General features: G+C 42.1%; 1 protein-coding gene across 1 annotated transcript; it reads left to right on the top strand.

Annotated features, from left to right (window-relative positions):
- The first annotated feature begins 30,951 nt into the window (after positions 1-30,951).
- On the top strand, positions 30,952-57,883 carry LOC117513421 (E3 ubiquitin-protein ligase CBL-like). Its single transcript, XM_034173606.1, has 8 exons — positions 30,952-32,020; positions 51,991-52,137; positions 52,225-52,381; positions 52,805-52,926; positions 56,172-56,309; positions 56,398-56,485; positions 56,631-56,762; positions 57,788-57,883. The coding sequence occupies exons 1-8, from the start codon at positions 31,665-31,667 to the stop codon at positions 57,881-57,883; spliced, it is 1,236 nt and encodes a 411-aa protein (XP_034029497.1). The 5' UTR covers positions 30,952-31,664.
- The last annotated feature ends 375 nt before the right edge of the window (positions 57,884-58,258 follow it).

Genomic DNA, 58,258 nt, shown 5'->3' with positions numbered 1-58,258 from the left:
GACGTGTTGCGGGATTTCCTGAACCGTTTTGTTTTGTCTACCTGGACGACATTCTGATCTTTTTGCCGAGTATTTCTGAGCATGTCAAGCATGTCTGTCTCGTTCTCCAATGGCTGTTGGAGAACCAATTATTTGTCAAGGCCGAGAAGTGCGGTTTTTATCAGGATACAGTATCTTTCCTAGGATACATTATATCCCACAGTCAGGTCAAACCCGATCCTGCCAAGGTCAATGCGTCGTTGACTGGTCAGTTCATACTTGTGTGAAACAGTTACAGCAATTCGTCGGTTTTGCTAACTTCTATCGGCGATTCATTCGCGGATTTAGTCAGATCGCCGCTCCACTCACTGCGCTCACTTTGACCAAAACTGTGTTTCAGTCGACCCCTCAGGCTGACGCCGCCTTCACCAGACTTAAGGAACGCTTCTCCACCGCGCCTGTTCTCACCCAACCTGATCCTGATCGTCAGTTAATCTTTGAGGTTGACGCGTCTGATTCAGGGCTAGGGGCAGTGTTATCCCAGTGGTCCAACAAGGACCAGCGAGTTCATCCGTGTACCTATTTTTCACGCTGTCTGACTCCCGCTGAAAAACATTATGACATTGGGCAACCGGGAACTCCTAGCTATGAAGGAAGCGCTAGCCGAGTGGAGACATTGGCTGGAGGGGACCGCAGTTCCATTTACAGTCTGGACTGACCACCGTAACCTTGAATACATCCAATCAGCTACACGACTAAACCCTCGGCAAGCCAGGTGGTCGCTGTTTTTCGGACGTTTCAATTTCACCATTTCCTACCGTCCAGGCAGCAAAAACATCAAACCTGATGCCCTGTCCCGCCGGTTTTCTCCAGTTAAGGACCCACCTGAAACACCAGACACTATTCTTTCTCATTCCATGATAGTGGGGGCGCTGACCTGGGATGTGGAGCGGGCGGTCCAGGAAGCACTCACACACCATCCTGACCCCAGAGGTGGTTCTCCCAGCCGACTGTTTGTTCCTCCTGAAGTCCGATCTCAAGTCCTTCAGTTCTGCCACTCCTCTCAGTTGGCCTGCCACCCCGGGGTCACCTGGACTCTGGACCTTCTTCGCCGCCGCTTCTGGTGGCCCTCGGCTCAGGCTGATGTAAGACAGTTTGTGCAGGCTTGTTCGGTCTGTGCCCGTGGGAAAACATCCCATCAACCACCAGCTGGGCTGCTGCAACCTCTTCTGGTTCCTGGATGCCCCTGGTCCCACATCGGGATGGACTTTGTCACCGGCCTCCCTCCATCCTAGGGTCACACGGTCATCCTCACTATTGTGGATCGCTTCTCCAAGGCAGCTCACTTCGTGCCCCTGCCGAAGTTACCATCTGCCAAGGAGACCACTGACCTTCTGGTCCTCCACGTCGTCCGGCTGCATGGCATCCCTCTGGACATCATATCTGACCAGGGACCCCAGTTCACCTCCCAAGTCTGGCAAAGTTTCTGTGCTGCTCTTGGGGCCTCGGTCAGCCTGTCATCCGGGTTTCATCCGCAAACCAACGGACAGGCAGAGCGGGCCAACTAGGATCTCAAGACCACCTTACGGTGTGTATCAGCCACCCATCCAACAGACTGGAGCCTACACCTGCCCGGGGTGGAGTATGCCCAAAACTCTCAGGTTGCTTCCGCCACGGGACTCTCTCCTTTCAAGGCTTCTCTCGGCTACCAACCTCCGCTATTCCCATCGCAAGAAGAGGACATCTCGGTACCGTCTGTGCAGCTCCACCTCAGGAAGTGCCATCGGGTGTGGAAGGCTGCCCGCTCTGCCCTGCTACGGAATAGAGCCTGGACGCAGGGCCATGCAGACCGGCATCGGACTTCAGCTCCTGACTATCATCCCGGGCAGGAGGTGTGGCTCTCATCCAAGGACATTCCACTTCAGACTGACTCGTCCAAGCTGGCACCTCGGTACATCGGACCTTTTGTTGTAGACCAGGTGGTTAATCTGGCGGCCGTCCGGCTCCGTCTGCCAAGCTCTCTGCGGATCCACCCGGTGTTTCACGTCTCTCGTCTGAAAACTGTGCATTCAAGTCCTCTGTGCCCACCGGCACCTTTGCCACCCCCTGCCCAGATGGTGGATGGCCATCCGGCCTGGACTGTCCGTAAGATCTTGGACATACGCCGTCGGGGGCGGGGGTTCCAGTACCTGGTGGACTGGGAGGGCTATGGCCCTGAAGAATGCCCCTGGGTCAAGTGGGGGCTGATCCTTGACCCATCGGTCATCAGGGATTTCTACCGGGACCATCCTGATCGGCCTGGTAGGTCACCCGGAGGCTCCCGTTGAGGGGGGGCACTGTTGTGGGCTGCATGTTCTGTTCCTGCTGCTGCTCCTCTCTCCTCCCTCCTCTCTCCCTCTCCTGCACAGGTGGCGCGCCGCAGGCTGATCGACAGACCTGACACTCATCTCATCAGCACCAGTATATGAACTCCGGCTCCTCATTCCGGCTCCGCCAGAAACTCTGCAAACCTTCCATGGTAAGACTGGTCATCTTTGTACTTGCTGATATTTTTCGTCTCTCTGTGTTTCCACACACCAGCCTGAAAGAGCCACAGCTTATCTCTGACGCAACCTGTTGCTACCAAGACTCATCTGCTGCTTGTTACTGAGCTCCGATGCACCACTTCAACCAAGCTAAATGTTTGTTCACCTTTGCTCACACGAGCCGCATCACACTGAACTCTGCTTGGAATATCATACAAACTGAACTATAAACCTTTCCTGATAACAAACAGTAAGAAGCAACTGAACTGATTTGTGGCCATCTGCTTATTTGGACCAGCTGCAATCAGTTATCACTGATTCAATCTGAACTGTATCACTTCATGTAATTATCTGCATCTCTGGACCAGCTGTGAGAGTTATCACTGATTGTCTGTGTGAACCACTTCTGGAATTGACCGGCTCAGCACTCACCCATCTGTGTCTCATTCCCAGCCTCGTCGACCACTCCAGTACCTGAGTGCCGGAACTGTGGATCCCCTGGTTCCACCACCTGCGGGCCCGTCTCCACCCGGCTAGACTACGCCCCTGCACATCTTTATTCCTCTGTATATAATTCCTCTGTAAATAAATCCTCTGTTTAACATCACTTTCTGTTCCCTGCTTTTGGGTTCGTCCTCCACGCTCGTCCGAACCGTAACAGTCGGACTCTCTAACCAGAAGGTTAAAACCCAGGACTCTGGCCTTGTGGCCAGAGAATCCTTTTCAGCTGCTGGAAGTGAGGTTTACTAACTACATCTGCACAGAGACACCTGCTGGCCTCCATTACATATATTAAAAGTCAAGTGGCCTCTGTGTATGTGTATGCGTGGGTGCGTGCGTGCATGTACCTTCAAACATGGAGAAACTGGAGAGAGCTGACATTTGCCGTTTGGTATACTTATGTATTTTGGGTCAAGGATGAACGCTGCCAAAACGGAATTTTGATACGACTAATATTTTTGGAAAAATGATGGATACTAGGTCTGTTAGAAAAGTATCAGACCTTTTTATTTTTTGCAAAAACCTTATGGAATTGATTCATGTGTGATTGCATCAGCCAAGCTTGAACCTTCGTGCGCATGCATGAGTTTTTTCATGCCTGTCGGTTGCGTCATTCGCCTGTGAGCACGCTTTGAGTGAGCCCTGGGCCTCCCCCCTTGTCAGATTTTCATTGTGAGGAAAATGTCTGAACAGCTGGAGCAGCGCTACATCAAATTTTTCCATAAACTTTGAGAGACAGCCAGGTGGACACCATTCGGAAAATTCAGATGGCTTTCAGGGACGATTTTATGGGCATCACACAGATTAAGGAGTGGTACAGCCAGTTTAAAGATGGCGCACAATGGCGGAGGGCGCGCCGCGCTCCGAGCGGCGATCGACAGGCTGAAACGACCAGATCATTTCCAAACTGAATGCTGTGTTGATCCGGGACGTCGTCTGACTACCAGAGAAATGGCAGAAAAGGTGGACATAGCACTTTTCTGGCACATTCCACTGTTAAAGGAGATTTTGTCATGAAAACAGGAGCGGAGGAATTCGCCACGGAGCCGCTAATGGCGCGGAATGAAAGCTCCTCCGTGTTGGTCTCACAGGACATGTTGTGACATGCTCAGCTCTTCGACAATTTCACAGATACTCACTCGACTGAAAAGCCACCCAAAGCCATCTGAATCTTATGAATGGTGGAAGAGCTGGGCATGTCCCGTGAGACTTCCAACACGGAGGTGCTTTTTGTTCTGCGCCATTAGCAGCTCCGTCCTGACGCGCGAATACCGCCGCACGTCTTTCATTACAAAATCTCCTGTAACAGTGTAATGTGCCGAAAAAGTGCTATGTCCACCTCTCTTGCCATTTCTCTGGTAGTCAGACGATGTCCCGGATCAACACAGCCTTCACTTTGGAAATGATCTGGTCATTTCAGCCTGTCGATGACCGCTCGAAGCGAGGCACACCCTCAGCCGCTGTGGGCCGTCTTTAATCTGGTTGTAATGCTCCTTAATCTGTGTGATGCCCATAAGATCTTCACCGAAAGCCATCTGAATTTTCTGAATGGTTTCCACCTGGCTGTCTCTCACAGTTTCTGAAAAATTTTGATGCAGCAAAGCGGCAGTCGCTCGACCATTTTCCTGACAATGAAAATCCGCCGAGGGGGCTGGACCACTCCTCCCACAAAGTGTGCTCACAGGCGAATGACGCAACCGACAGACGTGAAAAAACTCACGCATGCGCACGAAGGTTCAAGCTTGGCTGATGCAATCACATGTGATTCAAATCCATATGGTTTTTGAAAAAAATAAAAAGGTCCGTTACTTTTCTAACAGACCTCGTATTTTGTAACAACAGTGAACAATGGACATTGATAATTACATTCTGGACTTGCACACCATTCCAAACCATTATAGAAACTATGCATAATTTATTACCACCCTTGAGAAATGTCAGCTACCTATTTTAGAAACACAACCCAGTCTACAGCCTGTGGATCCTCACTGGCAGCACACTAGTTACACACATGTATGTATAGCATTTTCACTGATGTCAGAATTATGCGCATGACCAGCCATTTCAGTGGTATTTGGCGAGTAAACAATAGACAGCGGAAGCACACATTTTTCCAATGGCGAATGTTTGGGAAAACTTTGCAAAACTTCATGAGACAGCCATGAGATATAGAGATGGACTCAGCAGATCCCTATGAAATGCCATCATCTACAGTGAGGAAAATAAGTATTTGAACACCCTGCGATTTTGCAAGTTCTCCCACTTAGAAATCATGGAGGGGTCTGAAATTTTCATCTTAGGTGCATGTCCACTGTGAGAGACATAATCTAAAAAAATATCCGGAAATCACAATGTATGATATTTTTAATAATTTATTTGTATGTTACTGCTGCAAATAAGTATTTGAACACCTGTGAAAATCAATGTTAATATTTGGTACAGTAGCCTTTGTTTGCAATTACAGAGGTCAAATGTTTCCTGTAGTTTTTCACCAGGTTTGTACACACTGCAGCAGGGATTTTAGTCCACTCCTCCATACAGATCTTCTCCAAATCTTTCAGGTTTGGAGTTTCAGCTCCCTCCAAAGATTTTCTATTGGGTTCAGGTCTGGGGACTGGCCAGGCCACTCCAGGACCTTGAAATGCTTCTTACGGAGCCCCTCCTTAGTTGCCCTGGCTGTGTGTTTGGGGTCATTGTCATGCTGGAAGACCCAGCCATGACCCATCTTCAATGCTCTTACTGAAGGAAGGAGGTTGTTTGCCAAAATCTCACAATACATGACCCCATCCATCCTCCCTTCAATACGGTGCAGTCGTCCTGTCCCCTTTGCAGAAGAGCACCCCCAGAGTATGATGTTTCCACCCCCATGCTTCACGGTTGGGATGGTTTTCTTGGGGTTGTTCTCATCCTCTAAACATGGTAAGTGGAGTTGATTCCAAAAAGATCTATTCTGGTCTCATCTGACCACATGATCTTCTCCCATGCCTCCTCTGGATCATCCAGATGGTCACTGGTGAACTTCAAATGGGCCTGGACATGTGCTGGCTTGATCAGGGGGACCTTGCTGCCCTGTAGGATTTTAATCCATGACAGCATCATGTGTTACTAATGTAATCTTTGTGACTGTGGTCCCAGCTCTTTTCATTGACCAGGTCCTCCTGTGTAGTTCTGAGCTTTCTCAGAATCATCCTTACCCCACAAAGTGAGATCTTGCATGGAATCCCAGACTGAGGGAGATTGACAGTCATCTTGTGTTTCTTCCACTTTCTAATAAATAATCATAACAGTTGTTGTCTTCTAACAAGCTGCTTGCCTGTTGTCCTGTAGTCCATCCCAGCCTTGTGCAGGTCTACAGTTTTGTCCCTGGTGTCCTTAGACAGCTCTTTGGTCTTGGCTATGGTGGACAGGTTGGAGTGTGATTGATTGTGATTGATTGAGTGTGTGAACAGGTGTCTTTTATACAGGTAACAAGTTCAAACAGGTGCAGTTAATACAGGTAAAGAGTGCAGAATAAGAGGGCTTCTTAAAGAAAAAATAACAGGTCTGTGTGAGCCAGAATTCTTACTGGTTGGTAGGGGGTCAAATACTTATTTGCAGCAGTAACATACAAATAAATTATTTAAAAATCAAACGTGATTTCCGGATTTTTTTTTTTTTAGATTATGTCTCTCACAGTGGACATGCACCTAAGATGAAAATTTCAGACCCCTCCATGGTTTCTAGTGGGAGAACTTGCAAAATCGCAGGGTGTTCAAATACTTATTTTCCTCACTGTATGTGGTTGGAGAGTGTGAGTTCACTGCCTAGTGTTACTTACATGGACATCTCGAGTTATTTATTTATTTTTTTCACCAAGCCTGGTCAGAGGACATTAAAAAAAATACAAATGCTTGGATGGTGATAATCAGTTTGTTTGTTTACTAATTAATGTACCCAGTTATTGGTTATGAAAAGTAACTGAACATTTCTTGTAATATTCTATACCAAATCATACAAAACTCATGCTCACCATTTTTATAGGTCCTGCAAAAACACAATATGCTGGGATGGCTGCGTGCCTACAGTGACGGAATGATGCAGTGTGCAACCTCAGCACTAGTTGACACTCAATCCTACACAATGTAGCTGTACGTTGTTTCAGGAAAAAGTACAACAGTACTCAAGCACAAATGATTACTATCTCTGATTACAAACAAAGGAAACCAGTCATAATTCTAATTTTGTGCCTGAAGAATTTTTTTATTTTTTTTTTTACATCATAAGGTGGGTTTAAAGAATGACAAAATGTGCAAAAAATATTTACTGCTAAGGTTTAACCAATGGACTACATACATGCATTAGTTCCGCCTTCTACACCTGATGGCACCGGAACTTCCGGTGGGAGGAAGACTATAGCAGAGTGCACTGTACTGTGAAGATGGCTGAGTCCTCAGTATTTAAACGCTGTTTACTGGAGCTTCCCAAAGTCTCAGTAAATGATGTGAGATGGATTGTTCGTTTAGCGACCTCAACTCCACAAGGCCCTGAGACTTCGGTCTCATCAAGCACCAGATCCACTGCTGCTGGCTCTGCAGAAGAGCAGTAGTCGTGGTCAGGCAAAGTTACCTCCATCGTTGGTTCCTCCAGGTGCTCAGCGAGAGGGTTTGGTTGCTCTCTTCGCTTCCAACCACCAGGACAATGGGAAGGAATGGAGTAGTTGTTCCACTCTAAAAGAAAGAGGATGGCTCCTTTTTTTTAACAAACGGCGCCCCTCTGTGGTTGATGGCTGGATGACATCAGCAGGCAGAAAATGCAGAGAACAGACTCTGGTGTTACTCGTTACTACAAAATTATCCCTCCGAATATTTATGACCGATTTCCTTTGCTGCTCAGCATTTTTTTGGGAAAGAGAAAAAAACTCAAAACGGAGTTACACCGCGCATAAGCTGTACCAGATACACAGCAGTGATAGCTCGAGGTGCTATCCTCTCAACTCTGGAACGAAAACTTGGTCTTCTTTGATGTCATGATGGATACACACATCCACAAAAATATGAACATTGACAAAAAAAAAAAACTAGAAACGTTGTAAATTCATTAAAGTTTTCAGATATCGAACAAAATCAAACACCTGAAATAACACAGAAATCAGAGATTTTAAAGGAAATATGTCACACCACTCTGTGCATATCATCCATTCAGTGCTGACTGGTGGACATTTGTTGGAAAAAAATTTAATCTGTGTGTCCATTACTTTTCAAGGCATCTTACAACTGGACATTCAAACGACCTTTTTGTCCTTCATCAGTCAGCTGAGTGCAGCACAGTGGTTTAGTGGTTAGTACCCTTGCCTCATAGCAAGAAGGTCGTAGGAACACTTCCTACCTGTGGCCTTTCTGTGTGGAGTTTGCATGTTCCCCCCGTGTTTGTGTGGGTTCCTTCCAGGTGCTCCGGCTTCCTCCCACATTCAAAGACATGCAGGTTAGGTGAACCAGAAACTTTAAATTGTCCTTAGGTGTGTGTGAATGTGTGTGTCTGTCCATATGTGTCCAAGCGATGGACTGGCATCCTGACTAGGGTGTGCCCCACCTCACGCTCTGTGACTGCTGGGACAGGCTTCAGCCCCTGGTGACCCTTAAATGGAGTAAGTGGGCCAGAAAATGGATGGATGGATGGATCTGTCACAAATAACTACTGTGTGAGGGCGTTGCTTTGCAGATACTGATGCTCCTTGTCTTACTTGCATAACACTTCAGTTTTATGGCATCAGGTTTGTTATCATTCATCTTATCTGCATGCACATTCATGCCCTCCACATAATGATTTACTCGAAACCTGTGCTGCTTTATCTGCATGCACATTCATGACCTTTACTTATTGATTTACCCTACAACTGTGCTGCTGGTAAAAAGACATAACAAAGCCAGTCTTTGATTCCAATAGGGACCTTCCTAGATAAGGAAGTCCCTTCAGCTTCTCCTATGTTTCACTTGGGGTCACCACAGCAGATTTGCATGTTGATTTAGCACATTTTACTCCAAATACTCTTCCTAACAGGACTCCAGGTTATATTGAGAATGAGAAGGGGTAGTCTTGAACTGGGAACCTTTGGTATGGGAAGCAAGCACACTTTACCATTTGGCCACCAGCAGGGGTGCAGCCAAGGATTTTGGGCCCCATGAAAAGAAATCTTACTGGACCACCTCCATATTATTTTATCAGTATTATAATTGTATTAGGGGCCTCTCTGGGTCCCTGTCAATCATGGGCCGCTAGAATCCTTCTCCTTATTCTCCCCTTTTCGGCACCCCTGTTCACCAACCCTGCTCTGCTCTGTTATCTTTCTGTGTAGTGTTTGCAAATTCTCTTATGTACTCCAGTTTTCCCCCACAGTCCAAAAACTACAGATATGTCTCCTAACCCTTATGTGTGTGTGTGTGCACTCAACAAAAATATAAACGCAACACTTTTCGTTTTGCTCCCATTTTGTATGAGATGAACTCAAAGATCTAAAACTTTTTCCACATACACAATATCACCATTTCCCTCAAATATTGTTCACAAACCAGTCTAAATCTGTGATAGTGAGCACTTCTCCTTTGCTGAGATAATCCATCCCACCTCACAGGTGTGCCATACCAAGATGCTGATTAGACACCATGATTAGTGCACAGGTGTGCCTTAGACTGTCCACAATAAAAGGCCACTCTGAAAGGTGCAGTTTTATCACACAGCACAATGCCACAGATGTCGCAAGATTTGAGGGAGCGTGCAATTGGCATGCTGACAGCAGGAATGTCAACCAGAGCTGTTGCTCGTGTATTGAATGTTCATTTCTCTACCATAAGCTGTCTCCAAAGTCGTTTCAGAGAATTTGGCAGTACATCCAACCAGCCTCACAACCACAGACCACGTGTAACCACACCAGCCCAGGATCTCCACATCCAGCATGTTCACCTCCAAGATCGTCTGAGACCAGCCACTCGGACAGCTGCTGAAACAATCGGTTTGCATAACCAAAGAATTTCTGCACAAACTGTCAGAAACCGTCTCAGGGAAGCTCATCTGCATGCTCGTCATCCTCATCGGGGTCTTGACCTGACTCCAGTTCCTCGTCGTAACCGACTTGAGTGGGCAAATGCTCACATTCGCTGGCGTTTGGCACGTTGGAGAGGTGTTCTCTTCACGGATGATGCGAAGGAGATGTGTTGCACTGCATGAGGCAAATGGTGGTCACACCAGATACTGACTGGTATCCCCCCCCAATAAAACAAAACTGCACCTTTCAGAGTGGCCTTTTATTGTGGGCAGTCTAAGGCACACCTGTGCACTAATCATGGTGTCTAATCAGCATCTTGATATGGCACACCTGTGAGGTGGGATGGATTATCTCAGCAAAGGAGAAGTGCTCACTATCACAGATTTAGACTGGTTTGTGAACAATATTTGAGGGAAATGGTGATATTGTGTATGTGGAAAAAGTTTTAGATCTTTGAGTTCATCTCATACAAAATGGGAGCAAAACCAAAAGTGTTGCATTTATATTTTTGTTGAGTATACAAATAATGAATGTTTTTGAGTTCAATTGACAGGACCCTGAAAGTTGTCAGTGATTACATCAGAGTTGCCAGTGTCCACAGAATGCCCATCTCTCAGCTTCCTGTTCATAGATGAAACACCTGGGGACACTGCTGAGACCATCTATTTCTATTTACTCACTAGATGGAGGACCGGCTGATCCGCTCATTCACTGGCTTTTGCCAGAGTGCCACCATCTTGGTTAGCGTCTGACAACCAGACATAAATAGAAATCAATGGGCATGATCAATATTTTTAAGAGTGTTTCAGGACAAATCTGCATTTCCCGTGTTGTTACTGTGCTGCTACATTTATACAAACTCAGTCCCACATTTGTACAGCTTCTATTTGTCAAAACAAATACAGAAGAGGATCAGACTATTTATATAACAGACTTGAATGAATTTGTTAGTCCCAGAACAGATAGAAAATAACACAATCAGTTTGTCAAACACACTATGTCTGCCACGACACAAGATACTAGTCTGATCCTTAATTAATTTCATTGTGAAGTTAAGTTCAGTTATTCATTCATTCATCTTCTACCGCTTAGTCCAATTAAGGGTCACGGGGGGCTGGAGCCTATCTCAGCAGTCATAGGGCGCGAGGCGGGGTACACCCAGGACAGGACGCCAGTCTGTCGCAGTGAAGTTAAGGTAAAGATGGGAAATAATCAGGAGTGAAAGTAAGAGCTTTGCACGCTCGCATCGTATTAAAGATATTAATATTAAAGACTGCTCTTAACCCACCTGCAGCACCGCTTTTACAGAGCATTTCTCTGCCAGCCAGGGTGAAAGTAAGAGTATTCAATAATTTCTGGACCAAACTGAAAGAAATCTGAAAACACTACACTGGAATATTGAGTATATCATAGAGAAATATAGAATATAGAATAGTAGAATATAATGTCAGAGTGACTGTCATGTGACCCACCAATTTGAGAGAAAAAGCATTTCCATTCTATGAATTTGCTCTGACAGAATATCTCAGGATGGAAAACCTGACGTGAAGAAAAAACCCCAAGGCTAATTAAAAAGGGATAAATTGTGACTTATGAAAGTGAGACTTAATTGAATCACTAAACGATACAGGTGTAATGATACACAAAAATCATGGTTCGGTATGTACCTTGGTTCTGAGGTCACCGTTTGGTTCATTTTCGGTACAGTATGGGAACAAAATGCAAAAACTAAATTTGCATGTTGTTTAAACCAACAATTTATTGTAACATTATACAAACAGGAAAATAACATAATTGCAAAGTGCTGTATGGTAATAAGTTGAATAAAATGTCCTCAAATAGACAACAAATGTCTGAAATATTATAAAAAAAATACATTCCTAGTAAACAGCTTTTAACAAAACCTTTCCACAAGTAAAGAGCAGCATAGCGGTTCCAGCATAAAGTCCTATTCAATTTTATTCAACCTTCATATTTTTTTGCCAGAAAAATTAACTTGTCCAAAACTGTCACACTCTATAAGGAATTTTAAAAGAGAATTAATGTTAAAGAATACCTTTACTTTTGTGCAATTTATTTTATTTTCTTAATGTTTGTTAATATATATTTTTAAATAAAGTTTTGAAAACAAAAACATTGTGGGAGAGGCAAAAAAGTGAGTAAAACCACCTTAAAAATATTTAGAACCACAAATAAACTTGATTACTGGTTTGTTTATTTATTTTGCCATTAAAATTGGCCATCACTTATTAAAAGAAAATAACTTCTCAAGGCCAGGGCTTCTCAAAGTCTGGGGACTATTTAATCACAGCGCAGCAAACAAGGTCAGTAAGCTGAGCGAGTCCGAGTGAGGAGGATCGTAGATATCCCTCCGCTCAGCGCTTTCAGGCTGCTGCAGGCTGTGGAGGAGGGGGAGACCCGCTGTCACTCGGTGACAACAGAGACTGTCACTTTCAGTGGGCAAACATGAGAAAAGTCTGCAGTAACGGCAGGAAAAGTAGTTAGATTTGTCGCTAGCCGCTTTGAGAAAATAAGTTGTCAAGACGGTTTGGAAAGTCGCCAGATTTAGCGAGAAAGTCGCTAAGTTGGCAACACTGAATGGCAACCCGTGAACAGCCCTGTACCGAACCGAACGTCCCGTACCGAAATGGTTGAATACAAATACATGTACCATTACACCCTTACTAAATGACTGGTGAGATATTTATCATAACAAAGCATTCAGGCAGTAAAACTGAAGTCACTTTACAGAATACAGATCAACACAAAAAAAGAATAATTTTCTAACCTTTTTTTCAGAAATTTTAGTCATTTCCTCACATCATTAATATTACATATAATACACACATATGAAAGCTGACTCCACAATTTATTATTATTTATTTTTGATTTTCTCTCCTGTGGAACCAGCTCCCAATTCAGATCAGGGAGACAGATACCCTCTCTACTTTTAAGATTAGGCTTAAAACTTTCCTTTTCGCTAAGGCTTATAGTTAGGGCTGGATCGGGTGACCCTGGACCATCCCTTGGTTATGCTGCTTTAGACGTAGATTGTGGGGGGGTTCCCATGATGCACTGTTTCTTTCTCTTTTTGCTCCGTATGCATCACTCTGCATTTAATCATTAGTGATCGATCTCTGCCCCCCTTCACGGCATGTCTTTTTCCTGTTTTTTTTCCCTCAGCCCCAACCAGTCTCAGCAGAAGACTGCCCCTCCCTGAGCCTGGTTCTGCTGGAGGTTTCTTCCTGTTAAAAGGGAGTTTTTCCTTCCCACTGTTGCCAAGTGCTTGCTCATAGGGGGTCGTTTTGACCGTTGGGGTTTTTTATAATTGTTGTATGGCCTTGCCTTACTATATGGAGCGCCTTGGGGCAACTGTTTGTTGTGATTTGGCGCTATATAAGAAAAAAGTTGATTGATTGATTGATTGATTTATTTAACCGTTATTTAACCAGGTGACAATCCTATGTCAGCTTGTTGCTGTATCCAAACGCTGCACAAAACAGAATTTTCAGATCACTTAAACACAAGTTTAAGTCAGCGCATCATAGATTTCTCTTTAATCTAATGTCTGACAACACTGAATAACATTAAGCAAGATGGCGACTACTGGCAGCAGCTTACAGGCTGTATCCGCCATCTAGTGGATTAAATAGAAATCAATGGCTGAGATGGTAAAGGAGTAAGATGTGGATTCCGGAAGCTCCCACTTTTCTTGTCTTAGATTGTTATTTACAGTGTGTTTCCTACATTTTTTACTCCCCTTTTTTTCTTTTAATATTTTCTCTGTATATGGGGCCTTTGAGACACCAGGCGACAGTGACTGGGAAGAACAATAAAAGCTGTGCCACGAATCAGTCACAAACATGGGCTCCTCAACAAGCTCCAGCTGCCGCCTCTTCTGATGCATCTGCACCTGCTGCTGGTACTTCTCCCTGGCCAGAATCCATACTCGACATGGAAGGTCTGAAACACAAGGTAGTAGCTGCTATGAGGAAAGAGATGGAGGTTACTCGTCTCTTCACTCGGCACTGGAAGATACTTTGGTACTGCCTGATATTTTACACTTTATACTGTCTTGTAGACAGTATAAACTGATTTTGCCACCTATATTAAAACCACGCCCCCCAAAACACAATCACCTTGGTTCAGTGATTACTTGCAGGACCTCAAGCATAAGGCTAGAGGTTTAGAACGAAAACGGCGTAGTTCAGAATTAGAAGTATTCCACCTCACATGGCGTGATGCTATCTTAGACTATAAGCATGCACTACTGGCTACAAAGCGGACCTATTACTCTGATTTGATCAATGAAAACAAGCATAACTCAACGTTCTTGTTCGACACGATGGCAACACTTATTCATTCCTTTTACAGCACAAGATTTCTTGGATTACTTTGAGAAGACGACATTAGGTTAAACATATCCCAGCATGGTCTAACCCAGCCACTACACCCTACTATTGAGGTCGGTGCCATCACTGAGGTATTACCTAGATTTACAGAATTTGATAGTATCTCACTAGGCATGCTGATGAAACTCATAATGTCTACAAAAAGCACAACCTGCTTATTTGATCCTATACCAACAAAACTGTTTAAGGACCTGTGGCCCAGTCTTGGGCCGAGTATGCTGGAATTATTAATCTCTCATTAACCTCTAGATCTGTTCCTAAATCTGCAGTGATTAAACCATTACTTTAGAAATCTAATCTTGACCCTAATATGTTGAAAAACTATAAGCCGATATAAAATCTATCATTTTGCTCTAAAGTTATGGAAAAGGTGGTTTCACAGCAGCTCGTGGACCACATTACTGAGAATGTTATTTTTGAGCCACTGCAGTCTGCTTTTAGAAAATATCATTCCACAGAGACAGCTCTCAATAAAGTGGTGAATGATCTTCTGCTTGCAATGGATTCAGACACCGCTACGGTTCTGGTGCTGTTAGATCTTAGTGCTGCGTTTGATACCATGCATCATCATATCCTACTTGATAGACAAGAGAATCATTTTAAGATTACTCAGAATGCCCTTGCATGGTTGACATCATACCTGACCAGTCGTTCTCACTGTGTATTGTACAATAACATTACCTCTAACTTTAATTTGGGGTTCCACAGGGATCCGACTTAGGTCCCCTGCATTTCTCCCTTTATATAGCCCCCCTTGGGTACATATTGCTTCATTTTGGGATTACCTTTCATTGCTATGCTGATGATACTCAGTTTTACATGCCGATAACCACACTGTGCGCAGCTCTGACTGTACCAAGTCATCGCTGCAATATGGGCTTGTGGGAAGGCTGCCGGACTACTTGCGAGGTTTCCCGGATGTAAACAAGAAGACATCCAACATGGTGTGAAGCCACACGCATGCATCAGTGAGAGGGTAAGTACACACTGCTCCACTCTGAATGTGCCAGTTGTGGATGGATGAGTGATAATGGAATGTAAACATGAGGCCAAGTAAAATTTAATTTTGCTTCTTCATGAGTGCTGAAATGATTCATTTTCTGCCTCAGAAAATATTTTCTGGACTTATTCCTTGCTATATTTGATATATTTATGTATTGTTAAATCAAAATACACTTTTTGTTGTGGGACTACTTTAGGTGTAGTGATCGCTTCTTGGTGATGAGGCAAGAGCACGGATGCGCACAGAATATTAAAAATCTTAATAGTGGTTCAGCTAAACTGAGAGAGACCACTGTTTGAGCAGTGGCGAGCAGTAGAGGATGGCCGATAACTGCTGGTAATCTCATCCACATCAAATCCTTAGAAGATTGCCTTGCATCAGTGAAAAACTGGATGTCTAGTAATTTCCTACTTTTAAACTCTGACTAGACTGAAATGATGATTCTTGGTCCAGTGAATCATCGGCATCAATTTGACCAGCTAACGCTTAGCCTAGGCTCATGTGTCATACATCACACTGACAAAGTGAGGAACCTTTGGGCAATTTTTGATCCTACGTTGTCCTTTGACCTCCACATTAGAGAAATTATGAGGACTGTTTTCTTCCGCCTGCGAAATATAGAAAAGATTCATCCCATCCTGTCTATGGCTGATGCTGAGACCCTGATTCACGCATTTGTTTCTTCTAGATTGGGCTACTGCAATGTTCTATTTTCTGGTTTACTGCAGTCCAATAGGAGGTGTCTCCAGTTGCTTCAAAATGCTGCTGCCAGACTTTTGACAGGAAGCAGAAAGTTTGACCACATTACACCCATTTTGGCGTTTATTTACTGGCTTCCTGTCCCTGTGAGATCAGATTTTAAGGTTCTGTTACTAACCTCTAAAATTATTCCTAAAGTTGCACCTCCCTACTTAGCTGACTTACTTAAGCCCTATGTACCAGCTCGTGCTCTGTCTGCATTCTCAGGGTGCAGGACTACTTTGTGTCCCGAGGGTGAATAAAAAGTCTGCGGGTCACAGAGTTTTCTCTTACTGTATACCTGCTTTGTGGAATGATCTCCCTGCGTCAATAAAACAGTCAGATTCTGTAGAGACTTTCAAGTCTAGACTTAAGACGCATTTATTTTCCCTTTCGTATGGCTGGCATACTAGCATAGTATGTTACTATACTTTCTACCCTTTTAAATTAATTTTATTAGTAAACAGAGTGGTCTGCAGCAATGAGGCTTAGAGCTAGTGGCCAGTGATCACCTTAGTATTAGGTTTTTCCTGTTGCTTAATGCTAACTTTATTTGTTTTCTTTCTGCCGTGTGATTCTGTTTTTTTCTCTCTGATTGAGGTGTGGCTCTATTCAGAGATGGGAGTGGGTGTCTTGTTCTGCAGGCCTCTCGTCCTGTGCACCAGCATGGACTCCTACACCTTCCCAAAATTTCCTGTATATTTGTATTGTCTGTTTTGTCGATAGCATGGCCCAAGCAGAGGGTCACCCCTTTGAGTCCGGTCTGCTTGAGGTTTCTTCATCAAATCATCAGAGGGAGTTTTTCCTTACCACTGTTGCCTGTGTGCATTCTCTAGGAGTTGGTAAGGTTAGACCTTACTTCTGTGAAGCACCTTGAGGCAATTTTGTTGTGATTTGGTGTTATATAAATTAAATAAATTGAAAAAATTGAACTGAATTTCAGGCATGATTTATAGCTTTGAAGACACAAGTAGTCATCAACAAAGCTGCTGCTGAAACTAATATGTTAGCATTGAAAGGTACTGTGGAGGAAATGGAACATTCACTCACTCGCTGCTCCGATGATATTGTAGCATGATAACCCTCACAGATAATTTAGCCAAACTGGCGGACAAATGTGAAGATTTGAAGGCCAGATCCAGATGAAACAATATTAGGATTGTGGGAGTGTCAGAAGGCCCCAACAGAAGTACTACTGTTCCTGTGGCCGCTCTGCTAAAAGAAGCATTAGGCCTGGAAAAGGAACCAGTTCTGGACCAGTCCCACTGAACTCTTCGACCTAAACCCAAGTCTGGTGCAAGGCCGTGAGCCACTGTTGCCAGATTTCTCCAGATTTCTGTGTTGATATTTTACGTTGTGCCAGAGAGCTCCATCAGATCAACATCAGAGATTTGACAATCTCCATTTTCCCTGACCACACCGTGAAGGTAACCGGATTCCTGTTTGCAGCATTCAACAATGTCAGATGACTTCTATGGTCGAGAGGCTGTCCGATATGATCTGTTTTATCCAACACGGCTCCATATTACTCATAATGGGGTTGAGAGAGATGTTAGGGTTCTTTATGTGGTGAGTGATGTCAAAAAGAACTGGACAGGAAATGGACTTCAAAGTTTAGATGTTGTAGTGAAAGGTGCCTACACTGATAACAGAGTCATCTAAAGCAGTGCTGGGGTCTTCAAACAAATGTCACATGCATCGTTTGAAAAAAGAGCCCAGATTTCTCCCTGCACTAACTTTTATTCCTGAGTCAAGGCCAGCCCCCATGTGGGTGGTCACAGCCTGTCATGAATCAGTGGCTATGTGATTGGCTGCAAAGTGAAGTAGGCGGGTATAAGCGGGTGTCATGCTCACGTTGCGTTCAAAGCAGTATGTAAAAATTTTATGGTGTATTTGTATGTCAGCGTGCCAAGCAACAAATCAGAGTGTTCCATCATGCCGTTCCCATTCTGTTCCAAATGGATGCAAATACTGTTGTTTAATCAATTACAACCCCAATTCCAGTGAAGTTGGGACGTTGTGTGAAATGTAAATAAAAACAGAATACAATGATTTGAAAATCCTCTTCAACCTATATTCAATTGAATACACCACAAAGACAAGATATTTAATGTTCAAGCTGATAAACTTTATTGTTTTTGTGCAAATATTTGCTCATTTTGAAATGGATGCCTGCAACACATTTTAAAAAAGCTGGGACAGTGGTATGTTTGCCACTGTGTTACATCGCCTTTCCTTCTAACAACACTCAATAAGTGTTTGGGAACTGAGGACACTAATTGTGAGTGTCATGATTGGGTATAAAAGGAGCATCCCCAAACTCTCAGCCATTCACAAGCAAAGATGGGGTGAGGATCATCACTTTGTGAAAACTGCATAAAAAAATAGTCCAAGAGTTTAAGAACAATGTTTCTCAACGTTCAATTGCAAGGAATTTAGGGATTCAATCATCTACAGTCCATAATATAATCAGAAGATTCAGAGAATGTGGAGAACTTTCTATATGTATGCAGCAAGGCTGAAAACCAACACTGAATGCCCGCGACCTTCGATCCCTCAGGCGGCACTGCATTAAAAACCGACATCATTGTGTAATGGATCTTACCACGTGGGCTCAGGAACACTTCAGAAAACCACTGTCAGTTAACACAGTTCGTCGCTACATCTACAAGTGCAAGTCAAACTCTACCACGCAAAGCAAAAGCCATACATCAACAACATCCAGAAATGCCGCCACCTTCTCTGGGCCTCAGTTCATTTGAAATGGACAGACGCAAATTGAAAAAGTGTGCTGTGGGCTGATGAGTCCACGTTTTAAATTGTTTTGGGAAATCATGAATGTCATGTCTTCCGGACAAAAGAGGAAAAAGATCATCCAGATTGTTAAGTTCAAAATCCAGCATCTGTGATGGTATGGGGTGTGTTAGGTCTGTGTTTCTCTTGTGTCTCTGTTAGTTCTTGATGGTGGGTGTTTCTCTCTCTCTGCCTGGCCATGCCCTGCTTCTGGTGCTTTCCATGCACACCTGTTCCTGATTTACTGATTACCACGTGTAGTTTTATAAGCTCACTGGGTGGTTTTGTTCCTCGCCAGTTTGTCGTGCCTTGTGCCTTCATTCCAGCTCTGTACCTGTGTTCTTGTTCCTGCCTGGCTCATAGTGTGTACCTGACCTCCTGCCTGTTACCTTGACCATGCCATATTTCTAGCCCAGTCTCACGTTTTGTTTTTCATGCACCCGTCACGAAATTAGTCAAATTTTCGTGACAGGGTTTTTTTTAACTCACTATCACTAACCCTACTCCTACCCCCAACCCTAACCTTAACCATGACCTAACCCTACTTCTTCCCCCAACCATAACCATAACCACCCCGACCTCCCGCTTCACTTTTAATTTTGTGCAGCCATCTCAGAATGAATTAGAATGAATCTGTGCTGCCGTGACGAAAATGAGGTGCTTTTCGTCACATTATCACAAATCAATAGATTAATGTATATTTTGTGCTGAATCACGACTTGCCATGAGACCAGGTTGCATATTGCCTGATGATTTCTGTACTGCTGTTTTTGTTGGATTGCCTACTCGTGTACTGACCACTGCTATCCACTTCAGTAAAGCCTTCTAAAAATCAGAGCTGTCTGCTGGAGCCGTGCATTTGTGTCCTACCATTCCTGACCATCCCGCCTGACAGGATGTGTATTGGCCATTTTGTGGTATGCATCATGGAACACTCTGACAGAGACTTTTCTTCCACTGAGAATGCCAAACGTTACGCTGATATGTTGATCAAATGAACTGGTTGACCTACAGACATATTATCCTTCAAGTTTCTAACGGATAAGTTGATTTGCACGTAATGTTCTTATACAAGCTGACTCTGTTTCTAAAATAACAGGAGAAAGAAAAAGGAGAATAAAATGCTACAAAGGGGAGAAAAGCGAAGGGAAGAAAGGGGAAAAACAGATTTACTTGTTTGCATTTTTTAACATGTTTCAGTTCCTGATTTAGAAATTCCTATTCAGTTCTTTATATACCCTGTTATATTCCAGATTAGTATGCTGTGGTATTTTTTCTTTTTCTTTTTGAAATCCAGCAGGTTTTAAATATAATGTTTATAGGGGAGGCTGTCACACACCTGGCTGCTTAGCAGTTTATTAGTTGGTCGTGAGCTGAAGAATGGGTACACACCATTTTATTTTATTTACAGAGATAAGTACATTGTTTGTGTGTGTGTCACCTCTTAAGCCTCCACTTTGAGCTGTAATTTTGTTTATCAGGTGAATTTGCTTGGTCTGCTAATTGCACTTTCTTTATGCCTCTTTTTCCCTTCCCCTCTCTTTTTATGGTTGGTTTGTGTTCAGTACCATAACCCTTGTCTACGGCCTTGATTTGGTGAATCTGACTTGCTCTGGACAGAGGACACTTTGACATGGGTTGCACCTTGTTGATTAGATTTCTTTTTTTTTGAATGGTGCTAATGTGCCCATTGCACTCCTCACCTCTTTTTTCTTCCTTACATCAGTGATTTAGCGCACTGTTTTATATTTATCCCAGGATAAGCATTTTAGATCTGTCAGCATTTTCGCTGAGTTATTGTTTTGTTTTTCTGATCTGTTTATTCCCCAAGGTAGCTTGTTGATGGTGGAATTTTTCTTATTCTACTGGAAGCCACTATAGACAATTTGTTGTTTTGGAGTTTTTCACGGCTGTCCCTTGTTCTTAATGGGACTTTGGGTGTTAGTGTGAATGTGTGTTGGGATTTAGGTTTTTTTTTTAAAGTGTGGGATTACCTCATTACCTCTGGCTCTCTCTGGCTTTGTGCAGTCTTATTTTTTGTTGTTGCAGAATGGTTGACTATAACAGAATTCCCAACATCTCTGGGGTAAGTTCACCTGTCAAATTCATCAGTTGGAATGTCAAATGAATGGGAAATCAGATTAAAGGATCCAAAGTTTTTTACCACCTGAAATGCTCAAACCCTGATATAACATTTTTTACAGGAGACACATTTGTGGAATAAGGATCATCGTAGACTTCATTGTCGTAGACATCGGGGTGAATGTGAGGCATAATTGTAAAGCGCTTTGAGCGTCTGATACGGATGGAAAAGCGCTATATAAATGCAGTCCATTTATTGTCCATGGGTGAGTCAAGTTTTTCACTCTAACTTTAACTCGAAATCAAGAGGGGTTGCCATCTTAATGAATAAGAAACACAATATATACCCACAAATGTAATTGCTGATGAAAATGGGCAGTATCTCACTATTGCAGGGACACTACTGCAGAAGACCGTTTTGCTGGTTAATGTTTATGCCCCTAATTTTGATTACGCTGAATTTGCTCACAAATTATTAAGGAGTAACACCCTATGACTGCTGGGATAGGCTCCAATGATGCTTCATTTCTACTGGACAGCACAAAGCTATGTCACAGCGTGGAGCAGCGAAAGTTGGATTGCGTTGAACTTTGACGTGGCAGCCTGACAAGAAGCGGCAACATGCGCTCCCAGCAAAGTTTTTTGTCGCGACACCAAGCAAGCACATAGGTGACAGTGGTAAGAAAAAAACTCCTTCTGATGATGTTGAGGAAGAAACCTCAAGCAGACCAGACTCAGAGGGGTGACACACTGCTTAGGCCATTGTAACAGTTACAAGGTTTTTACAAAGTTTCTACCAAGGTGTAAAACCAGTATAGCATCAAAACAAAGTGCATTACTGAGATAAGCATGCAATCATTGGCGTCCAGCACCCTTGGATGCAGGGCCAGTGTGCATCCATCACATCATCAAATAGGAGTACATTCCAAAAGCAGACTGCCGTGTGCTGCATCAGCTTCAGCCAGGGTATCTCGTAGTCAGTCCAGCGCCCTGCGGTGCATCAGCCATGCACAATGTCATCAGTGCCTTTGACAGAGAGAAAAAGAGCAGAATCACTCAGACAGATATAACTACACCTATGGTATGCGTTCACCAATAGTAAATCAACAACAACAGAGAGAATGCTAATGTGATTGCCAGCAGCTATCCCTGAGCTTCATTAACAGACCCAGAGTTTAGATGAAGTAAGGCTGAGACCTGTTTTAATGCAAATAAGAAGAGTTAAAGGGATGGAAGCATAGGTCATACTATGCCAGTATGGTAACCATACGAGGAGAATAGCTGCAACTTCAGTCTGGACTTCAGTGTCTCTACAGAATCTGACTGTTTTATCTCCACAAGGAGATCATTCCAAAAAAAAAAGAAAAAAAAAAAAGCCATACAGTAACAGGTGGCTCTGTGGTCCACAGGCTTTTTATTCACCATAGGGACACAAATTAGTCCTGTGCCCTGAGAACGCAGAGCCTGGGCCAGTACGTAGGGTGTAATTAGGTCAGATAAGTACAGAGGTGGTAGACCATGAATAATTTTATAGGTTAGTAACATAACCTTAAAATCTGACCTCACAGAGACCAGAGGCCAGTGAAGAGATGTAAAAATCATTGTAATGCGGTCAAACTTTCTGCTTCTTGTTAAAACTATGGTAGCACCATTTTGAACCAATAGGAGACCCCTAATACTGGACTGCGGTAAACCAGAGAATAGAACATTGCAGTAGCTTTGCTATGTTTTGCAGGTGAAAGAAAGCAGTCCTCATGATACCTCTAATGTGTAGGCAAAAAGACAGTGTGGGATCAAAAATCACTCAAAAGTTCCTGACTTTGTCAGTATGACGTATGACACACAAGCCTAGGTTAAGCATTAGCTGGTCTAACTGATGTAGATGTCTCGCTTGATCAAGGACCACCATTTCGGCCTTGTCAGAGTTTAAAAGTAAGAAACGTCTGGACATCCAGCTTTTTACTGGCACAAGGCAATCCTGTAAAGACTTTATGTGTATGAGATTATCAGCAGTCATCTGCATGTACAACTGAGTATCATCAGAGTAGCAATGAAAGTGATCCCATAACGCAGCAGTATGTACCCGAGGGGTGCTATATAAAAGGAGAAAAGCAGGGGGCCTAAGATGGACCCTTGTGGAACCCCCATATTCAATTTTTTTTTTCTCCCCTGTCTGCATATATAGTAATGGTAAATGCCACACTGGCAGAACCATTTATGAAGATTAATACATATATATGCAATTTATTCTTGCAGGACAGAAGGTATGTAGTGCGTGAGTGAATGTGGTGTGCGTGTGTGACCCCCATCCGCCCTTCGTGATCACCCTACAAGATCCTACTCAAAGCCAACTGACAACTTCTATCAGGAGGGACCGACCACCAAAACAACGCAAAGACAGACAAAAATGAAAGACAAGTGGTGAAAGCAATAACTGTGAAGTGAGACACACAGGAGACGGTGCCCCAACATGAAACATGCCGGAACAAACCACCACACATGAACAAGCAGTTACAGTGACAGTCTGTTGTCTATTTAGTGAGCATTCATTCCCTAATCTAGGACAACAGAGTCTTGATCCCCTTGAGAGCACCCAAAACCGAACTGTGGTGTCAGCCACTAACACGTGACCAGCCACACACAGAGACCCAGATCACAGCTATATATCCGATCACTACTGTGGCTGGTGTGTTGGGCCAAGATAAAAATCCAGAACCCTACCATAAGACATGGACCACTCCAGTGCATCAGAAGCCGTACAGCCGACCACAAGCGACAACGGAAAAGGGCCCAGGACGCAGGGCCCCAGGAGGAACCAGGCGATAAAGGGAAGCGGAAGGGCACAGGGGCCAGAAAGGGCAGCCACCAGAGCCACCGGGGCAACACGACGGACCAACAAGGGAGTGGCCCGATGGCGCTGGAACACACCCCCGACACTGCCCCCCCCCACAGGAAGTAATCCCACACCCGAGGGAAGCACGCAGGCCACCGGCAGGGCCCACCAAGAGGGGGGAGCCCAGAACAGCACCATCCCGCCCACGGCACTGGAGGGAGGAGCGAGCGGCGGAGGGGACACCCCCAGCCCCCAAACCATCCCCACCCCGGAACCAAGCCCAAGGTCGGGAACCGCCTAAGCAAGAACGAGACAACACCCCACCCCACGGAAACTGCGGCCCCCAAACCCACAGCAGCAATCCACCCCCCGTGCCAGACTCCAGTGCCCCACCACCACCACCCACCCCCCCAATGAACCGCAGGACCCCGGGCCCCACAAGTCCCAGAGCAGGGCCCCAAGACCGCAGCAGAGCCGGTGAGGCAGACCCCCCACACCAGGCCCCAGACCTTCACAGCCATCCACATGCTCACAGGCATGTGGGCCCAACCCCACATGCCACACTCACCCTACCTACCAACCCCACCATAAAGAGAACACCCATATTTCATGTCACCAAGGTTAGATATAGTGTTGTTGTATAGAACATAACGACAGTGACTGGTTAGGTAAGATGTCAACCACGCAAGGACATTCCCAATTCAGGGAATTGTAAACAAAAAACAAATGTCCAGGTCTCAATGGGACTAACCTGGTTAAATAAAGGTTAAATTAAATTAAATGAATCCCCAAATTATTCTGTAGTCTATCAAGTCGAAACCGTAACAGAACCATAGTGGCGTCTGAATCAATTGCAAGCATAAGATCATTTACCGTGGAATGTTACGTTCAAAATGGAGACTACAGTGGCTCAAAGAGATATTTCTCAGTAAAGCCCTGGTCCCACCAAATAATGAAGGATGAATAATGAGCCACACAGCATGTTTTTTTGTTGTTTTTTTGTTGTTTTTTTTTGCTACAAGAGGATTTATTCAACTGTTGTGAGAGAATGGTGGCTCTGAGAGGCTCTTAGAGGCAGTATATTCAGTTAACAAGGCTCATCTCTAAGTGTGGCACCAATTTCAAGATGTTTAAAATTTAGCAACAACAGTGAGGGGCAGTTTGTGTGTGAGTTACTAAGAGGAGAGGCATGTTTGTGGTGAGGACGAGGCTGCTAAAAGCCCATTATCCGAGCGCCCGGCAGCTACGAGGTCCATTTTGGACAGGCTCTGCCCTCAATCCCACCTGCTTTTTGTGCCGGACGCTGTATATAAAATAATTATTTTGTAGCGGATTAATAATTTTCTGTCAGTTTGGATGTTAAAAACACCTCTAATCGCTTCTGGAATCACAGAGAACTGTTTCATCTGGACCCTTTTTGTCCTCTCTCTCTCCTGCTCCATGAAGTGGAGAACGTGATTTGGAACAACTTAAAAGGTAACTATTTTTTATTGTAATAGCTTGGTAAAACAGTTGCATGTTCATTCGTTCTTTATGAGCTGCTGTTTATGATAGATTTAACATCATGTTATAATGGATCAGATGAGCTGCTCTCATGTGTGTGTTTAAAGCCACAGAAGAAATGAAGCCAACGAGAAGGAGAGCAGAAGCAACTGTCCAAGAATGCAGAACGCCCACACGCAAAAGAGCGATTTAAAAAATGTGACAACATCTTGAATGGGTGCTGTGAATTGAAAACCTACACTTAAAGGGACCAAGCGTGGGAGGGCTGGAAGTTTGGCCCAAACCCATGCCAAACGTGCACCAATGTCATGTTACATGGCGCTACATGGATCATATGGGGCTTGATGTGGATCATATGTGGTGACATGAGCCATTTGAGGTTGGACGGGGCTCAAATGACAGGTCAGTCGTGGCTCACTAGAGGCTGATACCTGGCACACGTGAGGTACTTAGAGGCACATAGAGGCTTCTTCATAACGAATACAAATTAGATGAAAACGTGGATCATTCTTAAAATAATCGCTGACACACCCATGTGTGGCTCATTATTCATGGCTTATTATTCAGTGGGAACGAGGCTTAAGGTGGTCCACGAGCTGCTGTGAAACCAGTTTTTCAAGAATTTTAGAACAAAATGATAGGTTTGATATTGGCCTATAACTTTCAGTAGAGTAAGGTCAAGATTAGATTTCTTAAGTGATGGTTTAATCACTGCAGATTTGAAACATTTAGGAACAGATCCCGAGGATCCCCTAAGACATCGTGAACTGTAAATGTAGCACCAGTTACAGGTGGTTGTTTGTGAATAAGTGTTACCACTGTGTCGAACAGGAACTTTGAATTGTGCTTGTCTTTGTTGATCAAATCAGAATAGTAGGCACATTTTGTGGCCAACAGTGCATGCTTATAGTCTAGAATAGCATTGCACCACACTAGGTGGAAGACATCTAGTTTTGAACTGTGACATTTTCGCTCTAGACCTCTAGACCTATGGCTGAGGCCATGTAAGTAATCACTAAACCAAAGCAAGTGTGTTTTGGGGGGGCGTGGTTTTAGAGAAGTCTTGTCCAGCGTGGTTATGAGCACTGAGTTAAAGCTGTCCACAAGACTCTACTGAATGGTCATTTTCCAAAAGTGACGCTAAGATATCAGGCAGTCTGGCTCCAAGTTCAGTTGTAGTTGAGGAGTTGCTTTGTCGTCAGGATGATAAATAAGTTTCTCCTTCCAGTTACCAAGGCAAAGAGACTGTAAACTTAATAAGTGAGTAATCTGAAACCACTGACACAAAAGACACAATGCCAATATTTGTGACAGTTATACCACGAACAAGGACCAAATCCAGGGTATTTCCACTAATGTGAGTCGAACTCTGAATGCATTGCTGGAATCCTAATACAGCTATAATGTCCATGACTGATTTGCAGAGGGGGTCAGAAAGCTTATTTATATGAATGTTGAAGTCACCAACAATCACAGTGTTATTGGCCTGGGTTGCCAATTTAGAGATAAACTCACCAAATTTATCTAAGAATTCAGAATATGGGCCTGAGGGCTTATATACGGTGACAAAATAACATGGTTGATTTTTATTCTTCTGACCTTGGGTATATATAGTATCCTGGGCAGAGCAAAGAGTGAAATGTTCAAATGAATTATATATTAGACCCCCAAGAGCCAGAAAGTGAAACCCAGATTTATGAATTAAAGCAATAACTTCACCATCCTTTGTATCACAAGGGACATGACTAAATATGTACGCCGGTGGGCAGGCTTCAATTAAGGGGAGGACAGCTGTATGTTTCAGCCAGGTTTCACATAAACCAATCATATCTAGGTGGTGTTCCATAATTAGATAATTTATTAACAGTGATTTTCATGACAGTGACCTTATGTTAATGAAACCCAAACAAAGGACCTCACTGGGGTTGACATTTTGACTATTGGGATTTGATGGGTGGTTCCAGAGTACTCAACTCTAAACTAAAGCACATTTAAAACAACAGCAGTCAACCAAAGGTGCTGTACATAATTAAAAATGGGCACCAATTAGTTACCCCCAATCGTAAATAAATAAATAAAAATTAATAATAAAATGGCAACAGGCAATAAAACAAATAAAAGACAAAGTAAAATAAAGAGTAAAACGTAGTAGGGAATAATTTATTTTAATTCATTTCATTAACATAGCACCAAATGACAACAAAGCTGCCTCAAGGCGCATCGCATAAGTAAGGTTTAACTTCACCAACCCCTAGAGCAAGCACACAGGCAACAGTGGTAAGAAAAAACTCCCTCTGATGATTTGATCATTTGGTCAGAAGTCCTTAAGGCTCTGGTTGGGGTGTAAGGAAAAAGAAGCTCTGAAAGGTACACTTGGGCCAGGCCACTGAGGGCTTTAAAAACAATTAAAAGAAGTTTTAAATCAACACGGTAATGGACCAGAGGCCAGTGATGAGTAGCCAAGACCAGCGTAATGTAGTAGAACTTTTTCTTTCCCAAAAGAAGAGGAGCAGCAGCGTTCTGAATAAGCTGAAGGTGTTTTAGAGAGGTATGATCCAAGCCAACGTGTGTGTGTGTGTGTATATATATATATATATATATATATATATATATATATATATATATATATCAGACATGCTTGAACCCTCGTGGGCATGCAAGAGTTTTTTCACGCCTGTCGGTTCCGTCATTCGCCTGTGGGCAGTCTTTGAGTGAGGAGTCGCCCACCCTCTCGTCGATTTTTTCATTGTTTAGGAATGGCTCAGAGACTGCTGCTTTGTTTGATCAAATTTTTTTCAAAAACTGTAAGGCACAACTGAGTGGACACCATTCGATAAATTCAGCTGGTTTTCGGTAAACATTTTAACGGCTAATGAGAGATTTTGGTGTGTAAGTGTCGCTTTAAGGACGGCCCACGGCGCCTGACAGCGATCTGCACTCTGAGGCGGCAGCGTCTCGCCGTTTCAAGTTGAAAACTTCCACATTTCAGGCTCTGTTCACCCAGGTCGTCGTCAGAGAACAGAGAAGTTTCAGAAGAGGTTGGCATGAGGAGTTTATGCGGACATTCCACTGTTAAAGGAGATTTTGTAATGAAAGAACGTGCGGGCAGATTCGCATGTCGGGCTGGACCCGACCGCGGGGGATCGCGACAGGAAAAACACCTCCGTTGGAAACCTTAACGGACAAGTTGGAACATGCCCAGCTGTTAATTTCTCAGATACTCACTTGTTGAAAGCCATCAAAAGCCGCCTGAATTTTACAAATGGTTTTCAACATAGAGGTGTTTTTCCTGTCGCGGCGCACACAGATTTGCGGTGTCGTCACGGAATGTCCGCATAAACTCCTCATGCCGACCTCTTCTGAAACTTCTATGTTCTCTGACGACGACCTGGGTGAACAGAGCTTGAAATGTGGAAGTTTTCAGCTTGAAACAGCCAGACGGACGCCACCTCTGACTGCGCCGCGCCGATCCGCTTTGTGAGCTGTCTTTAAAGCGAAAGAAACTCCACAATCTCTCATCAGCCGTTAAACTTTTCACCGAGAACCAGCAGAATTTCTCGAATAGTGTCCACTCGGATATCCCTCACAGGTCCTGAAAAAATTTTGATAAAGCAACGCGCTCTGTCTCCAGCAGCGTCTCAGACAAAGGATTTCAGCCAAGAGAGCTGGACCAGTGCTCACTCAAAGCCTGCCCACAGGCGAATGACGTCACCGACACGCGTGAAAAAACTCACGCATGCGCATGAGGGTTCAAGCATGTCTGGTGTAATTGCATGTGATTCAAATCCATATTTTTTTTTTTTTTTTTTTTTTTATAAAACTGCCGGTTAGTTTTCTAATAGACCTCGTATATATATATATATATACGAGGGCTGTCCGTAAAGTATAGGTCCTTTTTGTTTTTTTCAAAAACTATATGGATTTCATTCATATGTTTTTACGTCAGACATGCTTGAACCCTCGTGCGCATGCGTGAGTTTTTCCACGCCTGTCGGTGACGTCATTCGCCTGTGACCACTCCTTGTGGGAGGAGTCGTCCAGCCCCTCGGCGGAATTCCTTTGTCTGAGAAGTTGCTGAGAGACTGGCGCTTTGTTTGATCAAAATTTTTTCTAAACCTGTGAGACACATCGAAGTGGACATGGTTCGAAAAATTAAACTGGTCTTCAGTGAAAATTTTAACAGCTGATGAGAGATTTTGAGGTGATTCTGTCGCTTTAAGGACTTTTCACGGTGCGAGACGTCGCGCAGCGCTCTCAGGCAGCGTCATCAGCCTGTTTCAAGCTTAAAACCTCCACATTTCAGGCTCTGTTGATCCAGGACGTCGTGAGAGAACAGAGAAGTTTCAGAAGAAGTCGGTTTCAGCATTTTATCCGGATATTCCACTGTTAAAGGAGATTTTTTTAATGAAAGACGTGCGGGTGGATTGCAGCGTCGGCTCGCAGCCGCCGCGATGCTCCGCCACAGGAAAAACACCTCTGTTGGAAGCCTTGAGGACAAGTTGGAACATCTCCAGCTGATAAACAATTTCTCATATACTCACTCCACTGAAAGCCATCAAAAGCCGCCTGGATTTTACAAATGGTTATCAACACGGAGGTGTTTTTCCTGTGCCGCCGCGCCGCGTCGGCTGCGTCCCGATGCGCGGACCCGTCCGCACGTCTTTCATTAAAAAAATCTCCTTTAACAGTGGAATATCCGGATAAAATGCTGAAACCGACTTCTTCTGAAACTTCTCTGTTCTCTCACGATGTCCTGGATCAATAGAGCCTGAAATGTGGAGGTTTTAAGCTTGAAACAGGCTGATGACGGCGCCTGAGAGCGCTGAGCGACGTCTCGCACCGTGAAAAGTCCTTAAAGCGACAGAATCACCTCAAAATCTCTCATCAGCTGTTAAAATTTTCACTGAAAACCACCTTAATTTTTCGAACAGTGTCCACTTCGATGTGTCTCACAGGTTTAGAAAAAATTTTGATCAAACAAAGCGCCAGTCTCTCAGCAACTTCTCAGACAAAGGAATTCCGACGAGGGGCTGGACGACTCCTCCCACAAGGAGTGCTCACAGGCGAATGACGTCACCGACAGGCGTGGAAAAACTCACGCAGGCGCACGAGGGTGCAAGCATGTTTGACGTAAAAACATATGAATGAAATCCATATAGTTTTTGAAAAAAATAAAAAGGACCTATACTTTACGGACAGCCCTCGTATATATATATATATATATATATATATATATATATATATATATATATATATATATATATATAAAACTGACAGACGGGCAGACAGATTGACAGATGCTGATTGCTATAAATCAGATCACTGTAAAAATATATACACTTAAGTGTAAATATCAAGAAAAGAATGTGTTGGAGCTGCTAAAATGTGCCAAACAGGTGTCCCATGTAATTTATCTGTCAATAATATTGCTTTTGTCATGACTTATTGTCATTCTTATTCAAAGTTAAATTTTGACTCATCTCTCTCTCTCTCTCTCTCTCTCTGTCTGCCTCTCTCTCTCTCTGTCGCCTGTGAGCAATAGAGAAAAGAAAGCAAACCTGTTTGTCTTGCTGCAACCAGGAAATCAAAGTGCGCACAGCGGAGAGACCGTGGCATTTCAGGTGGTGAGGCTTTCTTCTGTTCTGTGAGTATATGTGTGTGTCAGCTCTGCTGAACTTGACAAGAGAAAGGAGTGTGACACTGCTATGCTGCTGACGTGAGCGTGGCTGTCAGTGAACTGTGTTAAACTCTCTGCTTATGAGAGCCTTGCAGGGAGCGTGACAGTCTGAGGTGTGGTGGTTTGCAGACACAGTTGCTCTTCTTCTCACCTCTCCTGCCTCTCATGTTCAGTTGTTGCTGTTCTTGAAGCGTGAAGGACTTTTGTGTTTTTGAATTGTTATGAAGGTCTGACTGAGTTAGATCACCGGTGGCTGCTTTGGGAAGAGGTGGTCAGCTTCCAGGATCACACATTCTTAGATAATGTGATGCTGCCTGCTGGATTATTCTATGAACCAAATCTGGATGATCTGTGAGGAGACTAGGATGTATGCTTCACAGATCAAGCTGGGATCTCACAAAAAGGACAGATTATGTAAGGATGAAAACTCAAATGGAACTTGGAACTTTATTCAGTAGCTACTTCAGTTTCTGCTCAATGAAATGTTGACCAGTTACACACTGAACTTTAACTGATATTTAAATTTTTTAATTTTTTGGATCACGTCATTATCATCGACAACACACAACCAGACCTCGTGGCAGAGGCGAAGAGAACACAATGGCGGCAGTAGGTCCAAAGTCCACTTCTCAGCCTCCCACCAGTGGAGATCGGCGGCTGGCAGACAAGGCTCTCCGAAGACTGGAGAAACTCTATGAACTTTGCATGAACCCTCTGCTGGGCCTGAGGAATAACCCACCCTGCCTTCCAGATCTGATTTCTGAGACTGTGATGCTGCTTATAGAGATATGGGAGCCGTACCAAGGATCCAAGGCATCAAACAGTCAGATGCCCCGAGGAGATGAGACCTATTATCTGAGGGTCCATATCAGAAACCTGCTGGACAAAGTGAACAGAGCACTGCTGCTGTTTAAAGAAGGACAAGAGAAGATCTTTGAGGAGACATCCAGCTACAGGTATGGTTGCACATTATCTGTGTGGACAAGAAAGTGGATCACAGTTTTTGTCATGAGGTGTCGACTTTACAGCCTGGTACAAAAAAAAAAGGTTTTCATCTAATCTCTATAGTTAGGTTCTGTAGTCATGATTTGCGGTGAATTTTTATATAACTCGTCAGTTTAGAGCATTTTAAGAAATTAGGTTATGAATAATCAGGGAAGTGATAACTCTAAGTGACAACTAACGTGTGCCAAGTGCAGATGGAACACTGATCTGAATATAACACTGGATAGCTTTTTGGTCCACATGCCATATAAACCGCTGACGCAAACTGGCGGCCATCGTACCACTTGCACGTTATCAGTGGTGGGCACAGTTCCGATAATCCGCTAACTGATAGTTATCGAATATAATGTTTTCATTAACGAATTATCTTTTTAGATAACTTTAAAAAACATTATCGGACTAATTATCTTGCGATAAATTTTTGTCCGATAATTTTTAGCCCGATAACGTGGTAAATAAAGCTGAACAGCTACAAACATTTATAAAATTTAAAATCAGTTGCGCACCTACCTGTTAAATGTTTCGTAGCTGATGTGTAGTTCTACCCTCTGCAAAACAGAGGAGGGCTGCTTCAAAAAGAAAACACTCTATCCTCTGCAGGCAAAGGAGAACTAAAAAAACTAATAAAAAATGTATTTTTTTATGCTTTTCATCACGTTAATAAGAGACTGCATGCATGATACCCTGAAAACTTGCTAAAATAATTAGAACAAATAATCTGTGTCTGCTACGTTTAATCTGCGTGGAATTTAATAAACGCAAACCGAATTTCAGACATATATATATTAGCCTGGAACAAAGAGGACAAACAGTGTTATAAAGGACAATAATCAAGACGTTAAAGAGCAAACTTCACTTTCCCTAGAACGATATGATCAGGAAGCGAGTGTAGCTCACAGCAGCTCCCACTGAAAATAACGGAGAGACAGCCTGTGATTCTCGCATGTTTACATAAAATAAACACAATAACAACATCTATAAACCCAGAGAATATATTCATGAGAGTTTTAGGCACATTATAAAAATAGTTTTATGTTGCGATGTTAATGGTGTTGTGCGTGTGCAGCGGTTAAAGTGCAGCCCGATCAGAGCGTCTCAATGCAGTTCTCAATGTTACTGAGATCTCGCAGCGCGGTGACCTCTCTGAGATTTTGCGGGATTTGAAATGTCAATCCTTGTGCGCCCAAACCATGATGATACACTCTGACCACATCCATTTCTAATGAGGAAATGTATTACACTGTCTCCTGGTTTGTTGGCTAACAGCCAACATTTATGTGTCAAGACAATATTGAGTGCACGTTTTACAAATTGTGGCCACGTTTAAGTAGATCGTGCTCTTGTTTTACTCAAACGATGCTTAAAATGTGTGCACAATATCATAAAACGTGCGCACAATATAATAAAACGTGCGCACAATATAATAAAATAAGCGCACATTCTCTCCACATGCAAAACATTTTGCGATGACACTTCCAGGGCTCCATAAAAAATGCCTGTTTTTACAAATAAAAAAATGGAATATTTTATAAAAGCACATTTATCTGTAAACACCAAGACACGGCACACGGCACATTAATGTGTTGGTTTACATAATGAATGACTGAACCAATCAGTGTTTAGCAGAGGCACATTTTACCCAGAATCCTTTGCGATCTGTCTGTTTGTGTTACAAAACTTCAGAATTAGTGCATTATTCAACATTAAAAGATATATGTTATATTTTAACTTTGTACAAATGAGAGAATTGACATTAATGGAGTTATTCTATCAGTATTCATTTTATTTATACACCAAACCATAAGTCAGTATTGCTTTATTTTCCAAGACCTCCGCCTGACTGGAGTGTTGTGATTGGGTAAAGAGCTGGGCTTTGCAGCTGTGTTTAGCTTGCTTCTGTGCTGCAAATCATGTAATAAACAAGAGCTTCCAGCAGACAGCAGACAGAAATGCTGGCTCTTTGTTTGGGTTTGTTGTTGCTTTTGATGCTACCAGAAGCGATTGTGGTGTTAAAACTCAAATTCATTTTGTTAGTAGTTGCAAATGTACCAGAGACAATACTGGAATTTATCAGTTATCTGTAACTTCTGATACATTTTTGGGTGGTTTATCATTTTATTTTTATCAAGGTAACTTTTCAGTTATCTGATTATCTGTTATCGAAGTTAATTTTTTGGTTATCTGTGCCCACCACTGCACGTTATGCGGACCGCACATAGACGGCTTATTAGAATGTCAACAAATTCAAGGAATAACTGAGCTGATTCTTCACTGCTTTGATATGTTGGCTGTGTGCTTAGGGTCATTGTTCTGCTGAAAGATGAACTGTCACCCCAGTCTGATTTCAAGAGCGCTCTGGAGCAGGTTTCATCCAGGATGTCTCTGTGAATTGCTGCATTCATCTTTCCCTCAGTCCTGACTATTCTCCCAGTTCCTGACACTAAAAAACATTCCCTCCAGCATGATGCTGCCACCACCATGCTTCACTGTAGGGATGGTGCCTGGTTTTCTCCAAACATAACACCTGGTTGTGCTGGTTCCTATTTTCAAGAACAAGGATGATGTGCAGAGCTGCAGTAACTACAGAGGCATAAAGTTGATCAGCCACAGCATGAAGTTATGGGAAAGAGTAGTAGAAGCTAGGCTTAGAAAACAGGTGAAGATCTGTGAGCAGGCAGGAGGCGAAGAGGGAGGCCAAAGAGGAGGTTTATGGATGTGCTGAGAGAGGACATGCAGGTGGTTGGTGTGACAGAGGAAGATACAGAGGACAGGGTGAGATGGAACCGATTGATCTGCTGTGGCGACCCCTAACGGGAACAGCCGAAAGACAAAGAAGAAGTCTGCCCGAGCCTGATACGCAAGAAGTTTGCCAGCTTTATCTCCAGATTTGAAAAAGTTCTGTTTTGTTTTTATTAGCTGAATTTTAGCCGCTGCAGTAGTGGACAAATTTAAGCTAGCCTGAAGTTTTACATGCTCTGTGTATAGATTAGAATTATGGATCAGAAGCATATCTAGAGTCAATATCTTTAATTTTCTCCAACAAGTCTGTGGTGGAAGAGTGTTCTTTTTCCTTGAATTTGAAACAAAACTTATAAGCTGCCCTCTCGTATGCCTTAGAAGTCTCCCATAAAGTTGCTCTAGACACTTCTGGGGAATCATTCAGCTCAAAAAACAGCAATATTTGGGATCTCAAGAATTTAACATAATCATCCTTTATCAGCAGGCTAGAGTTAAATCTCCATTGTTTAAGAAAATTGCATTGGGTATCCAAAGCCACATAAAAAAAAAAAAAACTGGAGCATGATCCGATATTGCTATAGCATGATAATCACATGCTTTGATTTTAGAGAGTAACCTAATATCAGTAAGAAAAAAATCAATCAGTGTAAAAGAATGATGTGGATGGGAGAAGAAGGAGAATGCTTTAGTGTTAGGATTCCCATGTCGCCATGGGTCCACAATTCCTAAGTGAGTTTTACAAAAATCTAGAATTTTAGCAGATTTGCTCAGGGGAAATGCCTTAGGAGAGGACCTATCCAACAAAGCGTCCTGAAACAGATTAAAATAGCCCCCTATGATAAGATAATATTTTTCCAAATTGGGTAAGGAAGTAAAAAATTTGGATATAAACAATTCATCATCCCAATTTGGCCCATACACACTGGCCAATGTCACAAGAGAACCCTGCAAGTTACCTGAAACAATTATGAACCGGCCATCCTTATCTGCAATCACAGTGTTGTTCAAACAAAATGTTTTTACGTATAAGTACAGCCGTACCTCTAGCCTTAGCATTAAATTTAGAATGATACACGTTACTAACCCAATTTCTCTTAAGTCGCACAATTTCTTTATTACGAAGATGTGTATATTCTTAAATCATTTTATTGATACATCAACAAGCAATTGCCAGTAAATGTAAAAGGATTGTTGCTGCTGACCACGTTAGCGGGAAATGTATGCAGTGCTGTTTGTAGTACCTACATTATTCCAGTGCACCAAGCTGTGAAGTAGTACCAGTCTGGGCTTCAGAAGTAATTTGTGATTGGCTATTGTACCGTCAAAGGGAAATTATAGATTCTCATCTGCTTCATGCTGTGGCATCTGGGGATAAGAAGTGGTGCCATTGGACCTCAGGACTTGAATAGGGCACATTAGTGGACCATATCTTGGATTTTAGAATGCAAAATTACTGAAAATCAAATTTTACTGGAAATTCTTTCTTCAGAGTGTATGCTTTGCAAAGGATACAAACACTCAATGGATATTTTCCTCTTTAACCAGCACCCATCACAAAAATAATTTAAATAGTTTAATTGTTTTTAGTATTTTTGCTGACAAACGGACATAAAAATAACAAATACACAGTAAGATGACACTTTCTTCTAGTTTGAAAAAGATCTGAACTCACCAAGGTCAAACAACACACGAGCTTTGCAACATTATTATATTTCTTCCAAAACAGAAACACATAGTGGTCTACTACAGTTTCGAAGAGTGGTTAAATTTGGGTGGGGAAGGTTACAGAGCAGTTTTTGCCCTACCCATGTTTCCACAACCAACGGCTAAAGTGGAGTCGTTCAGAGGCAAACAGAACAGAGTGTGGTTGTACTCTGTGAGGTGTCTGTGTGTAACGGTGTGAATGTGAAAAAGAAGCTGTAACACTGGTAAGAGCTGTTGCCTGTAGTGAGATGTAACTGAGTAAAGAAGTGACAAAGCAAAGAATTTAAGGTCAGGACCAAAATGGACAGAACACCTATTTACCTAAAATACACAAAACTATCAGAGTAAAAATTTAATTGATTCCACAGTTTAAAATACATTTCTGCAGACACATTGCTCTGTGCACACCTGATCCTGTCATATTTTATAAGGTGAGTAGATCCTGATTTGTACTTGGTTGGGACACTGGTTAGGAACTAGTGGTGTGCGATACTGCAAAATTTCACATTGATCCAATACAGGTAAATACAGGCCGATACTGATACTTTTTAAAATTATTAAGCTGGATGCATCATCAAATTGCTAAATCTGATTGATTTTTTTATGCCCTTTAAGTGTTTTGCGATTTTTCCTTTGAATTGTTAATAAGCTAACAACCCAGGACAGAATTTGGGCAAAGATTAGGAAATAGAAAATACCTTACTATCATAATAAGTGTTTTTGTTCAGAAACAGTAGAAAAGTAATAAAACAATTTTCTCCATGCATTGTCATGTCTGGATTTTTTCATAAATAAACAAAGTGCACAAAATTATCACTCAAGAGCAAATAAAAACAAATTTGTTTTTTCAGGCCTGTCCGGGAACCATCACCTTATCGTGCTGGAGAACTTTGTGTGCCCTTATGAAACTGAGAGATGTGCTGTCTGGAGCCTTTGTGCTCCTAAATCAAATCAAATCAAATCAATTTTATTTATATAGCACCAAATCACAACAAACAGTTGCCCCAAGGCGCTTTATATTGTAAGGCAAAAGCCATACAATAATTACAGAAAAACCCCAACGATCAAAGCGACCCCATGTAAGCAAGCACTTGGCGACAGTGGGAAGGAAAAACTCCTTTTTAACAGGAAGAAACCTCCAGCAGAACCAGGCTCAGGGAGGGGCAGTCTTCTGCTGGGACTGGTTGGGGCTGAGGGGAGAGAATCAGGAAAAAGACATGCTGTGGAGGGGAGCAGAGATCAATCACTAATGATTACATGCAGAGTGGTGCATACAGAGCAAAAAGAGAAAGAAACACTCAGTGCATCATGGGAACCCCCCAGCAGTCTAAGTCTATAGCAGCATAACAAAGGGATGGTTCAGGGTCACCTGATCCAGCCCTAACTATAAGCTTTAGCAAAAAGGAAAGTTTTAAGCCTAATCTTAAAAGTAGAGAGGGTGTCTGTCTCCCTGATCTGAATTGGGAGCTGGTTCCACAGGAGAGGAGCCTGAAAGCTGAAGGCTCTGCCTCCCATTCTACTCTTAAAAACCCTAGGAACTACAAGTAAGCCTGCAGTCTGAGAGCAAAGCGCTCTATTGGGGTGATATGGTACTATGAGGTCCCTAAGATAAGATGGGACCTGATTATTCAAAACCTTATAAGTAAGAAGAAGAATTTTAAATTCTATTCTAGAATTACAGGAAGCCAATGAAGAGAGGCCAATATGGGTGAAATATGCTTTCTCCTTCTAGTCCCTGTTAGCACTCTAGCTGCAGCATTTTGAATTAACTGAAGGCTTTTCAGGGAACTTTTAGGACAACCTGATAATAATGAATTACAATAGTCCAGCCTAGAGGAAATAAATGCATGAATTAGTTTTTCAGCATCACTCTGAGACAAGACCTTTCTAATTTTAGAGATATTGTGCAAATGCAAAAAGCAGTCCTACATATTTGCTTAATATGGGCATTGAAGGACATATCCTGATCAAAAATGACTCCAAGATTTCTCACAGTATTACTAGAGGTCAGGGTAATGCCATCCAGAGTAAGGATCTGGTTAGACACCATGTATCTAAGATGTGTGGGGCCAAGTACAATAACTTCACTTTTATCTGAATTTAAAAGCAGGAAATTAGAGGTCATCCATGTGCGGATGGGAGTGACATGTTTAGCCGCATGTTCTCCCTGAATTGCTGTCTGTCTGAGTGGTGTCCAAAAAATGAGGTGGGCTTCATAGATAATTGGCAAAGCTTCTGGGGAAAACCTGGTCTTGTTAGGAGAGACGGCATCCATCCCACTTTGGATGGAGCAGCTCTCATTTCTAGAAATCTGGCCAATTTTCTTAAATCCTCCAAACCGTGACTATCCAGGGTTGGGACCAGGAAGCAGAGTTGTAGTCTTACACACCTCTCTGCAGCTTCTCTCCCCCTGCCATCCCCTCATTACCCCATCTCCGTAGAGACGGTGCCTGCTCCCAGACCACCAAAAACCAGTAAAAATCTATTTAAGCATAAAAATTCAAAAAGAAAAAATAATATAGCACCTTCAACTGCACCACAGACTAAAACAGTTAAATGTGGTCTATTAAACATTAGGTCTCTCTCTTCTAAGTCCCTGTTAGTAAATGATATAATAATTTATCAACATATTGATTTATTCTGCCTTACAGAAACCTGGTTACAGCAGGATGAATATGTTAGTTTAAATGAGTCAACACCCCCGAGTCACACTAACTACCAGAATGCTCGTAGCACGGGCCGAGGCGGAGGATTAGCAGCAATCTTCCATTCCAGTTTATTAATTAATCAAAAACCCAGACAGAGCTTTAATTCATTTGAAAGCTTGACTCTTAGTCTTGTCCATCCAAATTGGAAGTCCCAAAAACCAGTTTTATTTGTTATTATCTATCGTCCACCTGGTCGTTACTGTGAGTTTCTCTGTGAATTTTCAGACCTTTTGTCTGACTTAGTGCTTAGCTCAGATAAGATAATTATAGTGGCCGATTTTAACATTCACACAGATGCTGAGAATGACAGCCTCAACACTGCATTTAATCTATTATTAGACTCAATTGGCTTTGCTCAAAATGTAAATGAGTTCACCCACCACTTTAATCATATCTTAGATCTTGTTCTGACTTATGGTATGGAAACTGAAGACTTAACAGTATTCCCTGAAAAATCCCTTCTGTCTGATCATTTCTTAATAACATTTACATTTACTCTGATGGACTACCCAGCAGTGGGGAATAAGTTTCATTACACTAGAAGTCTTTCAGAAAGCGCTGTAACTAGGTTTAAGGATTTGATTCCTTCTTTATGTTCTCTAATGCCATATACCAACACAGTGCAGAGTAGCTACCTAAACTCTGTGAGTGAGATAGATTATCTCGTCAATAGTTTTACATCCTCATTGAAGACAACTTTGGATGCTGTAGCTCCTCTGAAAAAGAGAACCTTAAATCAGAAGTGCCTGACTCTGTGGTATAACTCACAAACTCGCAGGTTAAAGCAGATAACCCGTAGTAAGTTGGAGAGGAAATGGCGTCTCACTAATTTAGAAGATCTTCACTTAGCCTTGAAAAAGAGTCTGTTGCTCTATAAAAAAAGCCCTCCGTAAAGCTAGGACATCTTACTACTCATCACTAATTGAAGAAAAAAAGAATAACCCCAGGTTTCTTTTCAGCACTGTAGCCAGGCTGACAAAGGGTCAGAGCTCTATTGAGCCGAGTATTCCTTTAACTTTAACTAGTAATGACTTCATGACTTTCTTTGCTAATAAAATTTTAGCTATTAGAGAAAAAATTACTCATAACCATCCCAAAGACATATCGTTATCTTTGGCTGCTTTCAGTGATGCCGGTATTTGGTTAGACTCTTTCTCTCCGATTGTTCTGTCTGAGTTATTTTCATTAGTTACTTCCTCCAAACCATCAACATGTCTATTAGACCCCATTCCTACCAGGCTGCTCAAGGAAGCCCTACCATTAATTAATGCTTCGATCTTAAATATGATCAATCTATCTTTATTAGTTGGCTATGTACCACAGGCTTTTAAGGTGGCAGTAATTAAACCATTACTTAAAAAGTCATCACTTGGCCCAGCTATCTTAGCTAATTATAGGCCAATCTCCAACCTTCCTTTTCTCTCAAAAATTCTTGAAAGGGTAGTTGTAAAACAGCTAACTGATCATCTGCAGAGGAATGGTCTATTTGAAGAGTTCCAGTCAGGTTTTAGAATTCATCATAGTACAGAAACAGCATTAGTGAAGGTTACAAATGATCTTCTTATGGCCTCAGACAGTGGACTCATCTCTGTGCTTGTTCTGTTAGACCTCAGTGCTGCTTTTGATACTGTTGACCATAAAATTTTATTACAGAGATTAGAGCATGCCATAGGTATTAAAGGCACTGCGCTGCGGTGGTTTGAATCATATTTATCTAATAGATTACAATATGTTCATGTAAATGGGGAATCTTCTTCACAGACTAAGGTTAATTATGGAGTTCCACAAGGTTCTGTGCTAGGACCAATTTTATTCACTTTATACATGTTTCCCTTAGGCAGTATTATTAGACAGCATTGCTTAAATTTTCATTGTTACGCATATGATACCCAGCTTTATCTATCCATGAAGCCAGAGGACACACACCAATTAGCTAAACTGCAGGAATGTCTTTCAAACATAAATACATGGATCAAATCAAATCAATTTTATTTATATAGCGCCAAATCACAACAAACAGTTGCCCCAAGGCGCTTTATATTGTAAGGCAAGGCCATACAATAATTACGGAAAAAACCCCAACGGTCAAAACGACCCCCTGTGAGCAAGCACTTGGCGACAGTGGGAAGGAAAAACTCCCTTTTAACAGGAAGAAACCTCCAGCAGAACCAGGCTCAGGGAGGGGCAGTCTTCTGCTGGGACTGGTTGGGGCTGAGGGAGAGAACCAGGAAAAAGACATGCTGTGGAGGGGAGCAGAGATCAATCACTAATGATTAAATGCAGAGTGGTGCATACAGAGCAAAAAGAGAAAGAAACACTCAGTGCATCATGGGAACCCCCCAGCAGTCTAAGTCTATAGCAGTATAACTAAAGGATGGTTCAGGGTCACCTGATCCAGCCACCTAACAGCCCTTATTTTTTCTTTTTGAATTTTTATGCTTAAATAGATTTTTACTGGTTTTTGGTGGTCTGGGAGCAGGCACCGTCTCTACGGAGATGGGGTAATGAGGGGATGGCAGGGGGAGAGAAGCTGCAGAGAGGTGTGTAAGACTACAACTCTGCTTCCTGGTCCCAACCCTGGATAGTCACGGTTTGGAGGATTTAAGAAAATTGGCCAGATTTCTAGAAATGAGAGCTGCTCCATCCAAAGTGGGATGGATGCCGTCTCTCCTAACAAGACCAGGTTTTCCCCAGAAGCTTTGCCAATTATCTATGAAGCCCACCTCATTTTTTGGACACCACTCAGACAGCCAGCAATTCAGGGAGAACATACGGTTAAACATGTCACTCCCATCCGCACATGGATCACCTCTAATTTCCTGCTTTTAAACTCAGATAAAACTGAAGTTATTGTACTTGGCCCCACAAATCTTAGAAACATGGTGTCTAACCAGATCCTTACTCTGGATGGCATTACCCTGACCTCTAGTAATACTGTGAGAAATCTTGGAGTCATTTTTGATCAGGATATGTCATTCAATGCACATATTAAAGAAATATGTAGGACTGCTTTTTTGCATTTGCGCAATATCTCTAAAATTAGAAAGGTCTTGTCTCAGAGTGATGCTGAAAAACTAATTCATGCATTTATTTCCTCTAGGCTGGACTATTGTAATTCATTATTATCAGGTTGTCCTAAAAGTTCCCTGAAAAGCCTTCAGTTAATTCAAAATGCTGCAGCTAGAGTACTGACAGGGACTAGAAGGAGAGAGCATATCTCACCCATATTGGCCTCTCTTCATTGGCTTCCTGTTAATTCTAGAATAGAATTTCAAATTCTTATTCTTACTTCTAAGGTTTTGAATAATCAGGTCCCATCTTATCTTAGGGACCTCATAGTACCATATCACCCCAATAGAGCGCTTCGCTCTCAGACTGCAGGCTTACTTGTAGTTCCTAGGGTTTGTAAGAGTAGAATGGGAGGCAGAGCCTTCAGCTTTCAGGCTCCTCTCCTTAAAAATTTCCTTTTTGCTAAAGCTTATAGTTAGGGCTGGATCAGGTGACCCTGAACCATCCTTTAGTTATACTGCTATAGACTTAGACTGCTGGGGGGTTCCCATGATGCACTGAGTGTTTCTTTCTCTTTTTGCTCTGTATGCACCACTCTGCATTTAATCATTAGTGATTGATCTCTGCTCCCCTCCACAGCATGTCTTTTTCCTGGTTCTCTCCCTCAGCCCCAACCAGTCCCAGCAGAAGACTGCCCCTCCCTGAGCCTGGTTCTGCTGGAGGTTTCTTCCTGTTAAAAGGGAGTTTTTCCTTCCCACTGTCGCCAAGTGCTTGCTCACAGGGGGTCGTTTTGACCGTTGGGGTTTTTTCCGTAATTATTGTATGGCCTTGCCTTACAATATAAAGCGCCTTGGGGCAACTGTTTGTTGTGATTTGGCGCTATATAAATAAAATTGATTTGATTTGATCCATGTATTTATGTCTGAAAGACATTCCTGCAGTTTAACTAATTGGTGTGTGTCCTCCAGCTTCATGGATAGATAAAGCTGGGTATCATCTGCGTAACAATGAAAATTTAAGCAATGCTTTCTAATAATACTGCCTAAGGGAAGCATGTATAAAGTGAATAAAATTGGTCCTAGCACAGAACCTTGTGGAACTCCATAATTAACCTTAGTCTGTGAATAAGACTCCCCATTTACATGAACAAATTGTAATCTATTAGATAAATATGATTCAAACCACTGCAGCACAGTGCCTTTAATACCTATGGCATGCTCTAATCTCTGTAATAAAATTTTATGGTCAACAGTATCAAAAGCAGCACTGAGGTCTAACAGGACAAGCACAGAGATGAGTCCACTGTCTGAGGCCATAAGAAGATCATTTGAAACCTTCACTAATGCTGTTTCTGTACTATGATGAATTCTAAAACCTGACTGAAACTCTTCAAATAGACCATTCCTCTGCAGATGATCAGTTAGCTGTTTTACAACTACCCTTTCAAGAATTTTTGAGAGAAAAGGAAGGCTGGAGATTGGCCTATAATTAGCTAAGATAGCTGGGTCAAGTGATGGCTTTTTAAGTAATGGTTTAATTACTGCCACCTTAAAAGCCTGTGGTACATAGCCAACTAATAAAGATAGATTGATCATATTTAAGATCGAAGCATTAATTAATGGTAGGGCTTCCTTGAGCAGCCTGGTAGGAATGGGGTCTAGTAGACATGTTGATGGTTTGGAGGAAGTAACTAATGAAAATAACTCAGACAGAACAATCGGAGAGAAAGAGTCTAACCAAATACCAGCATTACTGAAAGCAGCCAAAGATAACGATATGTCTTTGGGATGGTTATGAGTAATTTTTTCTCTAATAGTTAAAATTTTATTAGCAAAGAAAGTCATGTAGTCATTACTAGTTAAAGTTAAATCCTCCTAGTAGAGTCTGTCATGGCAAATTGGTCTCAGGTGAGGGGCCAGACTAAGAATGGTTCACAATGACACCATGACAAAACGAGGAAAAGGAAATGTGAGTTCTGCTATGTTGGTGTTTACCCCTTTAGATGAGAGAGTCGCCTCCCTGCTTCTTCAGGTGGAAGTGGGGGAACAGCACTTTGAGTATTCAGCCTTCTTGGAGTCCCTAAATGGAGTCCTGTATGGGGCTCTGGTGGGGGACTCCATTGTTGTGCTGTGGGACTTCAACACACATGTGGGCAATGACAGACAGAGATACCTGGAGAGGTGTGATTGGGAGGAACAGCCTCCCTGATCTAAACCCGAATGGTTGTTTGTTATTGAACTTCTGTGCTAGTCACAGACTGTCCATAACAAACACCATGTTCGAACATAAGAATCCTCATAAGTGTACATGGTACCAGAGCACCCTAGGCCAAAGGTCGATGATCGATTTTGTGATCGTATCATCTCATCTACGGCTGCATGTTCTGGACACTCAGTGAAGAGCTGTCAACTGATCACCATTTGGTGGTGAGTTGGATCAGAAGGTGGGGGAGGACTTTGGACACACCTGGTAAGCCCAAACAGATAGTGTTGGTGAATGGGGAACATCTGGAGGAGCCCACTGTCTGACAGATCTTCAACTCACACCTCTGACTGAGATTTTCTAGCATCCCTGTGGAGGTTTGGGGTATTGAATGAATGAATGAAAACTGTTTATTTCGAACATTTGATACAACAACAATTACAAGATAGATCAGTAAAGACAACAACAAAAAAGTTCCTACTGTGTACCCAACATGTCCGAAAAGGGGTAGGGTGAAGCATCAGCTTATTTATCCCTACCCCTTCTTCCCCACAACCAGTAATACCCTTTGCCACATATACACATAGATTCCTACACACCTAAACCGATATCAATATATATATATATACATATATATACACATACACATACATATATACATACACACATCAACATACATACACATATATACACATATACATATATACACATATACATACACAAACATAAATATACACCTACACATACCTACTTACATACAAAATACTATATATTTACAAGCCGAAGCAAAAAACAAAAACACCCTAACCCTCATTACCCTTCCTCCTCCCTATACCCAGAAAAAAACATATTTTTGTACCGCTGTTTGAACTGGTTCATGCTTGGACATTGTTTGAGCCCCACTCCCAATCTGTTCCACATCCTCACCCCACAGACAGAAATACAGAAACCTTTTAATGTTGTTCGTGCCCACTGATGCTTTAAATTAAATTTCCCCCTCAGACTGTAATCCCCTGATCTGTTAAAAAACATATTTTTAATATTTGCTGGAAGTAAATTGTTTATTGCTTTATACACAATTTGTACTGTTTGAAAATGAACCAAGTCTGTGAATTTTAAGAATTTGGATTGTAAAAATAGTGGATTTGTATGATCTCTATAGCCAGTATTATGAATAATTCTTATAGCTCTTTTCTGCATTACTGATAGTGATTGTGTTGTACCTTTATAAGTATTACCCCATACCTCTGCACAGTACTGTAAATATGGTAAAACCAGTGAGCAGTAAAGAATGCGGAGTGAGTTGTGGTCCAGAATATGTTTCGCTTTGTTTAGGACTGAAATGCTTCTTGACAGTTTACTTTGTATATGTTTTATATGAGTCTTCCAGTTTATCTTATCATCTATTATCACCCCCAGAAACTTATTTTCATGTACCCTTTCAATATCTACCCCCTCGACTTGTAACTGAACCTGTATGTCTGTATTACAATAGCCAAATAACATGTATTTTGTTTTACTTAAGTTTAATGATAATTTGTTTCTGTCAAACCATATTTTCAATTTTCCCATTTCTATACTGATCCTCCTCAGTAACTCCTGCAAATCCCACCCTGAACAAAAAATGCTTGTGTCATCTGCAAATAATACTAATTTTAATATTTTGGAAACATTGACAATATCATTTATATAAATTAGAAACAGTTTTGGACCCAATACTGACCCCTGTGGGACGCCACAAGCACTGTCCAAGCATGATGATGTATATTCCCCCAACTTCACAAACTGTTTTCTGTTACTTAAGTAGCTTCTCACCCAGTGCAACACCAACCCCTAATCCCATACTGTTCACGTTTATTGATTAATATGTCATGATTGATTGTATCAAAAGCCTTTTTAAGGTTTATAAATATTCCAACTGAATGTAATTTGTGGTTTATGGCGTTTGTAATCTCAACTGATTCTATTAATGCAAGTGATGTTGAACTATGTGCTCTGAATCCATATTGACTATCAGTAAGTAATTTATGTTTATTTATGAATTTGTCTAATCTATTATTGAATAACTTTTCTAATAATTTGGAAAATTGTGGAAGCAAAGAAACAGGTCTATAATTTGTGAAGTGGTGTCTATCCCCAGTCTTATACAGCGGCACAACCTTAGCTATTTTCATTTGATTGGGAAATTTACCGGTTTGAAATGATAAGTTACAGATGTATGTTAATGGTTCTACAATCCATTCAATGACCTGTTTTACCACCACCATATCAATTTCATTTAAATCGGTAGATGTTTTATATTTACAATTATTCACAATGTCTATAATTTCATTTCCATCCACTGCTGTGAGGAACATTGAACAGGGATTTCTTTCTATGAGATTATTATCCCAATCCTCAGGTTGGGAATCGGGAATTTTTTCTGCCAAGCTTGGTCCAATATTTACAAAAAAATTATTAAAACCGTTGACTACCTCATCCTTATTTTCCTTCTTGACATTATTATCAATGAAATACTGAGGGTAACTCTGTTTTTTATTACCATTTTTGATAATGCTATTTAATATATCCCATATTCCTTTAATATTGTTTTTGTTATTATATAATATGTTACTATAATATTCCTTCCTACATACCCGTATAATATTAGTTAATCTATTTTTGTATTTCTTATATCTATTTTCTGCCTCTTTAGTCTTTAGTTTTATGAATTCTCTATACAGTGTATTTTTCTTATTACATGCATTTCGTAACCCTTTCGTCATCCATGGTCGAGCTTGGATTTTTTGTTTTCTGTAGTCTTGTTTAATTGGACAATTTTTATCATATAATGATGTAAATATTTGTAAAAAAGTTTCATATGCACTATCAACATCACTTTCACTGTATACCTTTTCCCAGTTTTGCTCCTGTAAATCCTTCTTTAGTGTGTTCATGTTTTCCTCTGTCCGCACTCGCCTGTATTTTATTTTCTTTTCTCCTCTGGCTGATTCCGCCGATGGTTTCTATTATAAACGGTGAAAACTGGTAGATGATCACTAATGTCATTGATTAATAATCCACTCACAGTGTTATTCTCAATATCATTGCTGAATATATTATCAATTAAGGTGGCACTATGGGATGTAATTCCGCTTGGCCTGGTGATTTTTGGATATAAACTCATACTGTACATTATACTGATAAATTCATCTGTTATTTTATGCTTATTTGGATTGAGCAGATCAATATTTAAGTCACCACAAATGAACACAGTTTTTTGATTAGTTTTTGAGAACATTTTTTCCATACAGTCAGTGAATGTTTCAATACTAGATCCTGGTGCTCTATATATACAGCTGACTAATACATTTTTGCTTTTTTCTTCACATATTTCAATAGTTATACATTCTAATAAGTTATCAATCACAGTTGTCATATTGTCTACTATTTTATAATCCATGTTCTTATCCACATACACAGCCACTCCTCCTCCACTCTTATTTTTTCTGTTTACACAATTAAATTCATATCCATCCAGTTCAAAATCCATTCCTTTATCTTCATTGATCCATGTTTCTGATATAGCAATTATGTTAAATATTTTTTTAAACTGACTTAAATATTCTTTAATGTTGTTAAAGTTTGCATATAGACTTCTGCTGTTGAAATGGATTATTGATAATTTGTTATCCGTTTTAATGATCCGATTAAACTGTTCATCTGTATAATAGCAACAACTGTCATTGATATTTGAGAAGAAATTATTGTCCGGGTCTATATCGTGCTCCAAGTCCAGTATATTGTGGTCTGTGTATTTAAATGTTCTCAGTTCTACTTTTCCATGATCAGCAATCCTTTGAGTTATATCCTTCTTGTCTCCAGATGTAGATGAGTAGGTAGTAGATGAATAGGTTCCTCTGGTCTGTGTCATGGTGTTGTGATGTGTTTGTGTCCTCATACCTTATTGGTCATATTTGTCCAGATCCTCGCTTTAAGAAACACTATTGTTCATATTTGTCCAGCTCCTCGATGTTCCTTATTGCCATGACTTTTGCTTGTTCTGGTGATCCGTTCAGTTTGATGAATATTTTACAGTTTGAAGTCCATGTGTGCTGGATTTTTCCCTGTTTCTTCAAGAAGCGTGCTTTCCTGGCGATGTCGGCATTCCGTTTGGTGAGATGTTCATTGATGAATACATTTGTCCCTTTCAGTTTTCTTCCTTCTTTTAACAGTGCTGTTTTGTGTTTTCTGTTGATGAATCTCATGATGACGGTTCGTTTATCACCGTCATTTCTCCGGGGCAGAGGGTGGCACGCTTCAATGTTATTTAAATCCATTTCTATACCTTTAGATAGGAGGAAATCAGCAACCTGTTTTTCCACAGAGCTGACCTCCTGTTCACTGGGCTCCCCTCCGCTCTCATCTGTTACCGCCCGTGCGTAGGACCGTGGTTTGATATGAAGACCTGTGATGATGACGTCGTTAATTCTGGTGTACTGCTCCAATTCAGCCACTCTATTTTCCAGCTGCACCAGATGCCGGTCTTTCTCGGCATTCTGGAGCCGTAATGCCTTCACCTCCTCCACCAGATCCATGATTGATTTCTGTTGCTGCTTCACAACAGAAATCTCCTCTGATAAAAAGTCCAGAGATTTTTTAATATCGTCACCTTCCTCCGCTGTCAGAACCTTCTTAGGCCCCATGGTCGGCTTATTGAGCAGCTTGTCGATCGCCGATGTTAACAGCCTGCGTTGTTTGTCACCGGGATGGATCTGCACTGCGCTGGTGCCGCGCGGCCTCGGTGTTTCCGCGCTGATGGATCCGCGGTGGCTGCACGAGGCCTCGGGGAAGCGGCACTCGTGACGCGCGGCTCTAATGACGCAGCGCGCGGCCTCAGTGAATTCACCACGTTGGGCCTCGGACGTTGTTGCTGTCCAGTCGCGGGGCTAAGTTGCCGGTTGAGGTGGTATTCCCACTGTCCGGGTTGGCAAACACCGGCGTGGCAGATGGCAACTACAAACACCACCTCTGAAAACTCAGGTACAAACTTTTTGCAGCTCGCTCTGACGACACGCAGCTCTGACTGACTGTGATTGAACCAGAATGGGCAATGTTCAAAGCTTCCATTGCTGAAGCTGCAGCGGTGAGCTGTGGCCTGAAGGTCTTAGGTGTCTCACGGGGCACCAACCCTTGAACACCATGGTGGACACCGGTGGTCAGGGACACCATCCAACTGAAGAAGGAGTCCTTCTGCGATATGTTTTCTTGGAGGACCCCGGTGGCAGTTGTAAGGTACCGACAGGCCCAAAGGGTGGTAGCCTCTGTTGTGGGGAGGCAAAGCAGCGGGTTTGGGAAGAGTTTGGCGTAATCATGGAGAAGGACTTTCGGTCAGCACCTTCTGGCAGACAGTGAGGCACCTCAGGAGGGAAAAACAGGGAACCATCCAAGCTGTCCACAGTAAGGATGGGACTCTGTTGACGAAAACTGAGGATGTAATCTAGCACTGGAAGGAACACTTTGAGGAACTCCCGCATCACACCAGAACTCCCTCTATTACTAGGGGCACAGCTGTAAACTGATGGGAGATCATCATCAATTTCCCTGGTGGAAGTCACTGAGGTAGTCACACAACTCTGCAGTGGCAAAGCCCTGGGGGTTGATGAGATCCGTCCAGAAATGCTGAAGGCTCTGGGTGTGGAGGGACAGTCATGGATGAGACTTCTCTTCAACATTGCGTTGAGGTCTGGGACAGTGCCAAAGGAGTGGCAAACTGGGGTGCTGGTCCCCATATTTAAAAACGGGGACCAGACAGTGTGTGTCAATTACATGGGCATCAGACTACTCAGCCTCTCTGGTAAAGTCTACTCCCAAGTGCTGGAAATGAGGTTTCGGCCAATAGTTGAACCTCTGATTGAAGAAGAACAATGCAGGTTTTGTCTTGGTCATGCAACAACTGACCAGCTCTTCACTCTCACAAGGATCCTGGAGAGCGCCTGGAAGTATGCTCATCCAGTCTACATGTGTTTTGTGGACTTGGAGAAGTCGTACCATTGGGTATCCTGGGAGATGCTGTGGGAAGTGCTGTGGGAGTAGAAAGTGAGGGGGCCATCCAGTCTCTGTACTCAGAAAGCAAGAGCTGTGTTCAGGTTCTTAGCAGTAAGTCAGACTTGTTTAAGGTGGGGGTTGGCCTCCGCCAGGGCTGCGCCTTGTCACCAATCCTGTATGTGATCCTGTTGGTTTCATTGGTCCATGACCTCCAGCACTCACTGGATTGGTTCGCAGCTGAGTGTGAAGCAGCTGGGATGAAGATCAGCACCTCTAAATCTGAGGCCATGGTTCTCTACAGAAAACCGTTGGATTGCCTGTTCCGGGTTGAGAATATGGTCTTGCCACAAGTGAAGGAGTTCATGCACCTCGGGGTCTCGTTCATGAGTGAGGGGACGATGGAGTGTGAGCACTTCTTTTCTCCTTTATTTCTCCCCCTCCGAGGTTGAAATTCTAAATTCTTCCCAGACTACTTGAATTTTGATCATATTGTCAGTATTGTGTTATGAATTCCTTATCTAAATGCTACAGAATAAAATTATAGTTGTGCCAAAGAAAATTCTTTTCATAACGTAACTCTTTAAAAAAAATCCCAGGGGCACTATACCTTTAAAATAATTAGTGCAGAGCTGAATAATATAGTGAAAAATGTATTAGTGGGAAAATTGACATTGTTCTTTTCAGAAAAGCCAAAGTATATTTTTTAAAAAGACTGACATGAAAAACATCAGTGTTGTGTAAACGGCTAGCCTGCAGTGACACACTGCCCAATGGAACCATTTGTGGTTTTTGCACACAACCAAGCAAAAAAACAGCATCCTGTTTGCTCACTGGACTACAAATGCATGTGCATGTGAGTGCAACAATCTGTGGAAAGTATCAGCACTACTGCAAACAAAGGAAAGTGGTACATCATCATATCTGCCATAGATTTCCACATCTGAGTCACTGATTTTATTTCTATCGTGTGTGTTTTTTTTAACCCAGCTTTGTTGTGCAAAATCTGCTTTTGCTGGACTTTCACATTTAATCATTTTGGATATTCAAGTCAAATGCCCTCAAATGCCCACAATAATGTGTGTGCATGTAGAAACTCCCCTAGTATGGGCAAATTTATGACCTAATTTGCTTCATTTTAGACATACGGTATGTCACAGAAGCTCATATCTGAGCTCTCATTTACTATGAAAGCCTGAACAGTCTTACATAGGACAGACTGATCCTTTCTGTGTGATCTGCTTATGTGAAGTGGTGACAAAGCATCGAAGGTAACTGTAACCTTAGCCCATTGTTCAAAAATAACTTTAACCTAGCTCTATCCACTTGTGCTATTTTTGGTTTGAGGTAAACATGTGCTTCCTGTGCAGTAATCAAAACAGTATCACTTTCAGAGATCACTACCACTGAAGTAGGTAGGTCGGTTGTGAGGTTGAAGAGATCTGATAAAACATTAAGATTTGGCAGACTTGAATAGTGTTGTTAGACTGTGTGCTATCACAGACTTAAATGTCTTATTTGTCTTTCATTCCCAGGAGGAACTTGACTAAACTGTCCTTACTATTCAGCCACATGCTGTGGGAGCTGAAAGCTCTGTTTCCCGAGGGAAGATTTCATGGTGACACTTACAGGGTGACCAAGTCAGAGGCTGAGGAGTTTTGGAGACATTCATTTGGCAACAAGTGAGTATGGAGACATATTGAGGACTTTGTGGATTGTCTGATACTGAAACAGTTTATAATGTGGGATTATTTATGTTCTTCTGACAGGTGCATTGTGCAGTGGACTACTTTCAAACAGCAGCTAAAAAGCGTCCATGCATTTGAAGAAGGGATGGAATCAATGGCTCTGAAGTCAACAATAGATCTCACCTGCAATGACCATATCTCCATCTTTGAGTTTGATATCTTCATTAGACTGTTTCAGGTGATTATGGCTTAGTTTAGTATAATTTTTACAAAGAAACATCTCATTAAAATGTTCTGATTTTCTTCTCTCCTCTTTTCACCTGCAGAGCAGGTAGCACAGTTACCAATATGTAGGTTTGGGTTCAGTTCCTACTTATGCTACCTGTCTGTGTCCCAGTTAACCCAGCTGTAAAGGGGTAGCAGCCTTGTCGTAGACTCTCACCTGCTTTTCCCTATGGAATCCAGGCCTTGGGACATATATAGAACTTAATTCTTCTTTTTTAGCCTCGAAGATCACTTATTCTGAACTGGAACTAGTTCACAGTGGACAGTTCACCCAGGTGTAAATGGGTACCAGCCTTGTCATAGACTCTCATCTGTTTTACACTATGGAATCGGGGCCCCAGGACTTATATAGAACTTACTTCTTTTTGTTTTTTAGCCTTGGATGTCACTTATTCGGAACTGGAACCAGTTAGCGGTGACCCATCCAGGGTACATGGCCTTCCTTACCTATGACCAGGTTGAAGGTCGTCTGAAACACTACCTGCACAGACCTGGAAGGTAAGAACGGGAACAGAAAGTCGATGCTACTAATTAGCCACACAGAAAACTAATATCTGTTTCATAGTCTCCTCAAACTTATGAATCACTCTGGACAGAGTTGTGTTTGATATACACCAGAGCCAAATCAACAGACATTCTATCATCACATTCCCTTCATCTTTTCCAACTCTCCCTGCTGCATCTATTGTTAATTAACTATGTCAGGTGTGCTCAACCTATCAAGGGCAAGGAAATACCATATTAATTTACCATATTCATTAATCAGCTATGGTTGGAGCAGGTACATGGAAAAATTGTAGGGCATGTGATCTCCAGGACCAAAGTTGCTGATTTCTGTGGTAGAATAATCATTATGAGAAGTTCAAAGTAGGGATGCACCAATCCACATTATTCACTTCCAATCTAATCCTGATACCTGACTTTGAATATCTGTCAATACCGATACTACACTGATACCAGAGCTCTGTTTGCTTTAATATTATTATCATTATTGTTCATTTTCTATGAGGATATTTTATATCCCCAGTTGTAGAGCTTCATGATGAAGTGGTATAGAGGAGGTTTTTCTTAAACAGAAGACCTGAAAGTTCAGCTACAATTTGCCAGAAGGTACATTTAAGATGCAAGCCCAGATTTGATATTTTGGTGAAAGAATTAAGTACTTTTATTTATTTGACAGTTCTGGGCACTACTCATGAATCCTTATTCCACAAAGAGCTATAAAATTCTAAGAGATGTTGGCAGACTCTTTGCTGATTTTACACTGAATGACTTCTCACCGGACAGGCCTGTCAAGTTGCTTTAGAAGGGTTGTTGCTAATCACAGGGACTTGGTGACCACTGAAGGTCACAGTTGCTTGTTTTGACAAACCACAAACTATTTGTAAGAGGTGCGTGCAAAAAGTACGAAACCTTATTTTATCCCACGGAAACAAATGAAGCATGGGAGTTGTTATTTTATTCAAGAGCACCAAACCAAAGAGTGAACCCATCTACTGCACCTCCTTCAGATTTTAACATGAGGGAATGACTTGAGGCAGAGACTTTTGACAGAGAATTTGGGCATGTAGAAAGCTCATTCAGGCTTTCCTGGCCAAACACATCACTCCTGTAATTGGTCAGACTTCTTACTCTCCTAATATGGCTGTCTCTGATTTTTGGCAGTTAAAAATGACACTAAAAGGGACTTGATTTGAGTCATAACAAGACTTCATGCAGAATGTGACGGCCTAGCTGGACACTGTTCTGACAGACGACTTTCCGAAATGCTTCTATCAATGGTACAACTGCTGTGAGAAGTGTGTGTGAGAGAGAAGGGATCCTGAAGAATCACAGGAGTAGTGTATCATATGTCATTTTTGTCATCATTTCGGTTACAGAAGCATTAATAGGCTTTGTTAGTGGAGAAGATGTGAACCCTTATAGCTGTGTGTCTGCTTTGGATACAGAGTGAAAATTGTCCTTCAAGAATTTCTTATTCTTATAATATAGAGTAATTTGTACACTTTGGTATTTGGCACTTTTTTGGTTTTAGACAGTGTTCCAGTCTGAGATCTTCCAGATCTTTAATTAATCATTTTTTACCATTAATATATTGTCAGGATACTAAAATCAATGTTCCCTTGCCTGGTAACAGCAGGGGCTGTGTTTTTCTCCAGATAAAACATGGAGTTGCATCAGTAATGGCATCCGGTGTAAAACTTGAGCCACATGCCAATGCGGATCTAACTGTATCCATTGTGGCTACCCCGAACAGCCAATAAGACAACAATATTATTTATTCTCTTTTGATGCAAGTAGTGGCAGTCTTTGTGGCCAACAGACATTGATTATGGAAGTGAAAACGAACTGACAAGCAAGCACATGATGTGGGTGAAGTTACAAGTAACTTCACCCACAATAATTATCTAAATATTTTTTCTGGTTTATCCTGGGTGGGAGGCAGGGGTTTCCCTCTGGGTCAACACAGCAGATCTGAGATAGATCCACATGTTGATTGTCATTCCTGATGTAACCCCAGATGCTAAAGAATGCTGCACAAATGGCCTTCAACTTTGCGAAGCAACCACACTAAATGCTTAAAATATAACTTTGACTATGCTCCTAATTCCCATTATGCATGTGACGATAACATTATTTCCTGCAGTAACTTTAAAACCTGATATACACTGAATGGATCTGATGCTTCAAAGTTAACCTACATTTAATCAGTTTATTGTCATTATTTGCTCTTTTAATCATAACTTTTATTTCATAAGTTATCACATTAACACTCACTTTTCTATCAATTGGCTTCCTGCATTTTATAGCGCACCTACAGAAACCTTTGCCAAAACCTCAGATTTTTGATGAGGACACTGATCTCTGATTGTGCCTTTTATCACAGCCTTATTTTCCATCAAACATTAGAGCTAAAAAGCTTTAAATCATTTTGTTTGTTTTAAAGAAGTGTGTCAAATTAAATGCAGCATCCTTAAATTCTATTAGTTAAAAGAAGAGAGAGGGCAGTTTAAAGAACTGTACTTTATAATGTTTACTGCTGTACTGTAGTTTCAACTTGGATGTTTAGAATTTATAACGCAAGTAGAGCCAATTAAAAGACAAAGCTAAAATAATAAAAGGGACAAAGTAATTTTGAATTCACTCATGACTGAACTATTGAACATCAGTGCTCAAGGTGTCACCCCCCGAAAAAAATCGGTCCACCCTGCCTTCACTGCACATGCATCATTTTGCGGTGTCAGCAGCAATTCACTGATTATCACCTCGTTTCTGCTTCAAACTACACTCCAGTCATCATCTATCTCAGCGACAGATATCTGAAGCTTTTGTACAACAATCATTTGCACATAAATTCAACATTATTTCATCATAAAAGACAGGGGACTGATCAGAGTGCCACAGCAGCACGTCTGAGTCATTCGTGCTGCTCTGCCTATATCATTTCAAAGCGTCAGTAGCGATTCGCAGTTTATTGCCTTGTTTCTACTTAAAACTGTCTTTACAATGATTTAAGAGGTTTTACTTTGTCATCTGATGCTTAATAATCACATTATTCCCTTTGATCACTTTGGGTATAGAGAATCAAACCCAGAGTCAGTCTCAGACGCATGCGCAGTGAAGGCAGGGCGGACCGGTTTTTAGAGGGAGTCGTTCGGTTGGCGACAAAGGTTCTGTTTATGTCAGTCTTGATGTTGTGTCTTATAAATGTGAAGCCCACAGATCATCTCTCTCCTTCTCAGCTATATATACCGTCTGAGCTGCACGAGGATGGGCCAGTGGGCCATTGGCCATGTGACCACGGACGGTGCTGTTGTGCAGACTATTCCACAGAATACACCTCTCTACCTGGCACTCATTCAGGGATTCAAGGAAGGCTGGTTCGGACAAACACACACAAACACAGGCCTGTCTTGTATTTAGCCTTTGAGTGCGTTTACTCATGCCGACCGTGTGTTATGCCTGCAGCTACTTGTACCCAGATGGCCGCGATGTGAACCCTGACCTGACGAGCCTGTGTGAACCTTCCCAGAGGGGTAAAGTCAAAGTCACAGAGGTAACACACACCTTCTTCAATTTTGCAGCAGGCTGCAGGCAGAATTCTAAAGTCATACTGAGACAAACTATGTCACATCCTCATGTTTGTTCCACTGTTTTGTGTCTTTATTTCTATGTCTTCCTGTCTCACCTCCATCCAACAGGAGCAGTATGAGCTCTACTGTGATATCGGCAGTACTTTCCAGCTGTGCAAGATCTGTGCAGAGAGGGATAAGGACACTCGTATCCAACCCTGTGGACATCTCCTGTGCCAACCCTGCCTCTCCGGATGGCAGGTATATTCCTCCAAATCCCCAGTCATAATATTTGCAGCTTCATTAAAACCGCATCATCTATGCAGCCACTCATACATGAAACTGAGAGGAACTTTCACTGTAAAAGGAGAGATTGTCCCATCAGAGTGACACACTCGTGTTTCAAACCAGTGGTTTTTGCATCTCAGGCCAGCCACTCTTTACAGGAATGTAACAGAAACAGGACATGCTTGCAGGTTTGTGCATCAAAAACACAAAGTGCATAAATAAACCCGCTCACTATGCAGCTTATATAACACCCACAGGGATACACAAGCACTATCTGAAACATCTGAGGGTGAAGCAACATGGTATCTAGGTTCATTTTCATTCAGTTCTTTTCTGGCATGGCCAAAACATCAGTCAAAGTTCAATATCCCAGCATGGCTTGCAGTATTTGGCGTGGTCAGATAGGAGCATGCATTTGGACAAATACACATTACATCAGGTATGACAGTCTGATGGTCCAAGACCTCAATGTACAGTCAAGATGTTATTCAGTCCACAGTATAGAAACTTATTTGTCAACAAAGAGAGGCTTAAAAAAATCACTCAAACTGCAAAATCTACTTATTAAAAAAAAACAGGAATTAACAATTAAACTGCAAAAATAGAAGCTCATTAACTGAATAAGCAAAGGCACTCTTTAACATAACACGAGTGGCTTTGGACAAATCCTCGGCTGTATATAACAAACGTATGTAGTAGTGTTGTAACGGATCATAGTTAATCCATGAACTGTAAAGATCCCCCCACCCTGTACACATACACACACAGACAGTTTGGCATGTATGTGGATTGCAAATTGATAGCAAAATTTACAGAAGTGGAATTAAATGTCATGGTGACTTTTTAAAGTGATAGCACTGTTAGCCTCAATCCAGTTGTGGTAAAATCAAAGTCTGACTGCAGGGTAAAGCAGCTGCATGTGCACAACGTGAAGTCACAAACTCAACCTGTTAAAAACAGCCTTGTGCTCTCCTTGCTTCATTCTCAGCACTCTTCAGGATCCAAAAACTGACAGAATCTCTCAAAAAATTAAAGGAGTTGAGGGCAAAGTGTCCGTCATCTCTTCCCTGTGCAGCAGTGAACCCACTGACTGACCCAAGCATTGCACTCAAAGTGGTGTGTAGCTGGGCTTGCCAAAAGTCGACAGCTCCAAAAAATAATGAGTATTTCTTATTTTTTCTGAACATATGCTATGCAGGACCACATGGGCTTCTCCTTGGCTTTGCCCAAATGGTGGAGTTTGCAGCATTGAGGCATTTCCATGATGTATTATACCCATACCAACCCAGTCTCATGGCATGTTGTGATTCAGTAGTACGAAATATACATTAATCTATTGGTTCATGATATTATCACAAAAAGTGCCTCATTTTTGTCACGGCAGCACAAATTAATTCTAATTTATTCCGTTATGGCTGCAAGAAATTAAAAGTGAAGCGGGGGGGTGGGGGGGGGTGGGGGGTGGTGGT

The sequence above is a fragment of the Thalassophryne amazonica genome, chromosome 7 (assembly GCF_902500255.1).
Source record: "Thalassophryne amazonica chromosome 7, fThaAma1.1, whole genome shotgun sequence".
NCBI lineage: Eukaryota > Metazoa > Chordata > Actinopteri > Batrachoidiformes > Batrachoididae > Thalassophryne > Thalassophryne amazonica.
This window is presented reverse-complemented; position numbering and strand designations above follow the sequence as displayed.

Coding starts and splice junctions, on each gene's coding strand:
- LOC117513421 (XM_034173606.1), top strand. CDS start 31,665: ATGGCGGCAGTAGGTCCAAAGTCCACTTCTCAGCCTCCCACCAGTGGA. Junction 32,021..51,990: donor GAGGAGACATCCAGCTACAG/GTATGGTTGCAC, acceptor TTTCATTCCCAG/GAGGAACTTGACTAAACTGT. Junction 56,486..56,630: donor GTAAAGTCAAAGTCACAGAG/GTAACACACACC, acceptor TCCATCCAACAG/GAGCAGTATGAGCTCTACTG.